General features: G+C 41.0%; 1 protein-coding gene across 1 annotated transcript; it reads right to left on the reverse strand.

The window, feature by feature from the left end:
• Positions 1–13905: 13905 nt before the first annotated feature.
• On the reverse strand, positions 13906–57423 carry ANKRD33B (ankyrin repeat domain 33B; the record flags this gene model as incomplete). Its single annotated transcript, XM_083876493.1, has 4 exons — positions 13906–14756; positions 21499–21639; positions 27263–27392; positions 57019–57423. The coding sequence occupies 4 exons, from the start codon at positions 57421–57423 to the stop codon at positions 13906–13908; spliced, it is 1527 nt and encodes a 508-aa protein (XP_083732619.1).
• Between the last annotated feature and the right edge of the window lie 14666 nt (positions 57424–72089).

Below are 72089 nucleotides of genomic sequence, written 5' to 3' on the forward strand. Positions count from 1 at the left end.
AGCTTTAGAAAAAGAAAAGCATTAGTAATCCACAGTGATTTTAAGGATTATGAAAATTGGTAAGCTGCTAATGACACTGCAGCTCACATCAGTGTCAGTAAGGTAACATCTCATGTTACCTTTAGTATAGTCTCACATTGTCCTGGCTAAAGCTGGTTCATCATAATAGTTTTTATCCTCCTTTCTGGCAGAGAAGCAAGTGGCAGGTTATGAAGGTGTGCAAAATGAGTTCTTACAAGCCATGTGTGGTAGTGCTCAGGTGTCAATGGATGTCTGATACCATGTTAAGATGGACAGTGACATCACTTTGCTACACATAGTGGAGTGAGTGAACTGAAAGCACAGCGATGAGATCAGTTTCCAGATCACAGCATACTCAGAGTTGGAAGGGAGTCACAAGGATCCAAGGAGTCCAGCTCTTAAGTGAATGGCCCGTAGGGGGATTGGACCTATAACCCTGGTCTGATTAGCACCATGCTCTGGCCAACTGAGTTAATCTCAGGGTCACAATGGAAACCACTTGGCTTCTCTCTTAAACCAGAAGCTGCTTTTGAAATATAAAACAGTGGATTTAGTTAAAATGAAAGGGAAAAGTTAGCCACTCATTAATTTCTGTATGCTGATAGCAGCTGAAATGACAAATAACCTTGTCATGTTTCAGATGTGACTGAAACCACACCTTCAATGCCTTTCCCAGTAAAATTGCACTAAGTGTGTATGTTTGGGTCTCAAGGAAGAGAGGGATCACCTTTTTCTTTGTTTTATGCTTGTTTGTGAACGTAATGTATTTAACTGGATACTTCACTTGGTATTAAAACCAACACCTTATTCCTAAGGTGCACATGAGATGTGCACCTCATCCTAAACTATATTTAATTTTTCAAGTGATATCTCTAAGGAAGATAAAGGTCTTCTGGCTTTGTCCCTTGAAGACCAGCAGACTAGGGCCCATGCCAGTGGAATGTTCCACACCTCATTTTACTTTCTGGTGTATTTAAATCAGCAGTGAACAGGAGCTGTGACTAGAGAAGCAAAGCCTTAAATATTAAAAGTAGAACAGTAAATGGATCAGCACAGAAGTGGATTCAGTTGTGCTCTGTAAAGCTGTTGTTAGAAGATGATAAGAGAAGAAAAAGCAGAGCTGTCATATTGTTTCAGAACTGTGTACTGGCCGTTTCTTATGCTGCTCAGTGACCTCAATTTCCCCTGCCTACTTACATACTGAGAGAACAATCCTTGATTTGTAAATCTACGTGTCCTTGAATCTTTTTTGCGTGGAAGAGGCCTTTGGATTAGGGGAATCTGCAAATACATTTTAATAAATTCTTGTTCTTCTAACCTACAAGATTAAGCATAAAGAAATATATATTATATTTCTTCGCTGCAAAAGACAGCCCATATGTGGATATAGGATGTAGAACTAAGACATACTCTAGCTGGACTGAAACCTAATTAATATTTGTGTGTGTGTGTATATGTCCCTACAATGAGAGAACAGTCAGTTTTAAAAACTGGGATGTAAGATTTTGCTCATCCCAGAGGCATTAGGCAATGGGAGATCAGATTCTTTGGAACAGTAGTTCGGGTGAACACCTTTAACATTCTTTGTGCAGGTGGCTAGTGTTACATCTGAGTTGCTAATAAAAGAGAAGCTAATTCCGTACCTAATTCCTTCCCTCTGGACAAGAGATAATGACTAGCAAATGCAAGAATTCTCCTTTTAGGGCCTGATTTATTACCCAGAACATAATAAACATTAGGCTGCTGCTGATGTGACAGTTGTGACAGCTGGAGGGGTTTGGAATGAGAGGCTGAAGCCTTAAATAAGCCTGTCAACCGAGCTTGTTATCAGGATCTTGGTTAAACACTCAGACTTTGCTTTTCATAGCCCCAAAAAGGTCCTACAACATCCGCACTGAAAACTTCACAGTATTAGATCCATACTGATGGCTGGCTCACCACCAGCCAGTAGTGGCTAAGGTAAATACTTACAGAAAGTATAGAGCTTGATCTGACTACTTATCATGACCCATAATATTCCTCTCCCCTAGATTCATATGTTTAGTTTGTTTGTGCACCTGGTTTTGTTCCTGGCTGTCGTGGTGTGCTCTGTGTGTCACTCTCTGATGGCTTCACAATAGGAGTGACTTTGTTAGTGGGTGCAGGATAAAAGACAGAATCTTAAAAAGTAGAATCTATACATTAAAAGGTATAGACAATGTTACCAATGTCATCTAAACAGATCTCCACTGAGAGATTTAGATTTCCTACAAGTGTAGGTTCCTTCAAGGCAGGTTATTTTCCCATCTCGTGCAGGCCAACAGTCTTTTAGAGGATTTCTATTTTGTGTTTATAGTCCCATTAACTTCAGTGTTACTCTCCAAGGAATTAAGGCAAGTTCAGATTTATTTTGCAGGACTGGAGAATCAAACCTGGTATTTTACATGTGGTAGAGACCTCCAAACGTCCCTCTTTTCAAACACTGTAAGGTCTATCAACCTGAAAAGTGGTGGAGAAGACTTGTGGGCAGATCCTTTCCTTTATGTAAATTGTGTTTGTGAAGCTCTGCAGAGAAATGCCGATATAACAGGGATGTCCCATCTTCAGTTCTGCAGCTTGGTCACTGCTAAATCAATTTTTTTAGCATTGATTTGTGGGCTTTTTCCTGACTCACACATGTGTTATAAAGCTCTGGCCTCAGGGCATGAAATGTACTTTGTCATGCAAAATATGACGCTAGACTATCATTTTGTAGGCCCCATGATTTCAAAAATAGGGCACTGGAATTCAGCAGAGCTCCTTGGAAGAAGGAGCACCTGTCTGTGCAGTGCTCCTTGCTGGAACAGCAAGTTTAGAAGAAAAGATACGAGTGAGAATGTGAGTTATTTTAAAAACGGTTGAACAAAATGCTTCAGAGTAAATGAGTTTATGAAATAGAAAAGGGTGGCAATCACTATTGTAACACACATATCTAAACATATACATGTATAATTCAGTATACCTGATTTTAATAACTAAGGGGAAAAGATCCTAATTTTTCATTTACTAGTAAACAAATGTACAGTCTATTTCAGCAGAAACAAGCATAAGCCAAACCACAGCCCTTTTTTGAGGAATGATATAAACATGATATATAAATGCATATTTTTAAAATTATATCCTTTGTTTATTTACAAAAGCAGTCCCAGGGTTACTGCTCTGCAGTTTCTCTTTTACTTATCTGTTGCTTTGCCTATAATCAAGCAAGATTGCAAAACAATTGGCAAGATGTCAGCTCAGCCTGCAGGTGCTATTGAAATGCTTTCAACAGTCAGAATGAAGCAGAAACTTCACTCTTGATTTATTGTGTCTTATGTTCTGAAAAAACAAATATTTCTGTGGCTGAGATTATAGAGTGAAAAGATTAAAGCACAGCACTTGAGTAAGAAGAGCTGTACCAATTACCCTGAGAAACATTTCTAAATAGCATTAGTGACCCAGTACTAGTGCTCTGAAAGGTGGCTGAGTAAAGATGGCACCTTCATATTCATTTTGAGCACTGCATTTTGATAGCTTAGCATTTGTACTCGAGGTAAAATGCTAGGGCCAACGTAAATGGAGAACATCACTTCAATACCATTATAGTTCTAATAGGTAATACAAGCTACAAGGAATGAATATGAGCCCTGTGTATTTTTTCAGCCATATTCGCTGGCATTAATAACCATAGAGCTGAAGACTTTTTGCCTTTCATCAGCTGTGCAGCAGAAGCTCTTCTAGCGTGAAAGGAGAGGTGAACTTGTTTTTATTCTGCAAATTTAACAGAAATGCTTCTTAAAGTGAAATCTTCAATCCCTGTGTGCCTGGAGGCAGCAGTGTCTAACACACAGGCCCGTGTCACCTGCTGGCATCTCCCTCCCTGGTGCTGCCACTCTCAAGGACAGGCTGGCATGGCCCAGCTCCTGCCTGTGCCTTGCAAAGCCACACATTAACTTGGATGTAGCCACTGGTGCTATTTTGTGGAGGGCTAGACTGCTTAAAGATGGGGACTTATTCAGGTGTGGGGAGGTGGCTAAAAGCAGTGGCTGGGAGAGCATCCAGGGGAGAGAACTCAAGCTGAGCTTGTATCTTTTCACTCCCTAAAACTGCCAGTGGATGCCGAGCATCAGGTAGGCCTTTTCTGTAGATTTGCTGAGGGATGGTTTAGCTGATGAACAGTATTTGGAAAGATATTAATGAAAAACAGTGGTGTGAGGCTACAGCAACTGAGCTGTTCTAACCTTGATACTTTGAGAGAAAAATGCTAGAGCCTTTTTAGAAATGCCCCTTAGAAATGTTAATGCTTTGGAGCATCAACAATGCCTAAAAGTTGTTACAAAGTGTTAGGAAGTGTTTTTAAGTGTTCTCAATGTACTTTTTTATTAGAGTTGAGTCTCCTGGTGTTGCTCTGTCAGTTCTCTGGATGATGCAGTGGTCTTAGCCAGAGGCGGGCATGGAGGACCAGAATGTGGTCTCTGTGCCCTTCCTTGGTGAGGGTCTTTGAGGTTTATACCCAAGTATAGAGGTATTGATGTACTCTGCATTTTTGATGTAGGAGTTTGGAGGACCTCTGGCAGGGCCACTTGTCAGGACACTGCCTTGTATGGTCTTCATGGGGCAGGCACCTCAGAGAGCCCCAGCACATGAGGCATTTCTGGTCACCGGAGGCATCCAGCCACATCAAGGGTCTGCTGGTGACACCTGATGGAAGAGAGGGCAAAAAGGGTGTTTTGTTCTGGACCACTGAGTATGTTTCAAGTTTGCAGCAGGCATAAAGTGTGTGGGGTTACCACAGCACATGACTGCATCTGCTGGTGATGCTTAGCCTAAGAAAAGCACACCCTGAGCACCCAATAAACAGTGGTTACTGCAGTGCCTAGAGCAGGGTGTTTATAATACAGACTCAGATTGGATTTCTAGCCCATTTCAGTGAAAGTTTTTGTTATGTTTCATGGAAATTGATTGCTTACCAGTAAAATCCATGCGGTTTATTGTTACAATTTAATGGGGTTTGCCTGTGAAAACAGATGTGAAAAAAACCCTTAAATAGCTACATGTCCTGCCAGCATCCCAGCATTCACTGCCTGGCTCAGTAAATATTTTCTCAAAGGGAAGGTGTGGATAAAATTGAAATTAGCAGAAACACTTTGCAAGGAACCCTAGGAAAGGTTTGAGTGGCTCCCAAAGTATTTCACAGGTGTAGAACTTTCTGCAGGTGCAGACCTTGCTGCAGAGGTCTGTGTGTAGCATGATACTCCAAGAATTTCCACTTCCTTCCCACCACTATGGCTTTCTTGACACTACTCTGAAAGTGTGAGCAGTGTAGCCTTCTCTGGCTTGAGGAAGAGACCTTTAGGCCACAAGGATTTCTTCACTCTTCTGTGGGTCTAGGAGTCTAAAGGTTGTTTAAAGGTGAGTTTAAACCCACAATTCTATAGTAATATTCATGTACGTACATTACTGTGATTTTTAAATAATCGGGTAGGGATGATCACTGTTAAGTAAGTCATGGCTTTGTTTGACTTAGTGCTGCTGCTGCATTGCTGCTGCTGCCTCTCCCTCCTCTTTTTTCCTGTCCTGGGTTCATTTAAATTCCTTCTAAGTGTCATTCTCAAATGTCTCTTCTCAGCTGGCACAAGGTTTTCAGAAGAACCCAACTAATGGGAAATGGCAACACAGGGATTTAATGGCATTTAAACCGCATGGACCTGACTTTTGCTTTCATAACTTCATAAATCTCCTAAATAGCCCTCTGGAATCTTCAAAAGCTGGAACTCTTCAGAAAAGTAGGGCATGATAGTGGTGTATGATGCAAAACTTTCTTAATCTTGCATTTTAGGCTAAGCTTTCCATGCATGTTTTTCTATGCAGCAAATACTCATTTATGTAAGGAAATCACTTGGTGAGAAAAACAGGCCAAGGACACTGTAAGCTTCCTGTTAGTCAGAAGGAAGTATACTTTTTTTTAATGTGTTTTGAGGGAGGATGCCTTTAATGCTGTATGTCTGTACTGTAGGGAATGCATGAGCATTCTTGCTTTCCTTTGTCTTCAGAAGCTGTGTGGGCTCAGCCCCTCTCCAGCCATGAGCAGCAGATGATCTGTGTCCTGGTTTCACCACCACCTGACATCTGAAGACTGCCAGTGGGATTGCCACACTCTGGCCCCTGCTGTCCCAGGGGCTGCCTCTGCCATCTGTCAAGAACTTTGTGTGGTTTTCCACAGCCAAGAGATGACATGTTCTCTGTTTGCTTGACTGACATAGTTTTAATTATGTGGTTTTGTTTCTATGGATCTTCCCATCCATCCTTTTCTCTCATTACCTGATAACCAAGAGCTGCCCTTATGAGTTAACTTGGGATTGAGGAAAATATTTCTCTTCAATTGAGAGGTAAACTGAGGCACACAGGAGATAAGCAAGGCTGACTGGAACAAGCCCTGCACTTGATCCAACACATGCCAAAACAGGAACAGCTGCATCTTTGATGTTTCTGGAAATACCCACATGTTGAGCTTGGCTTTAACTTGTTTTCTTCCCTCCGTATTTTCTTCAGCTATACCCCTTTGTGGTGGTGGATTTATTTCTCTCATTCCACCTCACATGCTTTTACTTTGGTCAGATCTGAGCTGACTGGAGTACAACACTCAGCTCTTCACAATGCCCTCATTTTATTGCTTTTCCAATTTAACTAATTCTTGCCTTGAGGAAATGCCATTCAATGCCCTAAAAGGAGTGACCCTCTAACATGTGTCCTGGGATGATGAGCTTAGGAGAAAAAGAGCCAGAACCATAGTTTATCATATTCGTAGCATATTCCTACCATGTTTATAGCTTTTATGCTTTTTGTTTAATTTGATGCGTCTTGAAACTGGGATTTTTTTCTAGTGACTAAAAATAGCTACAGTTATGAATGTGATCTGCACCTGGCAATTGAAGAGCATACCTGGAGATAAAGAAGGAACAGAGGTCTGCAGACAAGCCCCAGGTTTAGAGTCTGGGAGGTGGGCTGTTTGTCTGCAGTGGTTAAATCCCATGGCTGGCTTCTGTACAAACCATGTTTTGTAGGAGGTGGCCTTGGGAGACCTGCAGACAGGGAATTACTCTAATCCAGCCTGGATGTCACGAAAGCACAGATTAATATTTCATCTTCTGCCTCTGACTGTTGTCAGACTCACTTTGTTCCTGCGCAGGGGCTGTGATCCTCAAAAGACAGTGTTGAATTAAAGATTAAGCCAGTGTTTTACTTGATGGAAAGTGCAGTGCTCTGTGGAGGATGGTGACAATGCAGCTCTTACCCAGCTCTGCATGTGTAGGGGGTTTAGATTTTCCCAAATCCCAGTGACAGAGCAAAGCTTGAACATGCGGCTGAGGATGGTGTGAAGGGAGGATCCCTGTCAGCTGTGAGCCGTGTTAATGAAAGTGACACTGGTAATTAGCCAAAGGTGAGCAAGAGGCACTGAGCGGCTCCCGGAGATGCCATTGACTGCTGTGTGTGAGAGAGCTCCTCAACCATGAGTAAAAGGGCAACAAGTACCTGCCTGGAAAAAACGGGAGCTGCAAGGAAACCAGCACGGGTGGGCAGAGAGCCCAGGTCAGAGCCTTCCCCCAGGTCAAGGATGTGTCAGGGCAGCCCTCTTTGCTGGAAACAGCACACCTGAGCTGCCACCTCTCTGCGTGCAAACTGATTCCAGGATGGATGATTTATGTCTCTTTAACCACAAACTGGTTCTGATTGGTTAAGTCAAGTGAATATCTGCCTGATTAAAACCAACCCAAGAGAGTCTGTGGAATTAGTTCAGCTTAACTTTTCAGTTAAAACAGCTCAATTGGGGTGTTTTGGTGTTGTTTTTAAATACAGACCAGACCTCGTCATGGTACCCAGCTATCTCTTCTTTGGACAGCTGACACGCAGCTCTTTTTCCTTGGCTTTCTCTGAGCACAGTATCCTAGTCAGTCATGCAAATCCTGAGACAATTGAGAGTATTTGGGGCTCGTAAGTGGGAAATTTCTGGGCAAGGGCTTACCCCAGAATGTGCAGGATGCAGTTTGGGTGTACAATCAGAAGCAGTGCCCATCAGTCACCATGACCTAGACATCACACAGCAACACCTGCTTCTTGTGGCTCAGCCTGTGATACCTGAGAGTTTCTCCTAGCAAAGAGCAGGTGCAGATTCTCATGAGGGCTGGAAACCCTTCAGAAACCTAAAAAGGCTCTTGAGAAGAGCTGGGAAACGACAGGCAAACCCTGCTCATTGTGCCTGTGAACATAAAAGAAAGGACAATGCAGTCAATCATGTGAAGAATAAAGCCCACATTTTTCAAAAGCCGCAAGTGAGAAACTGATCATGTAAAACGCCCACAAAATACATTTTTATGAACATGTTAGTGGAATTTCTGTTCACTAAAAAAATTCTTGAGACCAAAGCAAAGAAAAATGAGTTTAATATGGCTGGTCTGTTCAGTTCTATTGCTCACCAAACAAATGTTTTCTTTCACTCATATGAATACACTTCAGGAGGCTGCAACTGCAGCTTTTTGAAAAGGGTACCAGACGGTCAAAGACCACATTTCCCTTGCACAGAAGTTGGGTAAATGCTGCATGACGACTATTGCACTACACTTCCCTGGGAAAGCAGCCAAGCTGATAGTACAGCACGTCTGCTTTCAGTACAACCATGTTTGTATATTCTTTTGAAACACTACTTCACCTTCATTTAGAACAGAACTTTTAGTGGGCCTATTACTTAAATTCCCCATTTACTTATTGATTTGTATCCCATTAACGCTCTCACAGAAAAATGCAGAACACCCCCACACTACTGGCTTCTGCAAAAAGCTGGCTTCGGTATAGTGGCAGCAAACACAAGGAAACCTTAACTCCCTGCTGCTGCATGTGGTGTGAAAGTAAATATTTTATCACCTTTGTCAGCAGAAAGCTGTGCACAGAGACTCAGGAAGCGCCTTTGGTGGTTAACACCACTCTGAGCTGACTTCAGTTACTATGGCACCAAGAGTAAAAATCCCATTGGCACGCACATCCACGTGCACACATACGGAGCAGAGATGTTCCAGCAGTTCCTGTGCCCCTTTCCTGATCCACATTTACAGGAGCTTACTGCTCCATCAGTGCCTTGTGAGAAACCACTGAATGCATCCAGGATGGCACCTGTGAGCACAGATTTTGCACATCTGCCTCTGGAGGGTTTCTGTTCATTTTCTGTCTGTTTGGGAGGAAGGGCTTGGGCAAAGAGGCAAACTGTCATTCATGTGGGAAGCTGCTACAATGGGAAAGGAAAAATGAACCACCTGAACCCATTTTCCCAACCTCTTCTGTTTCCCTGAGAGACAACTGAAACAGCAGCATTTGGCCCACTAATTATCCACAAACCTGTGTACAGTTTTATAGATATAAATGCATGCTGCAACCATTGTAAATTCAAATGTGCCAAGAGAAGTGGCAAATTTAAACCTGACTAGGCAAAATTAATGTGCATAATAACTTTAATTAGTCCAATGAAGTACAGTTTTCACGTAATCCCCTGCCTCTTCCTATGCAAGTGCTCCATAGTGTTCAGTGAAAAGACAGCTGGTCTGTTTTCCCTTTGTAGCCTCTGTGATATGCCCTGAATGATTTGTTCCTCTTATAGAACAATTATTTAATACTGGCTTTTTAAGAGACGGTCATCATTAACATATATAAGTGCTCCACATTATCACTAGGAGGTAAGAGGCTTTTTATATGTATATATGTTAATAATATATGTTAATTTTTAAAACATTATCTATATATATATGTTTTATATATGTAACTCATTATTACTTTATATATGAATGATGTTTATGTGTGCCCGTCTTACCTGTAGGTAGTTTTATAGGTATGGTTAAGTGTAAAATGTATAATTAAAATAAATTAATTATATAAGTGTTTATATAAGTGGAGAACTGATTTGGAGCACACAGTTTTCCAAGTCTGGGATATCCTTATTTATCATATTTAGCATTTATAAAGCACATTTCAGTCTCAGCATGGATTTGTCTGATATAATTTATACTTCTCAGTGGTCAGCAGCTCTGCAGCCAAAGCAAAAAGAGTCCAGAGTTCACAAAGTTTTTCTATAAATACTATATTTAGCTGTACATAGGAATTCTCCAAACAGAAGAAATTTCCTGTTCTCCAGAATAAGATGACTTGGCCTTCTCATTTCCCAGGCTTCATTTCTAATACTGGGACAGCCTGTGATACTTTTGAAGGCATCTATGAATACTTTTTTGGGGTTTTTCCTTACTTGGATGATGCCCAGCACAGTGGCTGGTATTGGGTGATGGGGAAGATGGTGCCTTCTAGGAGGAAGGCTACTGGGAACCCCCATGCTGGAGCTCTTCCTCACCAGAGATGAGAGCACAATATAATTTTAGAGAATGTTGGGAAGCAGTTGGACTTTCACCTTCCACTGTCACTGTTGTTAAATCCCTGTTAATACAGTTACTGCAGATCTAGGTTGGCCTATGGGGCTGGGAGCTTCCTGGGAGCATTGTGATGAGATGTTCCCAGGGTACTGAGACAAGGAATGGCTGTGATGGCAGACACAGCTCCTGCTCCAGTTACAACACTCCAGGGCATTCTTCTTCTCATATGCCACACTACAGCCTGGCACTGAAGGCAGGTAGAAAACCTTCCTCTGCCCTAGGAATTAAATAATGTCCCTTTTCCCTCTGAGGAGTATCTTCCTGCAGCAGCACCTTTGCCTTCCCTCAGGGTCTTCAGCTGCCAGGAGGTGCTACCAAGGGTTTGCTTGCTCTTTTTTAGGAGGTAAACTGTGCTGCTTGAGTGACCAGGAGCAACCTGAAGTGCTGCCAGTATTGCCTGGGATTTCATAGTTATGGATCTCTGGGGGAAAAAAATATCCACAACACAGATCAAACCACTCTATTTGTGCTGAAATCCAACAGAAATCAAATCCTCCATGGCAGCAACAGCTCAAGGGGCAAGATGGCTGAAAGCAACCCAGGGTGCCTCCTCCTCCATAGTGATTTGCCACAGGTATTGGGAAGTGTTTTGTGGGATCTTTGCCCAAAGCAACCTCCACACAGGTAAGATAAACAGCAAGTGAGGGATGCAGCCTTTAGGGTGAGGACAATGATGAAGAGGGGAAGATAGCTGGGAACAGTGGAGCAGCAGGGGGAGGAAGGCAATGAGGACACAGAGACCTGTGGCCTGCACTGCCAAAACTAGCAAGAGCAGAGCTTTATACAGATGCCCCAAATGGAGTCACACTCTCTGCAAGGATACTGGGAGACCACCTGTTTCCAGCAGAGCAACATGGACACAGGCCAGCAAAGCAATGACTTCTCTCTCCAGCAAGATGACCAGCAAAAACCTGATGGGAAACAAAAGTAATAGTTTTCCTTAACTCCTAGGGAAAAAATCACAAGGAGTGGAAGTTAATCCACAATCACTCCTTCCAGGGAAACCAAACTGCTTTCAGGTGATGCTGATGAGTCCTTTGGTGAAAGTGAATGGGCTTTCAGATCCACTGGAAAGTGAAAGGCAGCATTCCCAAACCCCTATGAAGAATGAGGGTGCCAAATAAGTTTAACAGCTTGTGCCTCTTTTAATGGAAATATCACATTTATGCACATAAACACAGTAAAGTACAAAGGAATAGAAAATAGGCTTAATTTCCAGCCCCTAATTCTAACATACTGTACATTAATCCCTGAGAGCACCTGTCAATTGTCGGTCTCTTGCAGGTGGTACTGAAAGTGCAAATTCAAGTGCTCAGCTGCAGCACAGGTTGCTTTTCAGAACCAAATCTGAGTGCTAAATCTTCAAAATTCTGGGTTGGTAGTAAACAAAAATTAACAGTTAAACTATTCTATCCAATATACCAGTTTGAAATCTATCCTGAAACCTTTGCCATAGACAGCCAAAATATTGTCTTCCTGCTTTCCAAAGAAATGAGTTCAGCTTGTATTCTGGTCACCCCAAAGCCATTACAAAACTGGTGCCTATGAATTGCACAGCATTGATGCCCTTGCGGATTAAAATGCTCTTCATACTCCCAGGACTGGACAGGTGTATTGGCAGGTGTAAATTCTTCCAGCTCTGACCTAGGAGGCTACATGGCAATGCAATCTGGCCAGCACAGAAGTACAAAGAACAGGCTGCATGGAAAAATTCTTATTTCCCACATCTGTCCTAACCTCTGTCAGACCCCACAGACAGGAAATGGCAGTGCTGATCTGGGCACTAGTTTTCCATCAACTGAATTTATTTCTCCTATGACATGCACAGTTTCATTACAAATTCAGTGAGACTGTGGCCATCCTTTGTGCTGTGGGACTAAAAGATGGAAAAGTTTTCCCTGTCTTTAACCGAGGGAAGAAACTGATAACAGCAGCAGCGGCTGGAGTCTGCCTGGGCTCCAGTGCAGCAACACCTTCAGGAGGACACACTGCAGCACATTTCAGTTCAAATGTGTGCAAAGCCTGAGCAAAACCTTATCCTGAACATGTGCTCTATGCTGTTTGCATTAGACCTCTACCTCTATGAGTGTGGTTTTTCTTCAGCAAGCAGCAGGTTTACAGCCCTTCCTTGCCAGAATTTGCCAGGGCTTGGCTTGCTGTTCAGGCTGACTGCTGGTACAACCAGAGGATCCCTTAATGTGGAGCACAAAAACCTGCAGCAAAAACCCGTGGGAACTGTCACTTGGAAATGCACTTCCATAGTAGGGAAGGTTTTCTCCCAGTGTAGAGAGAGAGGGGTGAGGTACTGCCATCTTTGGGCACCCAGAGGTGTTGTACCAAAGCTTACAGTGACATCTGGCCACATCAGTGGCTGAGCTGCCTGGTACTGCACCTCTGACTGGGTATTCACAGCGTGTAGCTGCACTTGTCACCTGGGAATGTTGCTTGAACCTCTGAAAGCTGCATAATATTCTTGTCCTGGCTATATTCTGGAAAGGCTCACAATAAACCTGGTGAGTTTTTTAAAAAGGAACTTAAATATCAACCTAAAAAAATATCCACTCTGCTTCAGCATCTCCCTTATTTCACAGTTAAAAGCAATGACAAAAAATTCCCTGAGACTAAAGAGGAGACAACACATAATGGGTAAAGGGAAATCTAGTGGGGGAGGCAAATCTTAGGTGATGGTGGCAATCAAAAATTGTCTTATCTTCTGAGTTTCTTCGAAGAAATCAGTCCCTGCACTTGATTTATACTTGCAGAAGACATGAATACCTCAACTGTAGAGGTATTTCATAATAAGCCCTTTTTAGATTCAACAGACCAAACAATAGCATTAAGAACTGCATCCATACAGACTGTATAGACCTGTAGGCTTTAATACCTGTACTTCAAATTTGTTAACCAGAATAGAAATAAAGTGCTTAGTATATCCAAAACAATTGTAGACCTGGATTTTCACTGCCAACCAACGCTGTGGTAAATTTTAAACTTTTAATTATTACTATAAACCTTTGCAATATGTCTACCTAGGGAAGGAAAGGGAGGAATGTCTAGTGTCAAAACCACAACTCCTTAATTTCGTCCATTACAAAATTAACAAACACAAAATACGATCCTTTCAAACACGTTTTTCAAGCTGTTTCACAGTCATTTACCAGGAGCTGGAAAAACAGGAATCCACAAGAGGACTGCACCACTTAGACTGGTCAACCCAGTAAGTCTTCCAGCTCAAAACACCTTCCTGCTGCACCACCAGACAAGCTGTGGCAGAGCCCTTGATGTATTTCTGCTCCTTAAAGGCCAAGACTCAGCATTCCAGCTCCATGAGCAGTGGGCATGCACGAAGGCATTCAGCCTGTTGTCTTCCTGAGATAACAAGACTAGCAGCTCAAGAACATTCTCAGCAACTACCCTTAAATCAGGTCCTGCTCTGGGCAGGAGACACCTGCCTTGGCTTTTGAGCCTCTGCTGCTCTGTTCTTCTCCTGCTCCTCTGCCTTCCTCCGCTCCTCTTTCAGCTCCTTGTATCTCCATTTGGGAATCTGCAGATAGGGGTCATCCTTTGCACTGCTCCTCCTTCTCGCCTTTTCTGGCTGGAAGGTGGGTGGGGGAGCCTTGCTGACACGGACTTTGGGGATGACAAATCCCGGCCGGACGCTGCTTCGCCGAAGCAGGTGGAGTGGCAGGAGGCTCGCTTTCCTCGTGGCTACTGTGCTCACCTGGGACACGGCCATGCTGATGGGCTGCAGGCTGGCTCGACGCTCCTTCTTCTTGGGGATCACCGTGACTTTGGAGTTCTGAAAGAGCTTCTCGTAGTTGCTAACGTGATCTTTGTCTTGAGATCGAATCTCCTCTGCTCTCTGCTTCCTAAGGATTTCCTGCACAGCCAGTCTGCGTTTCCCCACACAAGGTGGGCTGCCTGGGCACACAGTTCGGCACCCCAGAGCGATGAAGGGGCTTCCCAAGCCTGTTGTCACCTTCACCATGTGGTCAAGGACACCGTCCTCCTCTGGGCCGTAGAAAGACCGGAACGAGACAGCCGCCCTCACGCATTCAGAAATCTTCTGCAAACAGCTTTTTGGCTCTGCAGCCTTGGCAAGAAGTTCCTTCATTTTTGGCCATTCTGGTTTATATTGATCAGAAAACTGTTCTGGGCATGGCCTGTCCATCAGCTTCTGCATGACAAAGGCAGACTCTGATCTTCCTGTGAAACAAGCCCATTCCCATGAAGTCAGTCCACGGCTTGGGTCAGTTGCATGAACATTTGCCCCTCAAAAGAAAAAGAAAAACAATTAGTGTTAATTAATTAAACCACACACATTCCTGTTGCTGTGATCAGAGGTGAGTCAGGCAGATCCCTGCAAGAAAATGTCACATAAAATACACAATAATATTTGTGTCAAAACGAACATGCAATAAGGACAGATCTGGTTCTCGACTTTATGAACTCCTTATTTATTAAACACAAGGTAAAAGACATTAAGACTGCATATATGAAATTCTCTTAAAATTACAAATAATGAAATAATGAATTTCACCTGCATTTAATCTTGACTGCCATTTTAATATCCATAACTTGAGCTCACAAGAAAAGAGTTACAGATACGGAAAGAAACAATTCTCTACACAGAAATCCTTCTCCATATAGAATAGTGGACTTTGTACTGGTTACTTCCACTTGGAAGAAAGGTCTTAGGCTAATGATCATAAATTCCATGAAAATATCCACTCTCTGCTCTCTAGGGATAAAAATAGCAAATAAAATGTAATTAATTTCTTTAAAAGCATTAACAATGGAAAAAATAGGAAGTATAAAAGCAGAAATAGAGACAACAACAAATGTGCAATTCATGCTCTCTTATGTCTGAAAGGACCCAGTAGAATTAGGAAATGTTGAGAAGTTGATAACAAGGGTGATCAAATATAAGGAAAGTTTCCATAAATGTCAAAGAGTGGATAATGGGTCAGACGGACCTTCAGTTTGAGCCCAGAAGAGCTGTTTTCATTTACCTGAGATTACCAGCCCAAAGGAAATTAAATAATTGTTAGCCAAAACACTCTGTTATTGCCAAGTGGACCAGCCATAAGAGGCAGCTGGGATACAGGCTACACAGCAGTGGCTTAGACATTTAAAGTGTCTGGTAGGAAATTATTTCGAGTGGCCTATCCTCCTCCTATTCCCAGTGTACGATCCTTATCTCTCCAATTCTGACATCTGTCCCCATTACCATTCTTTTCTTTATTTTTTTCATATATTTCTGCATCCTTTTCCATCTTTGCATTCCTTTTGATCTCTCTATCTTCCTGTAAGACCCCATACATAGGCTTTTGACCTTGTTTTTCACCCTTTTTTCAAAAGTGTTCGTCACTTTTTTGTTTTCACTATTCTCCTCCAGGGAACTTGGATGCTCAAAGACAGGAAACAAGAGTGACAGGAGAAGCAGGCATTCTACTTTGCCTTATGGTATCCTTTACAACTTCTTTAGTACTGTATCCACATTCCTTGGCAACCAGAAAATTGCAGGGAAGTCCTCCCATAATATTAGGGTAGGGCTGTGGGCATTTCTTAATGAGGGTGGCATGTGCCCAGTCCTGCTCACAGAGAAGACCTCTGTAAAAGACACTGGAAGCTGAATTCAAAGTGCACCTGTGGAAGAATTGCTGCAGAACAATGAGCAGCAGCAAGTGCTTTTGGAAACTGAAGTTAGAAGGACACTGTTACAAATACCCAGCAGATTACAGCTGGTGAATGCTAAAGGACACAAAAGACCTGTCCAAAAACTGGCTTGATGGCACCAATTAAAAAGAATCTCAGAGACGTGTCAAGGACTTGACAATTGGCACCATATCCTGTGCTTTGCATCCAAGTGATCCTGGGCACACCACCTGGGCACACACATCTTGATGTCTTACAGTACATGGGTATGAAGGTGAATGAATGAAATCAATAGGAGGATGAGGGAATACTCTCTGGTGTCAGGCAGACAGGTTCTTAAGCTGAAAATCCTTTGGTTTATATTCTGCCTTTGAACTTTGACTGATCTCAGGGGGAGCTTTGCACACTCCAGTCTGCAGACTGTTCAGCAAATCTGCACCACGTTCCCTGGGACAGGCACTGGAACTTTGCCCAGCTGCCTTCAACATACTGAGCTCTGCAACATTCAGTCATGGTTTACTCATATCTCTGGCCCTGCAGATAATTTCTGGGTTTCTTCAAAGTGTTTAAAGCTGGCATACAAAGAACTTTTGATTTATTGAAGAGCTTCTTTACCAGATGAAGGACCATTTTCAGCCAGCACAAAACTGACCAACACAGATCCTGTCACAAAAGTGACAGTCTGTCCCATTGCTTTGCAAGAAGGAGATGTCCAGAGATCTGAGGAAAAGACCAGAGAACACCATGATATTTTTTTTCTGGATGGATTACCTTGGAGACAGCACTTAAAACTAGAATACGGAGGACTTGATAAAAGGAAAAGCAACCACGAACCAGTTTGTGGTTGGGTTCAGTATAACCTTTCCAACAAAGGGTGTTTTATCATTACAGGAAAATAAAGGCAAAAAGAGAGCATGAGGACAGTGATAAACACCTCAACTTTAAGTCTATTAGGTTAATTCCTAAGTCTCTGAGAAAATCTCTAAAGAGAGGATGCCTGAGACACAGATCAAGAATGGATGTGGAAGGAGACACCCTAAGCAAAATTGCTGATCACAGTTTAAGTTGTAATTTAAGTGAAATTTGTAGAATGGACCACTCAGAGAGAGAGCACCAGGGCACTGCAGGGAGTCAAGCATGGGCCCTGGAGAGGAAGGTAGAAAGGAGCCAAAGAAAGGAAGAGTCAATCAAATCAAAGAGTTCATAACCTATGGATTTAAAGTAAGGATTGCAAGATCTCAGAGGCAGAAGGGTTTGATGAAGTTCATGACTGCAGAAATTACATGTAAATCAGTGAGGGGAGGGGAAAAGGCATATCAACACATGCCCTCCTGCTTCATTAACCTGTTCTTGAACCTCCCTACCTGAACTTCCTATCTTCAAATCTCTCTCATCTCAGGCTTGCTTCTTTCCCTGGTCCTTTCTTAACACTTGTCTGAGTCTGAACTCCTTCCCAAAAGAGCTGACTGTGACTGTGGCAAATTATGTGGAAATTGTTTCCTCTGTGTACCCGTAACAGGCAAGGAATTAATACAGGAAGAACAGCAGCTAAAGGAATTGTTTTCAAATACAAAATTTAATTCTCAGCTTGTAAACAAACAAGAGGTATAGACAGCTGCTTACCATTATCTTCAAGAAAAAATCATTCCACGATGCAGCTGTGAGAATTTGGAGCAGAGTAGTTCAAAAAGAACAGAGTGAGAAAGTGCTCACTGGGGGCTCCCCACCTTTGCCTGGGGTCTGCACTCAGCTCTGGTCCTGTGCCCTGCTGGTCTGGACCCTGACCCACAGACTTAATTTCTTGTTTGACCTCAGACCTACCTTGTCTCAATGAAGTTGCCCTTGTCGTGATGGACTTGCCTGGCAATGACTGCAGTGCTGCCTGGTCCAGGTTGTTTGTCACCAGCCCTGCCACGTTCCTTAAAGGAGCACCTTTGTTGATGAGGCTGGTGCTGAGGCCTTGCTGTCACCCTTGGCTCACCTCCCTTTGAGGAGAAGCCCATTCTTTCTGACAGATGGGTCTCCAGGTGTTTTGGAAATTCTATCTCAGAAAACAATACTACGGAGTATTGAAGTCCCAACCTTTCAACAGAAATCGGTGCTGACTTTGTACCTTGTATCACAAAATCTCTTCTAAGGCATGATTTACCATAGTTTTATTGATTTTTTGCACAAATCAGGAGACATTCCTGAACAAACTTGTCATTCAGCAGAATGCCTTATCTGGAATATACATGAGTAGCCGTGTCCCTTTGTAAATGTGATAGCAGTCTTATTGAACAAATTGTCATTTCAGAGTAACTATAACCCACAGGTTTTCTTTCAGGAATGCTGTACTTGCCACTTGCCTTGCTTTTCCTAGAAGTTTCCCTGAAGATTATTTTCGGCACCATTAATTTGAACACACACGCTCCTTTAGGATGTAAATATCCTATTTTATTAAGGCTTCACGTCCTTTTGAGATGCAGAACTGGCATCTTGGATTTAAAGACAGGTGCTGAGGAGGCTCAGGCATCTGTTACCAGCCCGTTTCATGGGTGGTGTTTAAAGCCCAGTCTCCAGATCCAGAGTTACTAGAGCAGCTCTGGGTTTAGAGTGGTGATCACAGCAGGGCTTGACACGTGAATAACAACCAGTCTCTCTGGCGGCTCTCCTGATGATCGCTGGCAGCAGCCCCTGACAAACTGCCCATGGGAGACCGGGCCCCTGCACCCGCTGTGCGCTCACCAACAGCACATTCACATGTTCCAAAGAGCCTCTCTGAAACAGCAACATTATGGCCAAGTGTCTCAGAGTGCCCTAATCGTGTAGTGATTGACCTTGGCCCCCCTCCACGAACTCAAATTTCAGAAAGAGCAGTCACTTTGGCAATCCAGCTCCGACCATCTGTCACGCATTGCTGTTACCTCTTTCCCCATCTGACTGTGCTGAATCCTTGCTAAGGCAGCTAGGAAGGTGAGTTATTTTGCTTTGCTGACCTGCTGCATTGCCATAAGTAGCTGGACATCAGCAGAGGTCTTACCCAAGCCATCAAACAGATACTGGGTTTAAAAACCTCCTGGCTGTAACTCTTTTCTAACCACACATAACTGCTTTGTAGCTGTGCAAGTAGACCCACAGCTGATTATGGATGTTTCCCCTCTATGTTGCCATGCATTTTTACATTTTAATACTGAATTTTGCTGTTTTATTTGTGAAACTGATTTTTTCACCAAATCTTTTAATAACTTGTTTACCTTCTTCAGCTCATTAGTACTTCTTTGTCAGTACCCACTCAGTGTCCCTTAAGTCACAAACTACTTCTAAATCCATTCTGAATTATCATTTCCCTCCTTCCCTCCCTCCTTTTCACCAGACTGTGCAATGCTAAAAAATACTTAGATATTAATACTAAAATATCAATACTTAGATATTAATATTAAAATGGGTGCAGACAATTTACCACACTTCCCTTTTGGCCCCTATTTTGAGCTGAAAATCAAATCAGTGAGGAAATGCAAAGTACTCACTGACACTGCAATTTAGAAAATCAAAAGTATATTAACTCAGATCTTTAGTTGGTGGGTCATCTTTGGTATCCTCACTATCTCTGATGATGCAAAACCAGGCTGATAAAACTTTCTGTAGGCAAACTCAAGAGGGTGGCTAAAAAAGCCATTTTCTGGCTACTTAAAGATTTGCTCTCTCCAGTATTCTCTTTTCTTATGAATCATGGAAACATGACGTGGCTATTCTGAGGCCAGAGGCAGCAACCACAGCAGTGAGCTTTGATGATACTTTTAGTATAAGAATCAGAATAACAAGTACTGAGTTATTTACATAGCTGAAAGGTTTAAGAAAGACTTCAGTTTCTAGTGACCCAAACAGAACAAGCTTCTCTCAGATCTCTAGTGATAATAATAGGTCATGACACCATAAGGCCAATTTGACAAGTCAGAAGATCATAGGATTGAAGTTTCGTTTTAAATGATGATTTATAACACTCACTGGAGCATTCTGAACTAGCATCTGCATGAATATGTGTGAGCCCAGAAAGTGCATCTGTTTCTGGCAGTGTTTGAGCTCTGACAGTAGTTTCATAATTTTTTGTCATAAAAATTTAAAATGAATGATCCAATTCCTAAGCCTTTGTTCCAGAGTAAGAGGCTACAGAACCTAGCAGAAAATAACACACCAGTTACCACATCATGTCTTCTGTGTCATGTCAATGTCTAGAAACTGGATGTTATGAAATGAAGGATAGTAATATCACTATGCTTGATAAAATCATGCGACTTAAAATACACTGATTATGAGGGATTAGACTCTTGTGACAGCAAAATCACTGAAATTAAACCCTTATTCAAGATCTCTCTCAATGAAATGGACCTGTAGGACTCTTGATCTAGACAGTAACAATAGTCACACAATTTGTTATTATTTCCACAATATTTAATTTGTGTCGTATATTTGCAATTGAAAAACAAGAATATATACTAATATAAACTAGTTATTTAATTATTATTTAACAGTTCATATACCAATTACTTCATCAAAAAAAACCCCATACAATATTGTGGCTGAAAGATGCTGTATGTTAGGACTGCTCTTGTAGAGGCTGTTGCCCCTCAAGGCGCCTTCTGATTCTCCTCTCCAGGACCCCTTTACCTTCAATGCAATACAGCTGTTTTTTCAACAGCAGACAAGAGCCAGGAGTAAGAATCATAATTCCTGTTCTCAGATGTGAAGAGAAACAGGTGGGCAGAGAGAGACCTGATCACTCCCTGTGCCACAGCTCCCTCCTTGCAGCAGCCACAGACCTGATGGTGTCCTGTGGCCCATAAACCTGGAGACCAAACTCAGAGTTGTAGAGGCATTAACAAAAAAAGTAAGTCACCAAATTTCCCACCAGTGTTCCCTGGAGGAATGTGGCCCCTACACCCAATACTGATGACAGAAGCTGGAGCCCCCAAGGCTTTCCAGTCCCCACCATAGTTCAAGGCAGAAATGGAGGTCTGGCTGTGGTCACCCTTGCACTGTCTGTCACACACAGAGATGGCTGCAAGTGACCTGCATGTCTTTCCCACCTGTGTCATGGATTTTATTTAACCTGCTCCCCAGACTCTCCTGGAGCAATCAATCTCATCCTCAGAGCTCTAGGGGAGCTCCTGGGTGAGTTTGTACAAGCAAACTGAATGCTCCTGCAATACATGCCTTCACTGCCTTGACTATGGCTTATTTCAATGCTGCCCCCATTTCCAGGGAAGGCTGTACCACAGTACAAAGTGTGCAAACAGAGCAACATCCCCAAGAGCCATTTTTTTTTTCTTGGTAGTTGTTAGATGGTGACAAAGAAGAAGAAAAGCCCTTTGCATACCTGCCATCATCAAGGCTTTCACACATTCTGTTCGGCCCTGCATTGCAGATTTCATCAGTGCTGTGAAGCCAAACGCATTCCTCTTCTCAATATCAAGCCCAGGAAAATAGTTCAACAGATAGTTTGTAATGGTTATGTGTCCTTTAAAGAAACAAAAAAGCAGAGAAAATGTCACACAATGCTGGTGCTGTCTCAAGGATAATCCAGAAATTTACTCCTGCAGGTCTGATAACTGGAAAATGCAGTAAGATAATTAATATGATAAATAATAATAAATGATAATAAAAAGATAATTAATATGATCTCTTTTCCTTTTGTCCTCTTCCACTCATTGTAGTCATCAACCTTAGGGTTAAGTGGCCCTGACTTGCGGCCAGAATATTGGGATAGGAGGTGGAAAATCTGGGTTCCCACCTTTTCTAGAATTGCTCTCCTTTCTGAAAAGTCAGTTTAAGGTAAGAAAATAATTGAAGACCAGAAATGGTGACTCTGAGGTTGCAAGGGGCCCCAGTTTCTTGACCCAGTGAGTAGCACTGCAGGGAGAATCCCTACAGCTTATGGAAGGAAGGCCCATCACCAGGAGCAACTGATTGCAAAGGTTCAGCTTTCTCCCTCCCCTGGTAAATTTGAGCCTTATAATCATGGCTCTTCATTAAAATTGATGACTGCACATAGTTGTTCCAGCCAATAATGCCATCAAACCATGCCAGGCCTGATACAAGAGAAAGGAATATTTTGTGTAGGATCCCACATTTTGTTTTTTCCATCTGACAGTGTATAGCCACTTGCCTACTCTCCTGCAGTTGGAAAATGGGATTGATGTTCAGTTTTGGTAATAAAATAAATTATTTAAGTTCTGTTTCTCAAAGCAACTGTTGTTGCCATTCATGTGGCTTGTATGCCAGGATAACTGGTGTGTCTACAAGGCTATATTGAGGAGCTGAACACATCTCTGGCTAAATGGTTGGAAGACCAATTAAGACATCAAATCTTTATAATTGGACTCTCAGATGAATAGCTAGTGCCATTATGACTCATTCAAAACAGTTTTCCCTTCACTTGTCAATCATTTTATGATGCTTTGATGCTCTATAAAATAATGCCGTCTGTCAGGCAGCTGCAACAATCACAATTTAATTAGTAGGAGCTGTAAAAATATTCTCTCATCTCCCTTTGCAGACCAGATGACTATTCTGTAATGCATGCCATTCAAATTCATCTAGAAATGTTACTGAAGCAGATTATAATTCATACAGGACAATTTTAAAAGTCTGCAGCGTCACAGCTGGTGTGGATTTCATCAGCAGCCCCTTTGTACCAACACAGACCTCCATTCGCTTTGAAAAGCAAGTTAAGAAAGTCTTTACCAATTAATTTGTGTTGCAGGTGTTACTCTTTCTCTCCTATAATTTTTTTTTACTCTGTTACCTTTCTGCATAACTGAAGACTCTCATGAAACCTGAGCAGATGTAGAGATAATGAAGATCAGATGAGCAACTCCAGAGCCAGAGAAAACCAAATAAAAAGCTCCCTGTACCTTGTGCAGTCTGATGACAATGATATATTAAGTTTCAGCAAACCTCAACAAGCTGAACAGAGCAAAAGTGAACTGGGTTCAGGGCAGGATCAAGTGACCTGGTCCTGCTTACTCAATACAGAAATTTCAGCTGTACTGATTCTATGGTGTAAAATCAAATCCTAGCAGGGAATCAGTTGCTACTGGGAGAATCTTTGTGCCCAAATTGTTTTTCAGGACGTGCTCTGATTCAGTAATGTGGAACATGTGTCTTCATGAAGGTTTTGGAACAGTTGAAATCCTACTTTTTGACCACAGGAACTGTGGTCAGTTCCTGTGACCAAAAAGACTGAAACAAGTAAAAATAATAAGATGGGAGATTTTTCAGCAATTATTACATCACAAAAGATGTTCTTTCCTTTGCCAAAAGTATAATTACAGTAAGAGATGTTTTGTAAATCTGAGGTGATCCTAAGAATTAATCCTGAAAGACCTTGCTTAACCAAAGCTCTCCAGGGGGCTACAAATGGCCTCAAATGAGACAGAAAAAAAATATCAGCAGTAAAATGAGAAAGAAAATTAAGAAGTTTGTGATTCCCAGAAGCTTTGTGTCTCAAAGGTTCCTGAAAACAACTTCGGTTTTAATCTGGAGGATCTTCTGTCTTCTGAGGTTTGCTTCAGAGTTCCAACAGACACCAAATTCAAAGCAAAACTCAGAGCTGCCAAGTTTTAGTCCAAACCTTGTCATACACTTTTGATTTAATGCCATGAAGTTTGCTTTGGTTCTCCTATGTCTGTGTGAACAAGCAGCCTGTACCTAAATTGTAAACTGGGTGAGCCTCCTGTGATGTAAGGTCTGCTGTGAAAAGTATGCAGCTCTAAAATAAATGAGCCTGGGCTCAGCCTGTTTGGTGATACTGAATCCAAAGCAGGCTCTTGCTGTTTGTAAGCTAGATCTACTTCCTACAGAACTGGCACGCTAAGGGTTCACTTCTTCTCTCTGCGAGCCATATTTAGAGATCAGCACAGATGTCTGTAATAGCTTAATTCACTTAATTGCTGCCTCAAAGGAGAGGCCTATAATGATGACAATATTACCTAATAGTCTGTGTAACACAGGCAGAAGGATAAGTTGCATAGGAAGGAAGACTCTTTGTCAAATAACATTGAACTCCTGAATTGTACCTGCAAAACTCTTGTGTTTGGCCTGCAGATAGAGAATGGCTTCTCCCAGATGGATGGAACCAAGGACATCCAGAAGACTTTATCCTCTGAGTTTTAGTTGTTTGTGTTCTCAGGTCTTTCTTAATAAACAGAAACTGGGATAACTTTCAATTTTGTGTTCCCAGCTCTATAGCCTTGCCCCAAACTGGTGGCTGTAACATAAAACATCTCTACTTTGTAAGCAAATGCAAGTCCCTCTGAACACCAGGGCATGCCATTTACTATACGCTGATGTAGCTATGTCCCCATCAGCAGCAGAACTGAAAAAAAAGAAGTAATTTTCCTTATTTTCCTTTTTTTAAAAATCACTTTCCTTTCTCCCTTTCTTTCCACTTGTTATTTCAATCGCTTGCTTGTATCAATATCCCATTTTTTCTGCATTGTCCTTGTAATGATGTTAAATGATTTTGCTTCTGCTTCAATAGCATCACCACCCATTTCTGGGCACCACCTGCTGCAGACTGCAATGCACTTACAGTTCTGGAAGGCAAGCTGTCTTCCAAAAGGGACATAAGAAATAGGAAATATTGAGAAAGCAGGTGAACAGACCAATTTTCAAATGTGAAAGCAGAGCACTTCGTGGTTACTTTTCTATACTAATAAGCTTGTTAAGACAGTACTGCTTTTCACTGATCCTTCCAACCTGTCATTCTCTGGCCAGCCCATGAAGAAAACTTCAGCCCTAGATACTTTTATTGGAGGATGAGAGTCTCAAATTATCAAAAGCAATATGGGGAACTGAATTCAGTCATCTTCTGAGACTCTAGTTGCTCTTTAATTTAATCCTATTCAATTCAAGCTGATGCTCATATTTGATCAAAATGTCTGGGCAGTCATGAAATGGCACAGGCAAGTGTGGATTTTAAACTCCTCAGCACAAGTAAAGAGACCTCTCTGTCATCTCTTTTGATATCTATATCTCATAATACAGATGCAGACTCTGAAACTCAAGGAACAATTCCTCAGGACCACACAGTTTTTCCCATCCAGCTCCTCTTTGGGGTCTGGCAATCCATGATGGCCCACCTGGCAGTGGATCATAACAAAAATGGCAGCACTTTCTGAAACCTTCAAATACCACCTTACAAATACCTGAAATAATGTGGATTTGCTATTAGGCTTTCCACAGGAAAACCCATAGTTTTGGTATAAATAACAGCAATCTCAGAAAAATTTATTTTGCAAAAATGTGATTACTTACTTTCACAGCCTAAAGTTAACCCGTCCCCCAACAAATAAATTCTCTACTAAAGGCAAGCTTGCATAAGCTTTGCTTTTGGATCTTTATAATCCACTGCTTAATGTTACTACTTAACATCCAGCAATAATTAAGCAGCATCTTTTGCACTGTAACTCCTCTGGTTGCAATGTTAGTCTCAGAGTAATCTCTATTAACACTGCAACAGTATCTTGTGATAATTAATTAAATAACTGGTGTAAACACTGTAGCTCAGGATTAGCACAGGCAGGGGAAAACATCCAAGTTGTTGGAGGTTCGTATAAGCTTCTGTTGACTACAGTAATTTCCAGTTCCATTTGGAGATCAATAGCAAGTACTGGCAGAGTGTGTCAAGTCAATGTCAGCCCACTGGATTAATTCTGAGCTCATTATCATGAGTTATAAAGGTCAAGAAGGAGGCAGTGTTAAACCTTTTTTACTCCAAATTTGTATTAGGGCAGATAAATAAAAATAGATTAGTGTTTTGGAGACTTTTCCACCTTCTCTGGAAAGCTACTATACTCACGACTTTGCTATGAATGTGGTCACGGTTCTTTCTTCAAGTATTCAAGACCCATCTTGCAGGAACTTTAGCAGAGTTCACTTTTTGATACAACTCAAAGAAAGGTTAGGTACTACCTGGAAATGTCTAGTGGAACTATTACTAAATTGACATGAAAACCAAACTGCTCCAATCTTTAGAAGTGGCTTGTACTGTCCCTTGATATCCCCTGATGGAAATTTGTTCCCTTCAGGCAGCCAGTGACTGGGAGGGAGGACTATGCCCCACCAACTCCCACAAACATCCCTGACTCTTCACCAGTCAGCAAACATGATGAAGACCAGCTATGCATTTCCTTGTAAAGTGACTGCCTTTGCAGAGTGCACTTAAAGGATGCAGAGGAAAGCAGAGATGCAGAGCTAGGCATCCCCTGGAACAGCTTTTAGACTACAAAGTGATGGCATTCTTCTTTGGAGAAATTTTTCCTGATTTACATGCTTTAGCACTTTGTTAACACTTGTTAGAGAAAACTAAAGCTTCCCTTAAAGATTAAAGCACAGCCCTTCAGTTTTAACAGAAATAATCAAAGGATTGTTTTCTATCTGAACACTGGAAACAAGGAACCCTCCTGGGAGTTTCTCTTACATCTACACGATATGTTACACTTGTTCACTGCATATTACCATGCTGGGTGGGATAAAAGAAAACCTTGTGCTAAATCCTGCTCTCGCTCCAGCCTGCATCAGGATTTTAGCATGGCTGATGTGGATATCAGGTGTTACAAAAGGATCATTGGCAAATACTAAATCCTGCTGAGGTTTTGTTTGCTTTTTAACTGTGGAGTGGATGAAGACTGCTTTAGCAGCTAAGGTATTTCTTAATGATGATATGTTTCCTACAGTTATCAACTACTGGAGACCCTCTGGAGTAGGTGCAGCAAGTATGGGAGAAAAGCACTAAAGCAGCACGTTACACGTCCACAGTGTTCAATTGTTGCTTGCCAGAGCAAACTTTGGAAAATCAGCTGAAAGGAACAAAGCACTATAATAGTGCACACTTGGGATGAGATTTTCTTTAATTTTAAGTTAAAATAATTAATGGTGTCTACTAAAAATATATAGCTTTTTCTGCCTTAATCTACTGGATACATACTACTGTAGATTAATTAGTTCAAAGAAAATCATGACAAACCTTACACAGAGTAATTTCTTTCACAGATTTGAAAAATATCCAAAAAAAAGTAGCCCTAAACACAGACTCCTCCCAAGACCCTGCATGTAAGAGATGATACAGAGAGCCTTACCTGCCTGTGCAGCTGTAATTAGAGCCGTGTTCCCTTCGTTGTCCTGCCAGTTCACATCGAGGTGAGGGCATTGTGCTAAGGCTATTACGATATCCACATAACCTTGGTAACAGGCAACAATAAGACCATTCTGTAAGTAAAATATAAAATGAGAGTTAGGTTTGCCAGACTGAGAAACATTCCACACAGAAGCTTACTAGACAACTTTTTACATTTTTTTTTTTCCAGACTGAAGAACCTGAAAGGTACCAGCACAACTAGTGATCAGCTCCAGGCACAATGTTCAGATCCAAAACACTTCTTTTATCTCTGCCCTTTGGCAAGTAATGTTTGATACTCCTCAGAAATACCTAAGAGAGTAGGCATTACATTATGCTACATGCAAAGTAACTGTTTATAAATGGCTTATGCTTATAGGGCTATATACTCAATACCCAAATGAGAATAAATCTGATTTTATTATATAATAAAGTGAACCCAGCAGGTAAGATGAACTAGACCTGCTCTGAATATTAATTCCCTGAAAAAAGACTACTTGTTTCATTAAGGGGAAATGGTAGGCAGGAGTTGTGTTCATACTGCCTGTTGCTATCTTTAAATAATTCAAACTTCCCATTAGAAGCATGGCTCCTTTTTTTATAATCATAAATAAAATTAAATTGCTTTTAGAGGTCCTGTTTAATGTGCTTTACGACAGCTGGAGGCCGTAAAATTTCCAGGAGGAAGCCAAGCCTGGAGGTAAACCTTGTAACTAGGCTTGGTACCCCAGATAGTGTTTCACTCCACAGCAGCAAACTGGCAGCTTCCCTAAAATACAGCAAAATACCACTTGTCATTAATTAAATGGAAGCATAGCACTTAATCCTGGCTGCTCTCTTGACCACTGAGATTAAAGCCATTATCTCCAGTCTTCAGTATTACTTGGGCAGCCCTTTTTCCCCTGCGTGGGGCTGATGGTGTGGAGGAGGATGGGCACAGATAAATCAGTGCTCCCTGCGCTCCCTCAGTGCGTTACTCAGGGTGCCCAAGCTCAGCATGAACATCTGACTGCTGAGAGGATGAGGAGGGCACAGACACAAATCTCGAACTGCCTGGTAACCCTGACTGCCCAAAGTGCACTCACACTAGAGACTTGCAAGGACAACGTGGTTATGAAAACAGAACGGCCCACCCTGACTCCTCCATCATTTTTCTCTTACCTACACATTCTCCTTATCTCTTCCCCGTGGACTTTGCTAAGACAGAGGCATTCACCAGATGACAACTGTGGCTTCTGATTTATTGTCATCTTAACTAGCTAGTTATTTATTCAGTGCCCTGTTTCACTGTCATTCTGGATAGTTCTGTTGGCTGAGGTGGCAAACACCTTCATTGAGATAGAGGAGAGATATCTCCCTTTAGGCTGTTCACAGGCTATGTGGGTTATTTCTCAATTACATCTTTCAATAAAATAATTACTCTGCTTTCTTTTGTTCTCAATTCACTCTTGCCCTCAGCATGAAGCAACACCTACCACTGCTTTATAAAGAGCATCTTCATTTCCTTGTGAAGAACCGGTAATACTTCAAAGCCTTCTATTGAAATCATACAGAGGATTCTGCCAAAAGTCATATATTCTCTCTCTCTTTTTTTTTTTTTTTAAACTAAACAGACGTACTTTCCCGGTGGGACTGTGCAGATTAATCCAAGTTTTACTGTAAAACTTTGTAGCTTTTAAGAAAAAATGTGTCAATGTCCATTGTAGAGACTTGAGCATTACTTCAATTCTTGAAAAAATTTATTTTTCACCCGATGATCAGGATATAGGTCTTTACAACTCCAAAAGCTGTGCAGATTTAAAACACCACACAGTCATTCAGTATTATATCCATTATATTACCATTCAGTAAAATATCCATTACTTATGATAGCAGAAAATTAAGTTTACAATTGTTTGGAGACCAAAAGCTTTTGACAATAAGAAGAGAGATTCTATTGTTCACTGAAAAAAAATGGCATTTTGGAAGATAGTTTTAAAAAGTCAGTAAGAATAACTAAAAATAGCTATCACCTCCAATAAAAAAACCCCAAAAACTACCTGCTTTACCCAATATATGGAGGATATTTTCACAGCATGTTTTCACAGGACATTTTTGTCTTCTAAAAATAGTTACCAGATGCTTAAAATAAGTTCTTTTATTTGTTCTCTTTGTAAAAGAGTAAAGCTAAATTATTGTAAAAATATAGTAAAATATTGTAAAAAAATTAATAATGAACATTAGCTTGGGGTGATTTCTTTTGTAGGGTTTTTTGTGGGTTTTTTTTTTTTTTTTTTTTTTTTTGGTTTTTTTTTTTTTTTTGGTTGTTTTTGTGTTGGTTTGTTTTTGTTTTTGTTTGGTTGGTTTGGTTTGGGTTTTTTTGCAAGAGGTTTTGGCATTGCAGTATTGAGGGATTTTGTCCTACTTTTAGTGGGTACCTCCATCAGATAGGAAATAATGCATCTTACACGGGCATTCTGATTTCAGCAGATACGAGACTCAAATTATCTTCAAATCAATCAAACTTACTCGCCGTTCTAAATTTAAAAACCAGCAGGATTACTTAAGTGTCAACATTTTCTGAAGTTTATTTTCCAAAGATGCTATCAAAGACTGCTTGCTTAAGGATAAAGAAAGGCAACAGAGAGCAGGAGCTTTCTGAGGGATTACATGATGCAGTAGCACGGAAAATCATCCTTGAAGAACAGTTTTACAAATCTGAACTGGGCCAGATAAGAGTGTGAGAATCCAGTATTTGGTGGAGTGTATGCCCAGCAGTCCCTGGTTGAGAAGCAAAAGGAGCAATGGCATGAGGACATAAAAACAAGTCCCTTGTGTAAAGCTGATGTGTTTTTTTCCACCCCTTGCAGGTCTCTGGGGAGGTAGGTGAGACAGACTGCTTGCTGAGGGACTGCTTTCCTTTGCATAACCCCTCCAAACCTTTCAGATATTGAAATGGGGTGCAGGAGGCTGCAGCTTTACTATGAAAGTTGCAATAAATTTCTGGATTTGATGCTTATTTCCCAAATCCTCATGTAATGATTCAATGATTATTTGTGTTATCAGGTTGCTTTTTTTTTTTCTTTTCTTTTTTTCCCTTTTGCATCCATTTCTGACCCTGTCTATATCCTGCTTGCTGAAAGCTACTACAAACAGATCAGCCAGCATGTGCAATCAGTCAGTATCAAAGTCAGTTATTAGTCTGGAATCTTTAAGTTCATATACCAATAAATACTATAATATATTAAAAACTTCTTCAACGGTCTCAATTAATAAGTGATACAAAATCGCCTCCTGCAAATTGCCTTTTGAAGCAATCAATAAAGCAGTAGCCTGTATCACAGCGGTCTGCAGGAAAATACAGCTGTGCAGTTAATGTCTTTTCAAAATCTAAAAATAAATTCGTTTTAGTTAGAAAATACTGAACCTGAACAATCTGGTTACCCTGAGAAGAGAGGTGACATTAATATTCCACCAAAGGCATCCATTATTCTGCTCCTTATATAAAAAGCCACAGTGCAATTATGAAATGGTCAGTGTGCATGGGAAAAAAAGTCTTTTTTAAATTGAATCTTAGCATTATTTTTATCAGTAAGATCAATTCTCAGAAGTATTCACTACTTATGAAGGCTTTAGGAGAAAGGAAGATTGATAATTCTTAAGAGTATGTCCTCTGCCTGAAAGGACTTTTCTCCTACAACAGCATCCTTTTCCCTCTCTTCCCTTCCATATGTCCTCAAACACAAGTTATTTTAAATAGTAATAAAACTCAAACTAATTCCCATTAATAGATGGTAATAAACATCAATTATTAGACAGTGTTACTGTACATCTGTCACAGGATGCAAGCACACTATCCCTGCTTTTCAAGGATATTCTGTTATCTGACTTGCTCTCTCCTGATCAGTGGTCAGGGTTGCTGCCCATCATTCTCCCAGACCAATGAAACACATCCTCTGTGCAAAAGAGATGTAAAATATGGAACAAGGTTTGCAACAGATCCTATTTCATTTTTCAAATACCACACACAGGCTCTGTGTGACAAACAAGAAAGTGTGAGTCATCCATCACACCAACTACATTAACATTTACTGTCGTTTTTCCACAGAAGGGGAGGTTGAAAGTCAGCTCAGTAGTGGGTTTTTTTCCAGATAAAAGCCACAATACTTCCAGGTGATGGGGTCTCTATCTTTCCTCTGTGGAATATTTGGCATTTCACAGAACTTTCCCACAGTTTTTCTGTAGTATATGATATATCTGAATTTTTTTGTGTAACCAGCATAGTTTTAGAAGATTCCCCTCTTGCTTTGAAATGACAGCAAAATTAATAATATTTAGAATATATGACAAAACAGTCTCAGATAAACTACTTTTTTTCCATATATTCTAAATAAAGTCTTTCTACTTTTTTTTATTTTCTTCTCACAGTACACAAATAGCAGGCATGAGACTACCTGAATTTAATCAGAGGTTGCAACACTTTCCTCAAGCAGTGAATCTTCTGATTCTGTTTAATATGATAATTCTTCATGGGCCTTTGATTTCATGCAACACCGGAATAGTACTGCCACTATGAAAATAAACTCTGTTTTGCTCAGCTGTGTCGACTAATGACATAATAACATGACTGATTAAGTGAGGTCATGGATATCTCAGGAGACAATTTTATAAATCAGATATTATGACAAAATTACTGATGTAAGGCTATTTGTACACTAGATCGTTACAGATAATAGAGATCACAAGAAATACTCAAGGATCAATATTGAACTCAAGCTGGATAACAAGCAAATCACATACGGCATGCAATTAATTTAGCTTTTTAAATGTTCTCTTCAGGGAACTTGTTTTCCACCAAGATGCTGAGAATGAAAACAGCTTATTATAGTTTTTTGCCAATCACCCCAGACAAAAATGGGGCTGGCAAAAGGCTAAATTGGTACTACCCATTGCTCTCCACAAGCCTTCTGATGAACAACTGTACAGTTTGCCTGGCATGCATCTGTAAGTACTAATGACAATTCTGCAAGGTTAGTTTACTAGCAGTGATTAAAACCATATGTAATTGAATTAAATGAGATAATGATTCATTGTAATCCATAATCATATGCAAGGACAACAATGAAAATTAAATCTAAGTTAAAATCATGTTATGAAAAAAATATCAGAAGTAGTAGAAATGAAAGAATAAAAAAAAAAAGGAATAAAAAGTTGTGTTGAAACATTTTCTTGTTGATTCATTAAAGTAATAATTCATATGTTTAATATTTTGTCTTATACAAAACTCACATTATAACAGAATTATATATATATATAACTATAATTCTTGTACAAAGCAAATTTAAAAAATTAAAATCAGGTCAATTATTTCCAAGTAGTTCTCCCAAAATCATTTGAGGAAAATTATGGTAATTCTGATCTCCACTAAAAGCTCTGCAATTGTGTGAAACTTCACCCCAACAGATATTCTAAATTTATGTTGTATTAAAAAGAGCAAAATGTAGCACTGAGCACCATGATCTGCTATATACTAATTTTTGTATCATGCGCAAAACTTTCCAGTATAAAAATGGCAATCTGAGAAACTTTCAAAAGTGGCTTGAGCTTGTCTTATATTTGGTTTAGGTTGATTATTTCAACAGCGACAGAGACGAGGTAATTATTCAGGTCATCAGTCCTGGGAGAAGTGGTGTTTATGTGCTACAGAAATCCATCAAGCACATAAGCCCTAATATTATCTGCAGAAAATAATTTAGGCTGACCTTTTAAAGAAAGGGCTGCAACAGCTTAATCACATGCACATTTGTATTGGGAAAGTGACAAAGAAAAAGAACTGGAAATTTAAATAAATTTTGTCCAACTGTTGTTTGATCAAAACCCCACATCCCTGAGGGCAAGGCGGGAGAGGCTAATTTTCCCAGGGAAAGTGATCAGAGAAGTACAAAAGAGCATCCAAGCAGGGATGGAGCATCAGTGTGCAAAACTCTCTGCCTGCTCTGCAGAGGAACAGAGTAGGCCAAAGTCCAATCCTGTATCCAAAATCAATCTCACATGGCACTGCCCCTGCCAGTGCCTCAATGCTGAAGGCACAAAATCGCCACCTTTGCTTTTCAGCATTATGAACATTTACAGATCCATATCCCAGTATGGACAGCACTCCACAATATAAAAACACAGTCCAGCCCATGGACACACAGATGATGACCCATCATTTTTCCACTCCAATTTCTGGGATATGTTCAGCTTCACTTATTTCATAAACACCTCTTCAATCAGTCAGGTCACATGTCTTTAAGTAAAGGTATATGTATCACCTCTGCAGAAATCCTTACTTAATCTATTCTAATCCAAATCCCCATGATCACCTCTAAAAATAGTCCCAGGAAAGTTTGTTTTACTATGCCTGCAAAAGCTTACATTACACAACGGAGAGAGCCCGTGCCACTTGTGTAATAAAGCAGACAACAGGAAAAGGTAATAAAAATAGTGAGACTTTCCTTATTTACTAACATGCACGTCATCTGAATTGGTTTCAGCATCACTGGTGATATAAGCAGCTGGCAGAAACCTCAGAAGTAACTGCTAAGAGCCATAAGGTACTTACAAGGCAAATACATGGTTTGTAGTCAGGGATATTCCAGTGGGTGGGATATATAAGAAATATGTGGCAATTCTGACAGATGCTTATGAGATATTAACCCTTCTCTATTTTTTCTTTTTAATAATATCAAGATACATAATAAAAGCAAATAATTCAGTAGGAAATCTAAACCCCATGAGTTGATGGGGACTTGAGGATTGTGCACTGTTCCATGGGAGGCTGAACATGTGTCCAGCTCCTGCACTGCCCCACATATCCCAACACTGGCCATCTAGCTGCCTTTTGGCACAGCTTTCTCGACCAAAGTCTGGGGGAGAGGACAGCTGAAGAAATGATCTTGATCTTCAGCCCATGGGAAGCCTGATGGGAGCAGAACCAGAGCATCACAGCAAAAAAAGTGGTCCTTTTTTTCTTCTCAGTCCTGCAAGGAGTTCTAACTGTCCCATGAGGCACAGTCCAGGTAAGACAACACCCAGGTGCTAGAGAGCCCTGCACCTCATCCCCCAGGGGTGCTTCAGGAGGTGTGGAGAGCGACTTCTCTCTCACACTTCTTTACCTGCTCTATCTGCCACCACCTCTCATCCTACACTCACCACCTCTCACCCCCAATCACACCGTGTCCAAAGGCCTGGAGGGCTGATAAAACACAAAAGGCATTTTTGGACTGTACAACCTGACTAGCAGCTAGTGGTGGCTGATACCTCCTCTCCCCATCACTGGAGCAAAGGGCTGATTTGTTCCTGGCTATATTCCATCCTCTTGACAATCATTTCCATGGCAGAGGTAGGCCAGAAGCAGAGGCACTCAGGATTACAACTAACAGTGGGAACAACCCTGCAGGAAAAATATGAGCCAAGGGATGCTGCACTGACTGAGTGGCAAGAGGCCTGGGCTGCTTTGCCAGCTGTTTTCCTCTGACTTATGCTGACACTTGATGATGCTTCTTGAAACAGCAGCAACTGGATCTATGTTATCACATGAAAAATCTTTTACTGCTCTTTCCTTTCTGAACCTCAGCTGGAATTGAACATGTGAAACAAGAGCCGGCAGCAGCCACAACTAGCTTGGGCATATTTTAATCTTGAGATGCTTGTGTTAGGAGATTAAATGTGATTCCATTGATATTTTAAAAAAACCAACTGCTCATATATCTGCTTATCAGATATATTCATGATCAATATCAATTTTGTTAAAATAATATATAATTTTTCAGTGACAGCTGGTAAAGGATTAGGAATCTACTCATCAATCTGAAGTTTCAGCAGGAAGAAGTTCCTTTCCTAGTCACAGCCAACTGACGTGCGACAAAGCAATATACAGAATGAAGAAGTTCATATGGAAAGAGAGGAAACTGAAATAATTTTCCCACAGAGTGATATTTGATGTATGCAATCATGCCAGAATAAATCTTTGGAATGTATAGAAGATTTCTGGTCATAGCAGAACTAAACAAGGCATAATTTTGGAAAAGGACAAAGTAAGGAAAATTTAGGGAAACACTGCTTAATACAAATAACATATCCTTCAATGAACTGATCAGTCATCTAGTGGAGCTTACCAGCATTAGACATAAGAGAAAAGGAAGTTTTATCAGGATTCAATAAATGGTAAAACGGTCCAGAATTCCATTTTTGAGAAAGGGTTCTGTGTTCTGTTTATGAGGTACCTGGCTGCAAAGAACAGAAAGTAGTGTGGGAAAATAGTAGGGGAAGCGACAAAAATTTTATCAGATTAAATTTCATATTTTCATTTTATTTAGACTGCCACATTGGGTACAACTAATAAATAGCAATGATCCTAGATAAATAATGCAGCCTTTACTAATTCTAGCTTGCCTGTTTGTACTGCACATAATCAGCGTTAGTGCTGTCAAATGTTAGTGCTAAGACTTCATAGTATTGGTGGTAGTAATGCATGATCCATAGCAGCCAAATTTATATAAAGTCCTCTTTGTTATGCCTGAGCTAAACACAGGACATTCTGCTTTTTAAAAAAGCAAGAGGTCTGGCTTCAGTAAAGAGTGTAAATTATGTATGGTGGGGGTGGTGGGGCACTGGAACAGGCTGCCCAGAGAAGCTGTGGATGCCCCATCCCGGAAAGTGTTCAAGGCCAGGTTGGATGGGCCCTGAGCAACCTGGTCTAGTGGAAGATGTCCCTGTTCACAGCAGAGAGGTTGGAACCAGATGATCTCTAAGGCCTCTTTGAACCCAAACTATTCTGTGTACTGAACTTTAATGAGAGGATCCTGATATAAACCCTGAAGGCATTTCTACAACAAATCCCATGTCTTTACTTCAAGGTGCTTTGAACATTAGCAGCCCAAACCATAAGCTATAAGAGGTCTGGGGAGGCAATGTGACAGGCTCCCACCAGCATCAGGGTCCTGCTGCAGCAAGTGCTGAGTGGATTTTAATTTCATTTCTTTTTCTTTCACTGGCTTGATGTGCAATGTTTGCAAAGGCTTCCAGAGGTTGCAAACCATTTTGTGAATAAGGATAGTGTGTTTCTGGGTGCTTAAATGAACAGTATGTTGTTGTGTTTTGCTTGGAACAGCTGTTTCCAGCTATCGATACATTCAAAGCAGAAAAGTGCTGACTGCTTCCTCCTGAGGACACCTGAGGCTGGGATCACCTGCTGCTTTGGCTTCTTTGGATATCTGCTGCACAAAGAGGCAGTGGGTTTGGGCATCCCTGGAAGAAAGAGTGCTTGTAATAAAGCTCAAACTATACCTTTTGTGGATATAATTATATGTAAAACATTTTAGAGAGTCTCTCAATTGCCAGATTACTTCAAAATCCAATGTCAAAATTGTAGTCTTCCTGTGAATTCTATCATGACACCCTTTTGTTTATTCTGTTTTCAGAAAGAGAAACCCCCTAAAATGTAAACAAAGTGATAGTCAAACCTGAGTCATCTAACAGCATAACCAAACCTGGTGTGACCTGTATGCAGTGCACTCTCAGCACATAAGACCTCTGGGAACATTCCGAAATAAGTTTAGATGTGAAGTCCAAGTCCTGTGTCTGACAAAATCTACTGTTAACTTGTCTGCTTGTTTTTAAATATACACATACCTTCATACATACCTAGGATGAAAAGGCATTAAAAGGCATTTTGTAGGGCATTCAGAAGCCATGTGAAATGCATTTTGTTCACTGACATAACTGTCAAAAAGAGCTCCCTTTGGCTTTAAAGCATATGATTCAACTCCTCTCTGTGTTTAATAGATACATTTTCCTTTTTGTTATTATCTGTCAGAGGCAGGCAGGCTGTAGTTGAGATCTGTTGCAAGAAGCTTAATAGAGTGTTTGCATAGTTTGGTTTTTTTTCAGGAGACCTCTCCAAAAATAGTGACTCACAAAATCTTTGTAAAGATAAATTTCAGTTTGACACTGAGCAGAAGATGAATGTTCAACCTTTTTTGCCGTCAGAATCTATCACTGTATCTAATCTGTCTCTTCTGTAAAGAACATTTTAAAGCCACCAGAACGTTTTCACTGTGCAAGTCCCTGAAATGACCAGTGATGAGCTTGCAAGCACCCTCTTGTGGCAGTAAGGTACTATAGTTTTGTTTAGGAAAGGCCTCCCCAAGAGGTTTCTCAAGTTTTCCTCCACCTTCTGTAAGTTCATTTTGCTACTGTTCTTCTGAGCCTTTTAGTTGTGAAATCGCACCAGACCTAAACCTTGTAATGAAAGAGCCCAGGAAAAGGTCTGCCTGTCAGTGGAAAACAAAAAAAAAAAAAAAAAAAAAAACAAAAACAAAAAAAACCCAACAACAACAACAAACCCAAAACCCCAAACAACTATAAAACCCCCCCAAAACCCCAACAAAACCCTTAAACCTAAAAGCTCTTTTTCCTCAGAAGAAAATAATCTTGATGAAGTAAGATACCCACCAGGGTGAAGTCTCTTCTTTGCAGAGGCCCCGTTCTCACCAAGAAGAGCAACTGTACAGCCTTGTGACTCCAAAGAGGGGAACTAACCAGACACTACACACAGTACTGCATAACAAGGTGGAACTAGATGAGCTTTAAACCCCCTTCCAACCCAACTCGTTGTATGATTCTAGGATTCAACAATACCACACACAATAGTGCCAGCCTGGTTCTTCACCCTTTGATCTAAAGAAGCTGTAAGAGCACTAGAGTCTCAGTCTCCATATTAGAGTGCCATTTGACAATGAGTTTCATAATGGCATTAGTGGATACTTAACTCCCTCATTGTGTCTTCTTCCCAACCAACCCCGTGCTCCACCTCTTGAACCTCATTGCTTCCTTTTCTCTAGCACTTCTAATAATAACCCTACATCCTGATCTTGGATCATCTATAATAAGCTTGTTGATCCTAAAATTGACCCAAATAGACCTGTCTTTTTTTCTTCCCCAGGAAAAAAAGACAGGAAAAAGGGCCAGTTGCCCTTGCACTGCAGAAGGGCACATGTGTCTCAGATGAGAGTATTAGTATTTCCCCTATAGGATTCACCTTACATACCTCAGTCTAGATGTGCTATCACATGGCAACAGTCAAAATCCTCTTTTCAAACAAGAGGAAAACATGGTAAACAACAAGTTTGTTGTTCATGGGAATGCAAGGTAAATACCAATGTTCAGAAAGAAATGTAGGTTGAAATATTACTAGGGATTCTCCACCTGGACCAGGCATTACTATTTTACTTCTATCAAGCAAAGATCCCACTGATGGGATCTCATAATCTTGCCTCTTTGGTTTATCATCAGCTACTGCGAGTGACAGTGGTTTTTTTGGATGTCAAAGTGTCCAGGTTCTTGAAAGCCCTTATCATTATGCTTTCCACAATGAAAGAGCTTAATTTATCTAGGTTATGCTTCTGGTTTTACCTGGACTAGTTTTCACTCATTTGTGCCCCTTCCTGTTCTTTCCCTAGCTCTAGTAAAGCAAAAATTGTTGTTTTTTTCGGTTGGTTTTTTTAAAAAAAAGTCTCCTGCTCTTTATTAGAAAACAAGTAGTTTTGAGCAATAGATGCATCTGTGCTGAATAGATGGGCTGTTTTTCACACAGAGACCTAAAGTGGATTTTTGTATGTGTGGATTAGTGTCAACCCTTGTGATCCTAAAAGGTTGCAATCCTGTAATCTACAGCTCTATGGAATGCAGCTGCTGTGGAATATTACAGATGACCATGCTGGAGAAAAAAAAAAAAAAGGTATTTTTATAGGTATTAGTCCTAGGATGAAACTTGGAGGAAAATAGCACAGTTCCTGACTTCACAGGAAGTTTTTTGCTCTTTCCCACCTATACATGGCTTATTACTAGTGCTCCAAAAATTGCACTGAAAAGTGAATCTCCATAAAAAGAAGGGGGGGGGGGGGGGGGGGGGAAGGAGGAGAGAGAGAGATAAAAGGGGCAGTAATAAGTATTTTTTTTTTTAACACAATCTTGAAAAATTCACAATTTCTGAATCCTGGAGATTTCAGTTCTGGGTGAAAGTACTACCTTCAAACAAAATATGCAATTTTCCAGTAATGCACTGTTCACGAGCACTATAAATTTTATTCTCATCGTTTTCATCTTTTATAGCTGTTGGAACCACTGGTGACTGTGATCACATTTTAAATTACAGCAGAACACATGACCTGTGTTTCAGTAAGACCTGTATTTTTTATGTAAATGTGCTTTGGTCAAGGGCAAACAGGGTTGTGCTCTTGTGACTTACACCTACAACATTGGCTCTGTAATGTTCATGGCTGATTAGAGAGCAAGGACTCCTACTATAAAACCCATCAACCTACAATTCTGTCTATTTAAGTAATAAAGTAACTGATAGGCTGCACACAGCCACTGGAGAGGAAATCCAGCATGCCTCAGGCTTCTCATTAAGGAACAGTTCCTTCCTGAAGGTTTAGCATCACCCTGTGAAAAATACTTCTATTTTAAGAAAAGGCAGAATTACAGTCTTGAAAGACCAGAGACTAGCACTTGGCTAAACCGAGAACACTGCTGCTACTGGCTTACAAGTCCTCGTGAACAGCCTCACATTAATTTAGTGCTGTATTTAGGGAATAGGCTCATCCACCTTATTAATCTGAAAGAAGCTCAGCCTGGGGTTTTTTGATAAAACACACACTGTGACAGAACCCATCTGTCCAGAGGGACATTTTTCCTCTAGTAGCTCACTGGTTTTTTTATACTCAACTTTTTAAAAAGCATGAATAATGCAGTTCAAAAGCATCCTGAGGGTTTGTTTTTTGCCTTTTTTTCCCCCCTTAAGTGTGTATTCCCATTTTAAATATTCTTTTTATTATTGCAGTTGGCTAGATAAGGATTCACTGTAGCTGTAACAAGTATCAGGGTGTGAACAGACAGTTAGAGAAATGTAAAAGTCATGTTTGGAATACCCAGGTGGGACACAGTAGCATCACCATTTTACCTGTCTCAGGTTAACCACAGTATTACTACTTGAGTTTAATAAGCAAATGCAGCACACCCTGGTACTGCCTGTCCTTGCCTGGCAAGAGCAAGAGCAGAGTGAGTCTTTCCTCTTCTGTAGAGCCTGTGACCACACTGTTTATCTCAGCTGAGAGTCTTACCTCCATGCAATAAAAGGCAGGAAACCACCTTCTGCCTCTGTGCTTGGATCAAAAAACCTAATCCTTTAATGAATACACCCCATTCACCTTAGTAATAAGGAAACATAGGGAGCAACTGAACATTTGTGTACTACTGAATCTGAAGTGGACAGAATTAAATATCTGGAGGAAAAAGAGAGAGAAGCAATTTCACATTTGTATTCAAATAGCTGGAATTTCTAGAGATCGCTTGCCTTTGTTAAAACAGCTAAATCATTTATACAATATATATACTCTATAAAACAGTTCTCTCCAAACAATCCAGAAACAGGCCTCCTACTTCATAAAACTGGAGAATATTTAGATAAACTGTAGAACAGATATTATTAAGACAGGAGTTCAGGAATTCATATAAGCAGTTTTTTAATTTAGGGACTTATAATTATGAGAGAAATGGTAGACATTTACAGCACAGCTTTCTCAACAAAAGAACAGCTTTTTCTGAAAAGAAGCACTCTACAAAATACCCAGCATGTATCAAACACATGTGATGGAGGTTTCTCAGAGCTGTTTGCAGTGAGCTTGACACATCTCTGTGTTCCACAGCATTTGAATTACAAGTCTTTGAGGATGTCAAGATTTTGCTCAACTACAGGGTGGCATTTTTTTGATAGTGGCTCATTAATGAGAGCAGTATCTGAACACACTGTGGGGACTTCGAATGATGCTGCAGGCCCCTGGAGGGAAAAAAGATAGCTGGCTTATAGGAAATTTTCAGTACACAGGTGGAAACTGAAATTCAGAATCGCACAGAATGTGCTGGGTTGGAATGGACCCATCAGGATCATCAAGTCCAACTCCTGGCTCAACACACTACCATCCCCAAAAGTCACACCATGTCCCTGAGAGCATTGTCCAAACACTTCTTGAACTCTGTCAGGCTTGGTGTTGTGATCACTTCCCTGGAGAGTCTGTCCCTCTGGGTAAAGAACATTTTTTCTAATGCCCAACCTAAACCTCCCCTGACTCAACTTCAGGCCATTCCCTCAGGTCCTGTCACTGACCACCACAGAGCAGAGATCAGTGCCTGCCCCTCCTCTTCCCCTCATGAGGAAGCTGTAACTGCAATGATTGGCTGGTTAGAGAGACTCGTTCATTGAAGTAGTAGAGAGGTGACTTGTCAACACAATTTTCATGATTTTTGTGGTGCCCAACTCCAAAGCAATGGTATTTTCTAAGAGATGAGAAGAAGCACAATTGTTTTGAAGAAATACTGCAAAGAGGATTCCATTATTTTTTGTGCAACTTTTACATTTCATAAGGATGAAGAGCATGACAGAGAAGGAAATTCTTCCACCATTAGATAAGCACAGAACAGTTAGCAGTAAATAGAAATAATGAGAATAAAAAGCTGGGATGAAGAGGTATTTCTGTATTTAAAACAAAGATAGTAGATGCTGGAATAATTAACTATTCTATTATAAATTTGGTATTCTCTTACTAGCAATGTATGACAACATAAATTTTCAGCTGTGCAATGTAATTGCATACATTACACTGAACAAATCCCACCATATATCTACTCCATAAAGAATAACAATATTTTTCTAATATTAGTCCTTGTCCATTTAGCAATCACACACAAGCCACACTCAAAAACAAATCAAGCAGTTTTAGAGGAGATGGAGGCAAAACCAGAAGATGGCTTTTCTCAATCGGATTGATGATTAAATATATTCAACCACATATTCAAGCACAAAGATGCTAAATGGTAAATATTTTGCCATTTTAAAGAATATTTTTTGGCACTTCTTTCCATTTCATCACAACTGAGTATGTGGAGCACTAGCTGCTCTCCTTTAGCAGCAGACCTTTAAGGAGCATCTTTATATCTGTCTATGCGTGGTCTGAGGACAGTAACTCTCAGCAGGATCAAACCTCCCAGCTCCACACAGGGCTCCCATGAAGCCTCAGCTTGCCAGCCTGTTTGCTTAGACAGAGCCCTCTACCAGAGCAGCCCAGCCACAGGAGCTTGTGAGGCAAACCAGCAGCACAGTCTACTGCCAAATCTTGCCCTCCTCTTGCTCTGGCATGGACACAAGGCTTGGCAGCAACAAACACTCTCCTTTATTACCACCAAATCTACAAAGGTGCAGTTTCTTCAGCCCTAACCTCTAGAAGCAGAGGCACTGAGAGTTACACCTTCTGTTCTTCATTTTTTAAATTCCTCTAATATGCATTTTATCACCCAGTGCTAAATGTCTCATTTCCTAGGTCTGACTCCCACCTTGTTCTTTGGCCAAAAAAATGTACAAATAATGCTTTCTATTCTGAAATTATAAGAGATTATATTCTAACTATGTAGATTTCACAGCCTCTGAGCTCTTTATTCCACAGAGAACATTCCACTTGCTACAGAAGCCTACTAGACTCTGCCCAGCTCTACCAAATGAGAGCCAAAAATCCCTTCCATGCCTCAGTTAGAAGACAGAGGTCAGGTGAAATTGCATCAGCTGCACAAAGGCAATGACTCATACAGGAGCAGTAAACTGAAGGACATGCGCACCTTAATGACTTCAAAGACTCTTTTACAGGTTATGATCCTTTTTATTTTTGATTCAGAAGTGTCATGTCTCCCATCCACCCTTAAAAAAAGTGTGTTCTAACGTATCCTACACAGCTGGATGTTAGAAAACACAGGGAGGAAATATCAAGGTCTTGCCTCCACTGGAAGACTAACAACTTATAATTTCCTTCTCTTTTTAAATTTGTGTGCAAGGAAAACTTGTACATCCAGATTTGAAAATTGTTGATTTTATAGCATTTTACTTTCTGTATATCTTCATTCATATTACATTTTTATGGCATGAATAACCTCATCAATACGTACCTTTCTGCACCAATATGTACCTTTCTGCATCATATATCTCTGGCCTAAGTATTTGCTTAAGGAGAAATACCTCATGTTAACTTAAGATCTTTTCCAAGACTATGTAATCAATTTTCTAACTAATTCCTTGTTTCCCCTTTCAGTACTGCTAAAATTTTTATTCCTCATTCAAAATGCCTTGATCTGGAGGTTGCCTGTGAAGTTGTCAGTTTCCACTGACAGTTTTAGTTCAATTAGGAATTAAGGTCACTTAGGTTTGTGTAGAAAAGCTGCAGTGTAGTAAAAGCAACAGAAAGTTTTGTTAAGATCTTCCTTTACTCAGATCAGTGAGAAAGGGAAAGGGTTTTGTTTTCTCTTCTCTTCTTTGAGGAGTGGAAGCTTGACACACTTAGAGGGTTTATAATTACTAACCAAATGGTGCAATTTCTATCCCAGCTTTTCTAAGAACTTTATAGCTCTATTAGCTAAAAAGTAGCAATGGAAGAATGGTAAAACTCTTCTCCCTCAGGATTCAGGCACCTAGAAGCAGTAGCAGAATATTTTCAAATGTTTTTTTCTCAGCGTTTGGAGTTATTTTTCCATTTCTCTGACACAAAATGGGATAATGAAACTTAATAATATGGAAATCTTTTAAAGAGCAGATCTGGTCTTTTAATTTCTACCTGAAAATTACAGGCAGGCTGTTTCCTGCTACTTTCCGAGTCAGACTCCTTCAATCTCTCTCTGGAAATAAACAAACAGTAGCACATATCCAAAATGAAGGCCCATTGCAATCAACTGATTCTAATTAACATTGGTATCAAAACCTTACAGCCAAAAATCACCTTATTCCCCTTAACAATTGTAAATCTCACACTAGATTTTTGAATTTACTGTAGAATTTCTGTAAATAACATGGTTATATCAATTGATATTGCTTTGTAGCAATAATCCTAAAAGCTCAGCCAATACAGGTAGACTTCAAAACCATGTATTTTAGAATATTACTGGTTCCACCAATAATGAAGTAGAACCATTCCAGATGCACTCCCCGAGGACCTTAAAATCTTAAAGGAAATAGCAGGAGACAGCTCTGGGAAGAGAAGCAAGTTTGTGAAAGCAATGCTGACAATATTTGAATGTTTTTGTTAGGCTTTACATCACATGAACAATGTTCACTTGCCCTTTGCCCTGTGACTGGAAAGCTGCCAAATTGTACAGGCTTTGCTCTAGTTCTTAGTTCCTTTATGATGCACACTAACAATTTAGTAATAAATCACAACTGATGCAGCCACTGTACTAGAAATAGAAATTACATGAGAAAGAGGAAAATACAGTATTTTTAGGCAAATACTCAAAATCTAAACAGGGTAACTAAGCACTATTTTAAAAACCTCCTCCCCAGAGGAATGTGTTTTGTGGATGGCAGGCAGTAAACAGAAAAAAGGGCCAACACACACATTAAACTCACAACTGCAATTGCAGTTACTATTTTACACTACAGAAAAACCAGTACTGATTTTTTTTTAATTCTCAAAATAATTTTTATATAAATTGTCAAAACATGAATTTGGATATATTTGACCTAAATTTTCAAACTTTGCAGACTGACAGATAAATGACAGTAGGCTAGCTTACCAAGGATATTCATTACAAGATTGTGAACTGTGCTCCTCTGCACACCCATCCTGTGAAGTGTTCAAACAGAATGTCTGTGTTCCCCTCTAAGCAGCCCAGCCTGAAGCCACCAGCCCTCAGCTCACTCTGCTGGGGAGATGTACTTCAGTAACACATACACAACAGGAAAACAAGGTGGACTTTGCACATGACTAGTTAGCATCTGTGAATGTGGCCTTGTGAGCAGGTACAGCAGGGTGTGAGCCCCTGCTCCAGCAGACACAGCACTGGGACCTGGGCTGGAAGCAGCAGGGCCAGAGTGTCCCAGCAGGTTCAGTGCCTGTGCCCCAGGCACCCTGTTCCTGCTCCTGCACTGCCATGGCCTCCCCTGGAGTCACTCTTATTTTCCACTGGCACTAAAGGAACCCCTGCAATTTTTAAACCCCTTCCTCTCTGTGATATCTTTACCCATAACACACATATTAATGGCGTTTAGTTGGCAGTGTTGGTCTATTTTGCCCCATGGTTACTGTCTTACTGCAGTTACCTACTGCAGGAGGGTGGCTCCTACTGATCTAACACCAGGTACTGAAGCTCCAAAGAGAGATCACAGCACTTTTTGCTGACACCTGATAGCTGGGGGGTTTCATAGTTTTTACAACAGCAGAAAAGAGAGTGCTGGGCCTGAGATATGAGAAGCACTGGGAAACAGCATCACCTTACTTGAAACCTTCAGGTTATGGTTTTGTTTTTTTTTTTTCCCTCATTTGTCTTCAGATCCTAAGAGGATGGTAAGTGCATTTGTGACCTGCGAACATTGCCACAGATGTAAACCTGAATACCTCAGCTCTGCCTGCACCCATCTGTGAATGGAGACTCTGCTCATAAATCAGCTGTGCTGACTGTAATAAGCACAAACTAGGTCAAGCTAAAAATGCCCGCAGAAAGAAAAAATGGCAATAGTAAGTAAAAGACATTTCATAATCTCTTGCCTTAGAAGAAAATAATTCGGGTGATTAATTTCAAGAGAAAAGTTGACATTTATTTACCATCTCTTTTTTTTTTTTTTTTTTTTTTTTTCCAGGCTGCTGATACATCAAATCCAGCCTTCGATGGAATGTCACCATGTTCACTAAGTCACATTGTGAAGTGCCACATCTACTCATTATTTAACACGTCCAGGCATGGTGACTACACTGCTTCCCTGAACAACCTGTTCCAACACTTAATCACAGAATTACACAGAATCACACGGAATAAGCTGAGCTGGAAGGGACCCATCAGGATCATCAAGTCCAAATCCTGGCCCTATGTAGGGCACCCCAAGAATCATATCTTGTGTCTGAAACAATTGTCCAAATGCTTCTTGAACTCTGTCAGGCTGGTGCTGTGACCACTTCCCGGGGGAGCCTGTTCCAGTGCCCAAACACCCTCTGAGTGAAAAATCCTTTTCTAATATTCAACCCAAACTTGCCCTGACTCAGCTTTAGGCCATTCTCTGGGTCCTGTCACTGGTCACCACAGAGCAGAGATCAGTGCCTGCCTCTCCTCTTCCTCTCACAAAAAAGTTGTAGCTGCATTGAGATCTCCCCTCAGCTTCCCCTTCTCCAAGCTGAAAAAACCAAGTGACTTCTCCAGCTCCTCACACAGATTTCCCTTTTAACCACTGTTTCAGTGAAGAATTTTTTTTTAGTACCGAACCTGAACCTCCCCTGGCACAACCCGAGGCCATTTCCCCCTGTTCTAAAACTTGTTATATGGGAGAAAGAGGATGACCCTCACCTTACCACAATCTCCTTACAGGTGTTTTAGAAACTTACTGCTTCTAAAATATTTAACTTGAGTATTAAATATTTCAATATTTGCTTCATGTATCCACAAATATGTAAAGGATCTTACATACTTCATGGGAACTTTTATGGAGATAAGTTTTGTAAATGCACTGTGACATCTGGCTTCAATAAACACACTATTTTAATTCAAGGGAGGAACTAAAAAGATTAGCATGTATCTAGTACTCAGTTCCAGTTCCTATCCCACAGGCAGTTCTGCTCATGGGTATCTTCACACATGGGGCACCCTTGTTGCCTCCTTGCAAGAGGAAGAATTTTCTGGACTGAAAAATTCTTGCAGAACATACAGCATCAGTGCAGTAAAACAAAAGAAAGCACAGCCACAAATAGCTGGCAAGAAAAGTTCAGTCCCAGCCCACATAAATGACAGCAGGACTCAGCACAGCTTGGCCTCTGTCCCATTGACTGGTGATGGCAGGAGGTTAATGAGGGACCCCAGAAGCACCTGAGCCCTCTCACAGAGCCACTGCTTGCAGGCTGTAGGACAGTCTCTGCCTGGGACATTGCACCTGTCCCTGGGGTACCAGAAAGAGGCTTTCAGTCTGTTCCCAGAGGCCTTGAAATAAAGAGTTTTCCTTCCCTATCAGCCTTGAATGGTTCATTCCCCCCTCAAACTAGGCTGTTCCTACAGGAACACTGTGTGTTTTATTCCAGGCTGGCAGCCCTGCATGGGGAGCTCTGCTGAAGCTGTGTGGCACAGCAGTGTCTCTGATATGGTCATGCTGCCCAGTTTTCCCTGCAGACAGGACTCACCTAGCACAGTGGTGAGCCTGAAAGGTGCCTGTAGGACAGCAGGGAAAATAACATTTTTCTTCTCAGACAGGTTTCCTCTGGCTGGTATTGTTCCATGCTTCCAGGCATTTACTGTGTAATACCGCTTGTCTCAGTGTAACCAGAAAACTCCTGTACTATGTTTATATTTTTTACTAGCTCAGAAGGGCTCTGTAAGTCTAAACACTTATATTTCATTAGTATTTGTGGTATTTCATTTCACAGAGCTGGCCAATACATGCTATCCTGCACTCTTTGTCTAACAAGCTATTGCTACTTCATTCTTTTAATATAAAATCTGTAGAAAACTCTGTAGGAAGAAACGTATTTTAAATTAACTCCTTTGTGGAGCTGAGCTCTGACTCTGCTTTGTCTTGGATCCTTTGTCAAACTCATATGATTCTTGCAGATGCACAGAAGTACCACACCACCTTTCAAAGGAAGTTTTCCTTTCCCTTTCATCCACACTTAAAGACACTTTTATGAATACATGGATACCCTTCCTGTGTTTCTCAATCAACTGCTAAACAGGTGAGCTGAGCCTTCTTACTATTAGCCCCAAATAGCAAGATATCTAGGTTTTGTAAAGAAAAAAAAAGAAAAAAGGGGAAAAAAAAAGCGCCAAATACTGCCTGAAAGGCTCCTTTTATGAACAGATTGAATATGTTCCATTATCTGCCACTTTTGAACTTCAGAAAACTAATAACAATGGATTCTGCATAAGCCTCCCCCCTATAGTAATAGAAATAAAACTTCAAAACTTCTCCATGAGCCCAGTTCTGAGCTCTGGTGGCTGCTGGCAGCATCTCTTGTCGCCAGCAGTTGGTCTGTACACACACAAGCTGTTCACAAAGATGAGGCCTCATGTACTAAGAGGCAAAAGACAAAAAAAGAAAAAAAAAATAATCCCCAACCCTGATATGTGAGAGGATATTACAGGATCAGCCACGGAACGTTGTACATCCGAAACGTGTGAACCAACAAAAGCCCAACCGTGAGTCATTCCCATTTTGCATCATCTTGCTTTCAAATTGCTCCCCGTGGAATTTAACAGACATAATAGAAAATAATAGAACTGAAAAATGGGAACTATTTCCACATAGTGGGTTTTTCCCACAGTGGATACAATTTGAATTGCTAATTCACTGCCAGATGTGCAACCACAGACTCTGTGACAACAATCCTCTACCTACAGTACTTGATTATTTCTTATTGTGATTCACTGAGTATGTTACAGGATTATATCTAGCCCAGGTTTGAGGGTTCCCATTTTTGTATTAATTAAAAGACACTCAGAAACAGGCAAATTCAAACCTATGTGGCATAATATTTTAAATAATTTAGAAGGGTAACCTTCTGAGAGAAATTTTATTTATGAAAACATTAAAGGTGAACTCCAGTCTCTAATAAGGCCTGTGGGAATTCTTCACTGCTTCACATTCTCCAGAGATTTTCCTTTCTATTTAAAAAAATCTACCAGCAGTTTTTAGCAACTCTACCATTAGTTTTTAGTGCAATCCTACCTCAGTCCCAAAAGATAAACCTAATTCCACGGTGTAATGACAGATGATACAGAAAGAACATGTAGGAAAAATTTTAGCAGTCTGTATAGCACTTAAATAAATGGCTAATCCTGCCTGCCCTGCCCCTCCCCCCACATCTCAGCCAAAACAGAGTAACTTGTCCAAAAAAAGTACAAGAATGGGAAAAGGTATGGAAATTAATGACCAAAATTCCAATTTGGGAAAACTGCAGCATCTTATGATCCATGCTATCCTACTTGAAAACTATCTTACCATATCTGAAATAAGCATACGGCATGTGCAAATAGATATTTTACCTATTTTAGTACCAGCATAGTTAATGATTTCCAAAACCATAACAAAGGAATTCAAAAGCCTAAAAACCATTAATGAATTAGGAGAACAGCTTGGGATTCAGGGACAATCCAGGACAAGCACTGTCTGTGTGTTCACATTTGGTCAACACCAGAGATGCTAACCCTGCATAGGGTAGATATGAGCTGAGCTGTACATGAGTTCTCACTCCAGAAATGGTTTCCTTTGGCAATGGTTTCCTTTGATCCTCATGCTCATCTAGCAGGATTTTCTATAAGTAAAAGGCTGCTTACACCTTTCAAGTCTATCTTTATTTCAAAATTAACAGTGAATTTTAGTTGGTGACCACGTATCGCTTCTCTTTAGAGGAAGAAAAATGTGTTTTAATGAAATGTAATTTTACATAGACTTGATGTATATTTGGCTCATCTGGAGGGAAGCAATCAGCACCTGTAAAGTCATGAAGAGTTACTACTCATTCTCCTCTGTGAAGATGAAGTACTACCAACATATAGAAGTATTACAGTAAAACACCAAATTTTTGTTGGTCTCTGTCACACAGTAACATTTACCAAAATGGATAATGGAGCTTTAGGGTATTTTATCATTCTGTCTATTTCTTCTTGAGTAGTAGAACAGATTTTGAACATAACAGCTCCTGCTGGAATGTCTGGATAGATCCAAATAGATGTTGTGATTGCTTGTACTCCTTGTTCAATGTTTTTTATCTTCAACTTATTGTCATAATTTATATTTCCAAGCATAATCACAAGACCATGCGATTAAAATTAAGATGAGGGCAAGAGGTTTCTGTGCCACACACAAAAGTGAACATTAATGCCTCTTTCAAAATCTTTTTTGAAATGTCCCCTGAAACCCAGCAACAAGTCAGACTGAGGAAAGATGATCAAGTGTCACACCTCTGAAAAGAGAACTCCCCCTGATGAGGGGCTGATATCCCTGTCTCTGCTTCCATCTGTCAACACTGACTCAGGAGCCTCCAAGAGCCACAGCCCAGATCATCGCTTCCAGCACCAGCAGGGCCAAAGGACATGGGAGTTAAACCCTTGATGACACTGAAAGTTGTGGCACTGGAGACCAGCTGTCCACCAAAGGTGGCACCTGAACTCACTGCTCCTGTGGTGCTTCTCAGCAGGCAGCTTTGAACCTGCTGCCTGAGACAGGAACATTTCTTCTTTCTTCCTCAGAGCCCTTGCCTTGAGACCTAAAGCCTTGATAAGACAAGGTACCATTGTTGCCTTACTGGCACCTAGCTTGGAGCTGAAGAATTTGGGAAGATTGAGGCTTTTGGACCACTTCCTTTCCCAGCATACTTGAAGTCCAATACCTCATATAAGCTACTGAAACTCAACAGGAACCTTTATTTCCAGAGCAATCAGATGTTTTCTAGCAGTCCTCTCTGTTTCAACTTCCTATGATTCCTCAATAATTTTTTCCTGAGGAATCTTAGGAAGTTTTACAAAAAGAAATTAGTGCCAGTATTCCTTCTTGAGAAATTTCTCCATGAGAACATAAAATTTGAATTTCCTAATGGGTTGAAGGCATTAGCAGTGTCACTTTGTGCACTGTGAGATAAAGCTCAAATATTCTCCTAGGAAAAGGCAGTAAGGCATCCTGAAGTCCCATGTGTTATGGATGTGTTATATTAAAAACACATTATATATCTGTCATACTTACTGAAGAGAGTTGTCCCAGACAACCAATCTTGTTAGGCTATCAGTAGATTTTAAATGCAGCAATATTTTTTAACATCTGGAGTCAGCCTGTGCTCAGATGATGGGTTACCAGGATCATCCCTGCATCTCTGAGGAGCCCTGCAAGCCACACACTTGATTTAAGACACCAACATGAAACATTGCTTAAAGCAGAACTGAAGATTGAGGTGACTTTACTCCTGTGCTACTGTCAGACTAAAAACACCCCTCCTGTTCCATATACTTTGCGTTAAGCAATTTGTCGAAATTCTTCAAGGAAACTACTCTTCATCTAGTTTCCGTAGAAGTTGAAACTACCCACTTGAAACTAGATTAAACTTGTACAACTTTCTCATGTGGGCTTCAAATCTATATTTGTCCATTTCAGTTGGATCTCCATCTTTTAGCTAATGCTGCTTTGGACACTAAGTACAAATTATATCATACTACCTGTCATCTCTGTGGAGGGCATAGTCTGTTCTGGCCATGCACTTCCAGCAGTGTTAAAGACCTACATTCCCATCCTTTATGTCTACACACCCTCATGATCTTTATTAATTGTTCTTTTTAGTCCACAGAAATTATGTTCTGTGCACATACACTTTCTTCAGTAAAGTTATTTTAAAGGATATCTCTTTGTGCCAGATTTACAAAGGCATTAGTCACCTAACACTGCAGATGAATATGGACGAGCAGGCAGGCAGCTAACCTGCCTGCCCACGCTCTTCTGATAATACCTCTGAGTGCCTACCTGTATCAGTCTGGTTCATGCTCAGGTTAGCCCATCAAATTCCCTCTTAGCCAGCTCACTTCATATTTTCCATGCTCTATCTATTCCTTTCTGATGGCTAACTTTGAGCTGTAATTACTGCATTTGAAGAATTCCTCCTTTTTTTTTGACATCTACAATTCCTTATCTTACTTCCTTTTTAAGCACAAACATGTATTTACAGGGACATTTTTTACTGCATTTGAGTATTTCTGTACTTTTTAAAGGATTTAAATTATATTACTTTTGTTGTTTTGTAGTCTTTTTAAAAGTATTTTCACCCAAAAAAATTCCCTTTCATCATTTAATGTCAGGATGTTAAGTTTCAATACAATTGTTTCCAAAAGAATGCTCTGTATAAGATAATATGAACTGAAGCTGTCTATGAAAATAATAATTTAAAAAATATTCTGAGCACTGTAGCAGATGATGTTCTTCAAATCCATTTTCTGACATGGCTTAACTTAAGCCATGTGCCATGAAAACTGAAAACCAATATGTGACAAGGAGAACTTCATCCCTTACCAAAAAATGTTGGGCTCCTGATTTTTATTTTTACAAGCTAACATTCTGAAGATTAAAAAAAATAATAAAATTAAAGTTAATGGAGTGTTACACAAGCTCTGGCACTTTTTGTGATACGTGACTTTTTAGAAAGCATCATCCAACACAAAGTTCCCTCACCCAGAAAGTGAGAATTGAACCACTGGCTCCCTGTCCTTCACAACCAGCTGCAATTTCAGAAGCCTAGCCCTTTGGCAAAGACAAATTCAGGTGCCAGCTCCATGGAGGATTCACTGTGCATTGCTCTGTGAAAAATTCTAAAGGGTAATGCTCCCTAAATTGGGTGAGTTGCCTGAAGCAGGTTCCTTATGACAGTGCAGAGCCTGAGGAGCAGCTGCAGTATAGGGCAAGGAGAACAACATGACAGGTCTGATGCCTCAGATACCCCCATAGACCCAGTGAGGAAACCAGGTGAGTGATGCCATCCCAAAACACTCACTCATGGTGTGCAGCTCACAACAAGCCTAGGCTGCATTCAGAGAAACATTCCCACAGTTACGTCCATAGCTGTCTATGGAACTGAACAAAAGACTCGTTGAGGAATGACAACAACAAGAAAAAGAAAAACAGAAAAAGAGTACAACAGAATATTCTTGCCAATGTGGGCTATACAACACGTAAGATCAGCACAAAACCTTTCTGTGGATCAGCTGCAGTGATTATTTTCAATCTGGCAAAGGAATGTTCTTTGCCTTCTTTTCTCTCTCCCCCATCTCTTAATGCTTTCTCTATTGTCATGGCAAATTTCTATATTTGCTTGCATTTTGCAGTTAGGTAACACCAGATTTTGAAACTCTGTCTTTCTGAGTATATATATAATCTTGGTCACCAGGCAAAATTTGATATTAAGTGATGTTAAAATGATGAGATAAAATATCTGTAATTCTAGAAATTTGGCTAGTGAGGAAGGAGAACCAATCCCCATGCAACAAGGTGAAAAGCAGTACCATTAGCCTATGGTCTCAGTCAGATCAAGAAATTTCACCAGAGCTATGATTTTATTTTCCCATGTCTATTTTCAAATTCCTCTTTACTGTTAGGGTAAATACACAAACACTGAAGAATGAGAGGTCACCCTGCATGATGTACAATTGGTATATTATATGCTGTCATAGTTATTTTCCAAATATTTCAGTGTTACTTTGGGCAAGGAGAGGAAATGAACTGTACCAATTGAGTCCTTCAGGATTCCACGGACAGAGAGCAGTGTAAGAGAAGATGAGGAGATCAGCCATTTGGGGATCCTCTGCAGTCAATGATATATAAACTGTTGTTGTCTTGACAGTAATGAAAACAAGAGAGAAAAGATACAGATCTTCAGGCTACATGTGATGACTAATAAATCAGATGTCATACAGTCTGGTTTACTGCAGGAAGGTGAATTTAATGAAAACTTGTGCCTGGGAGGGGGTTCTGCAGCTCATGAACAGACTGTGGGGAAAATCCACTTCTGAAGAAATGACACAAAAAGCCACTCTCCAGGCTTGGTAATTTCACTCAAAAGAGACAATTGATGTATTTTGGCACAAAGGGTGGAGGAAAATAAGTAAGAGTACCTCTGGATCGTAGCATTTTCCAGAGAATTGCCTCTACATTTTAAATTTGTACATTTATACTTTAGGGACAAGGTAAAACGAATTAAAAACAAAGCAGGATCATTGTGCCCAGTTTAGGGCATTTGGAAGTTTCTTCATGTTACATTCTGTGGGCTGTTTATTTACTTATCAAAATATAGTGTTGTCTTACTACAATAACTTGTTACTTGCTTTGTCTGTTTTGAGGAAAACTTGATTTTGAAATTGTGAAAATGAAACTGTACTGTACTTACATACCTGAGGTTATCAGATCAGAAGGGTGAAAATAGTTAATATCCTCAGTTGGACAGCCCTCCCTTTACCACCTCACTTCTCAAAAGCAAGTTATTCTTCATTCTCTGCCCTGTCTCATGGAAAAGAAATTACAACTTCAAGAAACAAAAGTGCAGTTTATTTGTTCACAGCTTGGGAAAAAGAAAAAAAAAAAAAAAGAGAAATGGTAAAATAAAGAAAGGTAAAAAATATATATTTTTTAAAAAGGGAAAAAATTAGAGATTTCCAACAAATGCATACAAGATAACATTGTAGACAAACATCATCCTGGCAAAAGAAGATGCCAAAAGCCAACAGTAGCTTTAGTTTCAGCAACTAAAAGATTTCATGAGCACAACAGGTATGTGTAACTTGTGGCAGCAATATTTTCTTGCTCATGGATAATGTCCAATGACTTTAAAATCAAATTCAGGAGCAAAAAGAAAAATATCCACAGAAAAGGCCTGAGTGAAATGTCCATTTTGTTAGGTAATGTTCTCTAAAAAAGGTGGTTTTCCTTTGCAAAATAATGAGAATTTGCCTTGACATCCCTGAGCAGGAGTCACACCTGAAGTTTCCTCTTCCTAGTCAAAAGATTTCTCCCATCCTATTCACATCCGTCTGGAAAAGACCGACTGTCCTGCTCTGTACTGCTGTGCTTGGGGCACTTCTGTGAGGGAGTCAGAGAGAAAAACTCATGTCTACCACATCATTCCTATAGCTTCACAAGTTGCTGAATTCCAGAAGTTTGTTACTTTGTTTTCATAAAAAAAATGAAGAAAACAGAATTTTATGCCAATTTTTAATTTCAGGTCGAATGGAATATTTGCCTAAGTAGATGTTCTTTTTGTTTTGTTGTTTTTTGATTTTTTTACAGTATGAACAAAGAACATATACTTTCAGATTCAAACTAAAATTTTGTCTCTTTTCTCTTCAGCTGAAGAGATAAGGAGCAATAAAGAGCTTTTTGGGAAGGGAGATGGTGAAGGGAGGGCTGTCCAAACAGGTGAATTTGCTGCTTTCAGAACCCTGATCTGACCACCTTTGCCAAAAGATCAGCTGCAGAACGAGGGCTGATGCTTGTGCTGACTTTGTCATACCTGTTGACTGAGGTCTGCAGGACACCAGCCCTGAGAGGGAGGGCTCCTGCAGCTTCTTGCCCTCTCTTAGGTGGGAAGGCCACCTTTTTAGAAGGGACAGCTCTGAGGCACTTGGCCCTTTATGCCACGTGTATGGAGGGGCCAAACCTCCCTGTACATCACCACACACTTGAGACACGCTGAGTCAATGGACCTCAGCAGAGGCTGGAGCCCAAACCCCACACAGTGTCAGGGGAGGGGTTGGGCTCCAGCCCAGACACAGCACTAATGTAGGGGATAGGTGCATCTGCAGGACCTTCCAAATACCCTGTAATTTACAATTGGATCTCACATGTTACCAGCCAAAGTATAACCACACCACATCCTGGCCTGGGCAGAAGAGTTGATGTAAATTATTCCTGTCCTGTGTTGCTCATCCCACGCTCATACCAGAGTTTGCTTCTCCCTCAGAGACGTTAATACAAGTTTTTGTCTTTTTGAGAAACTTACAAAAAGTCAGATCACTAAAATTCTGTATTAAAACCAATCCTTTGGAGAAGTAGAAAATATATTTCTAGGAAAAATCCTAGAAATGCATAGATCTAAGACACAAGAAAAGCCCCTCTCCAGACAGAACCAAACACAAATTATGGCATTCTTTTCAGTGCAAAGACCACTTACGTTGCCAGAATGTGCAAGTTACTTGCCCAATTAAAGTAACACAGGTTTCCTTTCAAAACACTACTGTCATAGAATGGTCACAGAACTGGTTTTGCAGATTGTTATGCAAAATAACTTCCTAGGTTCAAAACAAACTGTAGTAATGTTGGTAATCTTCAATATTGCTGTTCAAATATCCCAGTAATGCATTAACCAGAAAATCTTTCCCAGGTTTTCACCTTCTGATTTAGAGATGTACACTTCTGTCCCTGCAATTAACTGAGTAATGGGAAAAAACTGAACCACAAAACTTTTACTGATACAACCCCCCAAGACAGATTATCAGCAACAAAATAAATACAAAGGGAACTCTGAAAAATGTTGATTTTAGCACAGGAATACCCTGAGCCCTGCTTGGCAGTCTAGGAACCAGCAACAAGCTTACGTTTTGGGGGGAGCTAAAGGAAAAAGAAAAGAAAACAAACAACGCCAAAAAAAAAAAAAACTCACTTATAAACTTTTACCAGTAGGTGAGCATCATAAAGTATACTGCAGGGGATGAACAGCCCGGAAAAGAGGAAGGTTTTTTGATGCTGAATAACACCCTTCCCAGCGATGCCCCTCTCCGTCCGCAATAAACACAGGGAAAACAAGACCAATTCAAAACCGATCGCGGGAAAACCGGAATCTCAACCTGTCTCATCCCATGAACCGAATCCTGAGCCAGAGGTGGGATGTCAGGGCTGGCAAGGCGCAGCTTTGCCCCTTCCCTGCTCCTCTCCGCCTGGGGTCCCGACACCCAGGGCGCTGCAGGGCAGCATCCCAGGCGGCGGGCGGGCTGTATCCCAACATCCCAACATCCCAACCCCGGGGCTGCTCTCCCGGCCCCGCTCCCGCTCCCGGTGCGGGCGGAGGCGGCGGTCCAGCCGCTGTGCCCCGGGCGGGCTGTCCGGGCTGTCCGGGATGCCGGGGGGATGCCGGGGGATGCCGGGGGATACCGGGGGATGCTCACCCTGCGGTTGCGGTCGGCCTCCCGCACCTCCTCCTCCTGGGGCCCCTGGCGGATGAGCGCCTTGAGCACGATGCTGTTGTTGGTGCAGCAGGCTCGGAAGAGGCTCAGCGCCTCGGGGCTGTCGCGCTCGTCCCCCTCCAGGGACCAGATGTCCTCGTCGTCGTCGTCCAGCCCCCCGGGAGGGTAGAAGGAGTCGTCCGAGGCGATGCTGCAGGTGTCGGGCAGCTCGGAGAAGTCCTCGTACTCCTCGCAGTCCTCCTCCTCCTCCTCTTCCCTCTCCTGGTCCGGCTCCTGGGCGGTCTCCGCCGGTCCCTGCTGGGCTCCGGGCATCTCCTTGGCGGCGGCGGGCGCGGGGCAGCCCCGCTCCCCGGGGAGCCGCTCTCCGTGCCCCGACAGCAGCACCATCCCGGCCCGGGGGGCTCAGGGCACCGGCAGCCGCCCCCCAGCGCTGCCCGCCGGGCCGGGCCGGGTGTCCCTCAGGCAGGTGTCAGCCGCCCCCCGCGGGCCGCCCCCCGGGCCGGGGCATCCCTCCGCCTGCGGGGAGAGTCCGCGGGTCGCTCAGCGCCTCCAGCCCAGCCCGGGAGAGCCGCGGGGCGCGGGGAGAGGCTGCGGGCGGGCAGGGCGGCTCCGCGGGGCGCGGGCGGCCGTCGGGCTCCGTAATCCGCTCAGCATCGCCCGCAGGGATCCGCCAGCGGCCCGGGCTGGCGCCGGGCGGGGCGGGGCGGGGCGGGGGGAGCTCCCGGCGGGCACAGAGCCCCGGGTGCGGGATCCCGGGCACCCCCGGGCACCCCCGGGATCCTCCGCAGCGCCGCTCGGCGGGGACAGCGCCCCAGCCCAGCCCGGCCCGGCCCGGCCCGGCCCAGCCGCCGCTCCTTCAGCGCCCACTGCGGTCACTGCCATGCACCCAAAACTTTTCAGGAACACCACCAGCCCGTGCGGGATTCCTCTTCCGAAATAAACACTGAAACTAACGGGGAAACTGCACAGGATTTCCGTGCTTCGAATCAGAGCTTTGAAAGCAAGTGATTCATTAAATCAGCCCTGAGGCTTTAGCAGCTGTGGAGATACGGGACACGCACTCTGTATGGAAGGCGTTTGGGGATTAGGTTGGGAGGAATAACGCGTGTATAAATTGAGCTCCTGCTTTGTCACAGTTCCTCTAAAATCTCTTTTCCCTTTCAAACGCCGTGGATTAGCGCTGTTCTCTGGCAGGGAAACAGTGGGGAGAAGCCCTTTGGCCAACAAAATAGGATGTTTGCTTTCTTCAACAGCTTTTCGAAGTGAATCTCACATATTTGACATCCTTCAACAAGTGAATGTCCAAGGTCCAAGTCTCTGCCTGTCTGATGGGAGAGGAAGGAGGTGATATTTCTGCACAAGGGGAGGCAGAGTATGAGCCACACTTTTTACACTAAAAAAGGTAGGGAGGAAAAATAAAATGTAACTGCGAGTATAAAGGAGCCCAAGTAGTAGGTGTTTAGCCTTACAAGAAAGCATTGTGTAAACCAGACATGGTGGGTGATACAAAGCCCAGCAGCTTCTTGCTGAATCCCAACTGGCAGGGTTATCCCAGTGCCCAGCAGGAGGATATCTGTAAGCAGAATTAGCATTAAATAGCTCCCTGATTGGCTGCTTCTGCAAAGGAGCTCAACTGGGAAAGAAGGAGATTAAACTATCCCCTCACCTCCAGACACCCCTGAGATCAGAGCTGGTGTAGATTACCAGCCCTGCTCAGGCTGCCTGTCTCCCATTTATTTCCTTGTGTACAGCCAGGCCCTCTCTCCACCCTTTCTGCTGTGTGTGGCTGCTCCCAAATCAAACGCCCCTGAGCTGTCTTTGCCTGCAGCACGACAGCGCTGTAGGGCTCACTTTTTACACTTACTGCCCATCCATTCGTTATGTATTCTCATTCACAGAGTTTAAGGGTTCCATTCATTTAACTTCTTGTTTTCCTCTCAGTAAGTGTGGCTAATGAGCCGCTCAACAGATTGCTACCTCTTGGAATAGCACTCGTATTTTGAAAAAAACTTGATTTTCACCTGAGATCCTGCAGCTGGTGGGGGGCATTTCAGTTTTCTCAGCCTGAACTCATCAGAAAAGCCCAGAAAGACTCTTGGCTCTAGTAACTTCAAATAGCAGAAAAAAGCCCCCAAATAATTCTAACTACAGGTGAACAAAGGGATTTTTTATGAAGATTTAGCTCTATTGTAAGAATTTATTAATCAAATATACTTGCTTTGTTTCTGTCTTATAAAATCAATCCAGAAGAATAAAGATTTACCATATTACCAGATTATTTTTCAAAAAGTTATGTGGAATTTGTTAGCAAAGAGGCAGGGACCAGTAAATTTAAATATGAAAAAAACCACAGCCAACAAAAAAAGCAACCTTGAAAAACCTTAATGATAACTAGAGGAAAAGCACAGTTATACAGGAAAGAAGTTTGACTCTGAAAAGTCATCCTTTTTTCTCTCTGTATTCAGTTTACCTTATCAGCTAATTAATAGAGGAGAAATGAATCCATTTTCTCCCACAGCTATAGTAGTTCTGCAGGGACCTTGGAGATGAAAACTGTTTTCTCTCACCTCAGCCTGTCACTTTCATCTCTTCTCTCAAAGAACAGTGCTATACTGCTTGAGCTTTCAAAGCAAGGTGTCAGGCTGGAACAGGGCAGACATGATGTTTCCCCTTGAATTTTTCCCTTTAACAGTATTAAGACTGTATTTCAAATTATTTAACCTGCATGCAGCTTGGCAATAAGCTGGTGCAGCTAACTGAGCATTAACTTGACTCCTTAAGATGCTGATGCAGCCATTTATCTTGTCACACAGAGGTGCCCACCAAGGCTGCTCTGCTTGGACATGGTCACAGATGTAAAGCAGATGATATCTGGTCTCTTGGATCTCTGAGTGACACAGGTCATACATGACAAACAGGGCTTCTTGTCTCTTGTACTTCTGTGTGCAAATCAAATCAAAAGAATGTGAGGAAAGGCCATAGAGTAAGTCTGCAGATTCTTTCAAATGATCAAAAAAACCCTTGTTTTCATGGCATTTGTAAGAGGACAACCTCAACATTTCATCTGGAAAAGAAACCACTTAATATAATTGAAGTTAAATGCTTGTATTTACACACTTTGTATCAAAAGCAAAGAAATAAACATTATCATCTCAAAGCAAATACCCCAGAATTATTAGTCATTATCATCATCCTTATCTCATCCAAATCCATTGCTGGGAATTACCAAGGCAGTAAATTAAAACACTCAGAGCAGATACCACCTGGCCCTATGCAGATAAAGCTTTCCTTGAAGAAAACAAATTTTTGAAATTATTACAGCATGGGATGCCTCCAGTTTGCCTCATTAAGGTTTGTAAGCCATTCCATTTATAAAATATTCTGAAACGGAGATTTAATGAGATTTATGTGCAATAGTAAAGACAAGAGTAAGATAAATAGTAAGACCCAGTGAGTTTTACAGTGTTCTTACATTCAACAATTTAAACTAAGGAAAAATTCATAAGACACTGAAAGCTATTCCCAGTATTCTTAAAAGATGAAATCTAGTCACTACAAAAGCATTGGTTTGCAAAATTAAAAAAATAATTAAATAAATAAAACAAAACAAAATAAAATATATTTAGTTTTGGTCGTTTCCATATACACAGGTGTCTAAAATTTCTGAATAACAAGAAGCCTGGTTATTTGGGTTTTTCACCTATCTGACATCTAAGTATCTACTTTTGAAATTCAGGGTGTATTTCTCTCTTCCTTAGTTGATCTGCCTGTAAAAAATCTGAGGCTGAGTGAGCCTTTGTTGGTAAGACATTTAGGCTGTTTAGCTACCTTGCTGGAGTATTCCCACCAACTGGCATCTTCAGCCACTTCAGTGACCCAAGGGTTTTACAAACTCTTGGTGGCTCACCAGGCAGGTTTTTCTGTATCCATCCAGCTCCTCACCCATTGCCTTGTAGGTTTGTGCTGGGAGCAGGTGAAAGGATGGAGCAACATCTCATTACCTGGCAGGACCTGCACTTGTAGCAATACCACAGTGTTAAACATGAGAGCCAGCTCACTTTCTCTCTCTGTTTAGCAGCTTGTGAAGACTCTGAGATGCACAGAAGGGGTTTCTGTGGACACTGCAGCTCTCTTTCACAGCTGCACCACTAAAGGAAACACTCAGAGCACAAGGAAACCTCTCTTGAGCAGCCTTCTGTCTTCACAGATGGGAGGGGGGCTGAAGCCCCCAAAAGGCCAGTGTGGGAGTGGGTTTGGTGACCTGGCCTAAGTCAGCATCACCCCAGTGCTGACCTGGTCCATGCCAAAGGCCACAACAGGTGCTCCATGAAGGAAATGTGGGCACCAAGGGAAACAAGGTGCTAAAAGAAATAAGATTCTGCTTTTTCCTGACAGCGTCTTTTGGATTTTTAGGGAGAACTTTCAGAATTACTGCCTTCAAGCCTTGCACTGGTCCTCAAAACAGAGTGCCTGCTTCTTCAGAAACTGCTTGAAGTTAATCTCAAGAGAGTTTATAGGCACAGATGTAAGCAAACTGGTTTCTGGGGTTGCTGAGTTCTTGGCAGAGCAAGCAGGCTAATAAATCCAACCTCTTGTTTATTATGCCTAATAATAATAATGTATTTTTGATTGGGGTGATTTGCTAGGGCTGTAGCAGGACTGTAAGCAGGCTAGCTGCTGTGAGGCATCAAAGTGCAATTAACCTAGTCAAAAAACATCAGGTGGTGCACTGTTGGCTATGTAGGGGTGAAGAAGGCATTCAAGGTAAAGAATTAAGTTGAAGAAATTATTAAGAAAATGTTCCCTCTCAATTACAAAGAGCCAAAGAGAGACAGAGTTCTTTTCATATTTACCTGATGGGTAATAAATGTTTATAAAGTGTTTATAAATTAACAGATTCAGCAGCACTTGCTAAGACTGCCCCACTCAAAAGTCCTTTGGAAGGAGAAAGGTTGGAATCTCAGCTTTCCTAAGCTCTGGCCAAGACTTGATGTAAAATCCTGGTTGATCTGAATAGTAACAGCTGCTAAGGAGCTATGAGTGGAAGTTGCAATATGTTTCCTAGAAACCAAAGGCTTGAGCTGAATGATGAGAGCAGAGCCAGAGAATAAGAAATACTAGCAACAATCTTGTTAAGTGTTAGTGTTTTCTCAGTTGCTAGTATTTTCCAGCACTTGCTCAGTCAGATTAAATGCTGTTTAAAGTATCTGTAGTACCAGCTGATCGGTATCTCTGTGCAGTTAATACAATAAAGGGACATAAGGCTATAAATGTGATACTAGTTCATTTAATTTCATTTACTATCTATGACTGAAAATAATCGATGTTCTGCTTTCAGTATGAACCTGTATTTTGTTTGCACTGAAATCTAAAGCTCAGCCCTTTCCAGAAAAGGAATACTTCTTGAAGGCACAGTCTTGGGTCTAACTAAGCTTAGCTTGTAGTCAAAGCTTGCAAGCCCTGTCAGTGCTGAGCTCCCTGAGGGCAGCAGTGGCTAGCAGCAGGTACGTCTCTCAGGATAAACTGTGCTAGTTCTGAGCAGGTAGAGCAGTTCCCTGACATCCAGGGGCGCCTGGAAAGTGGACACCTACCACCTAAGCACTGGCTGGTGGGGTTCAGCTTCACTGGAGAAGTATGGAAGCTACTTAAATCTTTTTGGATTATTTCCTCAAGACTGTAAAGAACAAGCAATGTAGCATTAGTAAGGCACACCAAATATGCTAATGGTCTGCTTCTTTGTGCGGTTTGATATTTTTGAATGTGGTAGGTAGAAGTGGAGGAGGCTGTGCAAGTGAAGAAGGGAGAGATGGAGAGTGTTCTAGTTCCCACAGAGCTGCTCTTTTCAAATATATGCTGCTGTAGACTGTGATCTGAATGATGAGACCCTTGAGGCTTCTCAATAATTCTTCAGCATGGAACTTCTGTTTTCATATTTCTCTCAATTTCTGTCTAAGGGAATTTCTTGGAAGAAAACCGTTGATAATTTGTTGTTGTCCAGATGTTGCTTTATTGATGAAAAACAGAGATGTGCATAAAATCTTTGTCTGAGAGTCTTCCATCTGTGAAGACTAGATTTTAAAAATCGCCTCTTGAAAATAATTCTTTTTTCCTTTTTACTTTGCATATTATTTCTCTAAAATGCCACAAACCCACATAATAACAGGGAAACTGCCATGGCTTGAAATGTCAGTGGATTTCTTTGTCTTGGAGGAAGGCTAACAAAGGTTGAGAGAAGGAGAGAAAAATGTTTCGTAAACTATAAATTTAATTTTATTTTTCTGTATTTTGATATCTTTTACCAAAATAACACAATACTAGACATTATTACATGTACAAAAATTATTAGGGAAAATAATCCCGTATATATTCCATTGCTAGATTATAATTATCAGGTCATCAGGGCTGGGGGTGGGGGTTGACTGGATTAGTGTACAGTTATTTGTGAACTCTTACCTTATTTTTGCATTCTACTGAAGCAGAAGACTCCCAACATATATATATGTGAAAATGTGTCCCTCAGTTGAGTATCTAGAATAAATAAGTAATATTATTTTTATACCAAAACCTTTTGTTCCTCCCTAAAGGAATTCTTTCTACATACAGGGGATAAACCATGTATCTGTTTCACATTTTCCTACAATTATTCCTCTTCCTTTATTGTGAAATTATGCACCCAAAAATAGGCTGGTTTGATGCTGGTATGAGTAAGCCTGCTGATGCCATTCCATATGGAGAAAGCGTGTACCATGTCTATGCTTGCACTTCTGATCAGTTCACTCCTCTTCTACAGATTTCCTGCATGACTGAGAGCTTTAAGCCTCTCCATCCCTGAGGTTTTGTTACTGGATAACAGTAACGGTGCTTCTCTCTACTCCTGGGAAGTTTGGGACCTGAGGATATTGCTGTTTTGATAGAGTTTCTGACGGTGTTTGAATTCAAGTCTTGGAAGTAGCCCAGATACGTGTCCATCTATCCTTACAGTTTCCCTGCATCAGGAAACTGTAAAGAAGTTGGTGATAAATTCATCCTAGTTTTAATCTTTCTGACAAACCCTAGAGAAAGCCTTAATATGTGACCCAGTTTCTATTTCTGAAATATTATGGGTTTAATCCTCTTTCTATTTCAGTTTTGTCTAATTCAAACTGGGGATTGGACATTGCTATCTAATGCAGTCCAGTAGAGCAAAAACATTGGTATAAAAGCAGAAACAGAAATATTTTCAAAAAGTAAAGAAAATAAAGGGGAAATCTGGAATTTGCTGCCATAATTTATTAACATATACCATCACATTTTATTATCCACTCTCCTGTGAGAATTTGGAGTGCTTTAGACTTTAGCTTGCAATGAATGACAGGTTCCAGCAAAATATCTCACCTCATGCTGAAAAGGTGAATGTCATAACCATTTTATAGATGCTGAAATTGAATTGCAAACTACTCAAACAGTAGCAGAGTGTTGAATAATATAACATCATACAGATGTCTTATTTTGGCATTACTCAAATGCTTTAAGTGACTCATGGTTCAAATAGCTTATCCATATACCTACATAATTAGGGAGATGGGGTATAGGGTATGGTTACCAACTGGGACCATCAGAGGAATCCATCTGAGTACATGTGGTGTAGCTCCATCAAGGGCTACAAATGGTCATCTTGGAACTATTTGTCTTTTAAGAACAAAATGAACACTGGCCAGAAAATTATAATAGCACTTTAAGACAAAGAGTTATTATAATCAGTGCATTGGATTTTTCTCCACCTATATCTTCTACACTCTTAAATATAAACCAGGATAACTGAGATACAAAGTGGTCTCCAGCAAGGCCGTGTGGATACAAATCCAGTTTATTGCCTTAGTACGCCATTTCAGAGATTGCATTTGTTTCTTCATACATTATCAAAATAATAGCATCCTATATTTGGAAATGTGATTCCTTGTATGTGCAATGAGTCATGCTAAGAGGATTTCTTATTTTTCATCTCCCACCTCTTCCTGAGATAATTGGTCTCTCTGGCGTTAACTGATGTTTCACCAGACTATGCAAACATGTGAATAACCAGAGGCTTTTATTGAAAGACAAATATACTTACATATTTGGAAAAAGCTTTGTGCATATATTTAAGTGATTTAAAGAATTAGTGTCCTGATAAGATCTGTGCCGTTTGAAAACATTTTAGAAACTCACAGAATAACGGTGGGGTTATTATTGTTTCCCTATTATGCGCATTATCTATTAGGTTTCCTTGTCTCTAATAGGCTCATACTCATTTTTATCTTTGCAGAAATGCAATGTTCTTCAATGAGATTATTTAATATTATCCTGAAATCATTAAAATTGCCATAATGCCAGGTTAAACTAAACAGATGCTTATCTAGCCCAACGGTTCCATTGTTTCTTGGTGTTTTCATAATGTGGTTTTCACAAATCACAAACATCAAGGGACTCATCCCAGGAGATGTTCAAGTGAAAGTAGATTATCTGTAAAACATTCCCCTTTAGAAATCATACCTCCCATGTGATCATTTAAGCAATTTTAAATATCCTACTCACTCTGTTTCATCCCTTTTTTTATCAGAATTCTTCCACTTAAGGAAATATATTTCCATTAATTTGCCAGAGAAGGAATTAGTGGGGTAAGTCAGTACCGAACTCTGCATGGTTGTGGTAAATCCTCTGCAGTTCCATTTCAGTTCTGTTACTGCCCATACTCCCCTGTATGCATATGGAATACGAAACTGAAGAGCTGTCCCTGCTCAGATCATGTTCTGCCATGGAGGGCAGGCATGGAGGGCCCCTTCTGACCCCCTTTACAGTGCTAGTTAACAAATAGTGCCAAATGGAGAGGGCAATATCTCCTTCCTGTGCTGTTCTCATTGCCTGCATTTTCTTTACAACTCTATGTAAAGCCTGTTACTGATTCAGTAAAGGACACAGATGTTTCTGTGTGGTTATATTTTCTTTGGAAACATCCTATGGGTCCAGTGTGATTTCCTTTTGACTGCTTCTTGCATGTCCAACAACAAATATGTTTTTTAACTTCCCCTGTAAGAAGGATGGCATCAAGGGATGACATTTCCATAGTCACGCCACTTCAGAAGCAGCAATTAAAAATCAGAAGACACTGAGATAGGTAAATATTGTTATCTCAGCTTTTCAGCTGGTGAAATTGAAATAAGGAGGTCAAGGTCAACGTCTTCCAATTTAAAATTTATGGTTGGATTTTGACAGCTAAATTAATGACATGAATTGTGAACTTTTGAAGCCTACAAAATCAAAAGGACTGCACATTTTCAGGAATCATGGAAATCTGAACACTTATTTATATGCCATAAGTGTTGTAACCAAGTTAAATGTTCTTGCTTTAATTATTAGGGCAATGTTAAGTCATGGTCAAAGATATCTTCAATCTTTTTAGGTTTTAGAGTTTTGTCTTATGTACAGCTGTAGATAACTGCATTTGCATTTCCCCCTTCTGCTTATTTGCACTTACTCAGTATCAAAACCTTATGAGGAAATTTTCCTTAAATAGTGTGGTTGCTCTTAAAGTTAAGTTGCACTTAGATTTCTCTGGTTTGATTCACTACAGTCTGTCTCACATTCATGAAGGAACTTGCACACTAAGTGAAGAAAAATTATCATCTATTCTGTGGGTTGTTGTGGAAGAGACGAAAATAGGCACTTTCCTCATGAAAAGAGGAAAGAAAGAGCATCTTGCTTTCCCAGAAGACAGTAGTAGGGAAGGGACAGGGACAGAGGAGGCAGCTCTCTAGAAGAGGGTTTGTACTCAGTTCCTCTCCACATCCATGCAGTCCTGTTTGAAGTAGACTCCAGGTATGGTGGCAAGTGCTGATGCAGACCATGAGCTGTACAGTGTGCTTTCACCATGTATGGATAATTTGTTAATGAAGTGCTGACCAGATGGCCCCCTGATTGCATCAATGCATCGATTTTGTACTCATCAATTTGGACTCTTAAAAGTTGAGGATGGGGAAGTTAACTGCAAAACTTGAATGTTCTGCACTGATTGGCCCTTTTGGTTCTCTCCCTCACATTAAGGCACATGGCCAAAGCAGAGGTTTTCCCATTTTCAGCACACATGGCACGGAAAATACAGATATGCTGCCTAACTTAGTAATCAGCAGTGGAAGAAGACAGGTGTTTCCTTTAAATTAATACATGATCTGACTCCCTCTCAGGCTGCATATTTCTTCTCCTGGCAGAGGAGTGGAGGAGTCAAGTCAGGTACCTCCTTTCTCATTAGTGCCTGGAGGTGGCATGTCCTGCCTGGAGGCACGGATCATCCTGACCATGTACTGCCCCACATGTGGCCAATCGATGAGGGGAACCACGAGCTGAGGCAAATGATAACTCTCACATCAGAAGCCTGGAGATGGTATTTTGGCAGCCTGGGAAAGGTACATGCTTTGCCTTAATTATGAACACAGTTAGTTATATTGCTCGTGAAAGTTTCATTACACTAGTTAGCATATTAGCATTACAAGCAACATAATGAAGCATAATTGGTACAAGAGTTCAGTGTGAACTAATTGAGCTGGAAAAAAATGACATTTCAGAATACAAACAAGAAAAATACACCTTGATGTTTCCTAGAAATTTCCAGGAGGGATTTTATTTATAAAATATTAAGATAAAATTGAGAACTTGCTAGCAAGCTGATTTAATTTTTTTGTTGATTGGTTTATGAAAATGGCATCTTGCTTATCACCCAGCAAGGAGATTTACCTGCAGGGGCCTCTATATTGAGCTGTATTTGATTGGAAACTGCTGAAAATATTGGTTTGGGAATAAGAGGATACAACATGTTTATAAAAGATAAATTGCTGCTAATTTTTGTTGTAAAGGTAAGTACATTCAAGTAAGATTACTGAGAGAGGAAAAAACCATTCTAGTTGCAAAAAGCCTGTCACCACAGCTATAAGGTCTTGCTGTGTCCCATGCTGTACACTGTGCTAAGTGCAATAGATAAGTTTTGCCAATCAAAATAGTGACATGGCATTCAACTTAATCCCCCTTCTGTTGTTCTTTGCTAAATTAAAATTACTTTTTCCAATACTGAAAAAAAATTGAGATCTAACATTTGGTTTTACAAATTAACTTTTTGCCTACCCATATCAAATCTCCCTCTGGAACCTACAAACTCTTGGGTCAGAGCCAAAAACAGCTCCTGTGTTTCTGTAAAAAAACCCCCAGGGTTTACAATTATAGTTGTGAAAGTTAATGAAATGCCCTTTAAAGAGCTAAGAAATATTGTCATTTAAATGGACCTTGCTACTGCCAGTTTTGGTTAGATTCAATTGTTTTTATGTGTGGAAGCACCGACATTTGTCTGGGGAGATAATCCTTTGCTGATGCCATTGGGAGGATTCCTGTAGCAAGAGGAAAAGGTATAAAATGAGCAGAGTCTTGCTTAATGAGTACAGTTTGGATCAAATGGCTGTTTTCAGCAGGTGCCACTGGTTTTATACCACACAAGGTAGTTGTAAGTGTTTGAATAGCAGGGTCCTGACACTCATAAAGTGAGCAGAGTGAAGGAGCTGCAAATCAGCTTTTGAGGTGATTTCATAGCTGGGAGGCTGAGCAGTGAGGCCAGCACCATCCCTCTGGGGATGGGGAGGAAGGCTGGGGGTTGGCCTGGGTGAGGGGCACTGAGAGGAGCAGAGCACTTGAACCAGAGGGGAGAGCCACATCACCTGGCTGCTCTGTGCCTACCCTTCTTCTCTCCTGGGGTGACAGCAGCAGGCATTTCCTGGGATTCGGGGTTCTTTCTAGTTACATCCTCCATGCTCTTCGCCCTATTTTATTTACCTCTGCCTAGTAAATCCCTAGTCAGGTAAGACAAATGTATTAATAACACTTTAAACTACTTCAGCACTGCAAGAAACACAGAGCCGAGAGCTGTGACAGCCAAGTTCAACACACATAATTTGCCCATTTGAAGGTTTTACAGTGAGTCATTTTCAGATGTGTATGCCAAGTGCTCCAGCAGCAGTGCTGCAAGAGGCAGCGTTTCTTCCTGCGGGGGGGTGTCGGCTCAGCACAGATGGTGCAAATTCCCAGCAGTGAATCACCAGGTTTCGTGCAACAGGTGGGTTTGCTTCCTTCAGGGATGAAGGAAGAACAGGTGGGGTGGGCTGAGTAAGGAGACCTCCCCTGCCCAGCACTGCAGCTCAAAACTACACCAGGCAGTGACTCCCAGCAGGGTATTAGAGAAAAGGAATTGGAATTTTTCATTAAGTCATTCAATAGCTACATGCTGTCTAAATTACATTTAGATATTACATCAGCATTTGAGCTGATTATAAATGTGGAGCAGGGGCACATTTCTCTGGTGGTGCTCCTCTGGTCTGGCTGGGAAGTGAGGCACGGTGTGAGCAAAGTCCCTCATTCCTCTGGGGAGCATGAGGAGGATTGCCTTCTGCACATCAGTGCCAACAATGTGCCCAGGCCAGACACCAAGGAATAGGGATTCTCTCCCAGGTCCACACAGCCAGGGCAGCTGCTGACACAACCAGAGGGTTACAGTGGAAGTTTTAGCAAAGGCTGATGCTGAAAGACACATCAGTGGGCTTGGAAGTGCTTTGAGACTCATTGGGAGTAACTTTTGAGAACAAGATATATATTGGTGGGAAAACACCTATGAATAACAAGACTAGTCAGTGATCCTGAGTAACCAGCTGTCTTGGTTATCTCATGATGTCTCGTTATGTTCCCATTTTTGCTGAAAGTGAGAGCTCCTGAAATTATCTGCTTAGCTCTAAATGCCACTTCTAAACTAGAAAGATGAGTAAAAGTAATGGTGAGTCTGTTACTTGGCATACCTGATGATTTTGAAGATAATCTAGTGATTTACATTGCTGAGTAAGGATCTTGGAAAGTTTGTGTGTGGCAGTCCTTGAAATCTGTGAATCCACTGTCATGCGTTTTCTACCAAGTGGTGCACAAATTGGGAGCAGTCCCCAGGTTCATCACCTGTCTGAGCTAATTCTTCTGCAATCTGGGATACGGATCCCACTTTCCCAATGCTTGCTGACGGTTACAGTGCAATAATATTTCAATGACTTTGCAAGCTAGCAAATAATTACTAAAAACTCTGCCTAATTTGAAATTTTGTGTTTTGGAACCTCACTGATATGGGAGGAACGTGTTAGTAGTACAAGAGGCACTCCCACATTTTATTGCCCTATTATTCTGATACATGGTCAAAACAATATTTCAGAAATAACAGACAATCCAGTCCATAATCCAACAAGTTCTTGGCAACTTTTCTGCATGTGCTTTTCAATTTCATTCCAGCATTGGAAGCTTTTCTTGTGTGGCTCAAGGACATAATAAACTGATTTCATATATGAATCCTCTCATTAGTGAAGAGCCAGCTTCATTAGCTGCAGGTCTGTGCTGGACTTTAAGAGATAAGTTTCTGCAGTTTGTGATCGATATCAATCTTTCCATGACAGAGGTTCAGCCACTTGGGGCCCGATGTAATTAAGTCAGCTTAATGTTTTACCATTAAATGGAACCCTGTTCTGCTACTTAAAAGTTCATGACACTAAGGAAAACTTCCTTAGATTTTAGGAAGTGTGCTTCTACGACTTCAGTTTTTGGCTTTTTTTAAACTAATTCGTTTTGCTACATTCAAGAAGGGAAAAAAAAATAACAATTGTGCTGTTTTGGCAAGTTAAAAAAAACCTGGTGTTGTCTCTGAATGTGGTTATTCTGTAAATACTATGATTGATTCTTTTTTTCCAGCAATGTCATATTTCAGGCCTCTGAACCAAGCTAGTGATCACCAGCTGTGTGTTTCTGGTTTTCAGAGAGCCTTGATTTCTTCTTATCAAAGTCCTTGATCCTTTTTCCAAAATGCTGATCACTCACTACTGCAGCTGAAACATACCTATGCTGGACAGAGAGAGCACCTGTGAAATTCTTAAGAGAAAGATGAAGGTAAATAGACACATGTATTAGGTATCTAAATACATTAAAATTGTTTGCCTGCTATGAACTGGCAAAATCCAGGTCCTAAGCACCTACTGTGGTGTGCTCTAAATTAGTAGACATTCACAACTCTGTGCTTCATCTCTTCTGAAAAAGCTTTTTCTTATGTGAAAAAAATTAGTTCACAGTGTACCATTCTCTTTTCAAAGTCAGATTTCAGTTTTCCTACTATTTTTTTTCTTCTTTTAGGCAGGAAATATGAAAGTTAAGTAGAGAAGAGTAGTGAAGTAGTTTCTGGACTATCTTAGAAAAATCAGAATTTCTTCCTGACTGCCTTTAATTTTAGCAGACTCCAGTTTTTTAGCAGGCCCCCTCCCCTTCAAAAGTGTTGCTCAAAACATTTTTTTATCATGATTCCTCATGTAATTGGCATTCTGCTGCGGTCCCTGGCAAGGCAGTGACACTCCATAGCTTTTCCTACCTGTGCTGTGTGCAGCAGAGATGGGGCACTGCCGGGGCTCAGCTGCTGTGGGACAGGATAAATAGGGTTTTATCCTCTGTGCAAAGCAGCTTCTTGGTGAGGATGCAAACGGGCACCGCCCCTCTCACTCCATTACACAAGAATTCGTGAGACATCTGTAGTTTACATAATGGTACCCAGCGTCCAGGCAGCATTTCTCATCAGTAGATAATAAAATGCTCTTTGAAAAAAACGAAAAAAATAGGTCAATGTTATCATCCTCGATTTACATATTTTGAGTCTGACTTTGAAGAAAGGGCATTTGTCTCCTGGTGAGAGCAATGGTAAAAGACAAGACAGCTTATGCAAAGATTTAAAACACTTGAGCAATGTGTCTTATTCAACAAGGCTTATCCATTTAGTGCTTAAGACCCGTGGCTGAATCCAAAACATACCTAAATTATCCTTGTGTAACTTTGCAGTCATAAAATTAAACACTGCTAATTACCTTCCTGTCTCTGATGTGTTATATTTTGGGCTGCAGAACAAGCAGTCCCTAAAGATTGATTTGCTTAACACTTCACACTAAGACCTTGTCTTTAGTTGCATGTAGTCTGTGTGTGCACAGCTGTGCAGG

This window comes from Zosterops lateralis, assembly GCF_965231275.1.
Source record: "Zosterops lateralis genome assembly, chromosome: 1".
Taxonomy (NCBI): Eukaryota; Metazoa; Chordata; class Aves; order Passeriformes; family Zosteropidae; genus Zosterops; species Zosterops lateralis.